This window comes from Carassius carassius, chromosome 43, assembly GCF_963082965.1.
Source record: "Carassius carassius chromosome 43, fCarCar2.1, whole genome shotgun sequence".
Taxonomy (NCBI): domain Eukaryota; kingdom Metazoa; phylum Chordata; class Actinopteri; order Cypriniformes; family Cyprinidae; genus Carassius; species Carassius carassius.
Genome location: NC_081797.1, coordinates 21,577,494 through 21,649,582, shown reverse-complemented (window position 1 = coordinate 21,649,582; position 72,089 = coordinate 21,577,494). Strand labels below are relative to the sequence as shown.

The following is a 72,089-nucleotide window of genomic DNA, read 5'->3' as shown; positions in this document are numbered from 1 at the left end:
GTAAGTGGGTGTTTGTTGCCAACAGTTCAGAAGACGTGAAATAAAGTGTGTGCATCTGTAATAAAACGTCCGTGCTCCAGGAGGTGAATAAAGGCCTACTGTAGCAAATCCAGGCATTTTTGTAAGATAAATATCCAGACTTCAAACGTAATAACCATTTTTCTCTCACTTCCGCTGACTATTCTTGGAATTGTGAGTTTACATCTTTCATCAGACTTTATCTACGGTGGCCCAGTAGTGCCCAACACAACGACATTAAAAAAGCAAACATAAGCTCACAACACAAATACATTAACCCACAACACAACGAAATTCTCACAACACAACGAAATTAAGCCACAACACAACGAAATTCTCACAACACAACGATATTCTCACAACACAAATACATTAAGCCACAACACAACGGAAATGCTCCCGACCACTAGGGGGCAGTTGGTCTGCAGAAACGGGCAATAGACTATGTATTTCCTGTGAAATCTCAGGGCGAATAAAAGGTTCCTGTCTTTATTCTGCCGTAGTATGATTGCATTACCAGCTGCAAACTTTTATCCATAAACGATGAATATTAAATAATATTTATACATTTTGCTATAATACAACAAATTAAGTATACCACAGCAATATAATTATTTAATGAAGAGTTCCATAAAAATCTGTGAGGGTGGTTTACACAGCTATTACTGTGACCCGTTTTGTGAGGCTCCTCAAAGGTTTTTCACACTTCTTCCCTGGATGTAGAAACTCGAAATAAGTGGATTCAAATTAGTAATGTTAGATGTAAGGATTTCAACATCACTTCTGATACTTCAGTCTGCAGGCGCCTCTTCAAGAATGACAACAGCATGCGAATCTACACTAGGAAAGATCTAAACCTTTATTACTATATTAACGAGCACAATGTAGGCCTATTGTGAATTTTTTAATTGTCATTATTTATTTTTTGTCGCTGTGGTTGCCTGTTTGTTTAAAAATCCCTTCCGTGGATCAAGGCAATACGTGTTAATAGATGAGTAACCCAAAAATATAAAAAATAATGCTGTCATCATATACTCAACATTATGTCGCTGTAAACCATTATGGCTTGCTTTGTTCATTGGCATACAGAAATGTTGTAAATAATGTTACCGTCAGTCAGCTATCTAGATAGACCCCACAGAATAAATTCAGAACAGTTTAGAATGACACGAGGGAGAATAAGCTAAAACCCCAGCTAAAATATTTTTACAGACCTACCTTTTTTCCACTTGTATGTCAATACATTATACATTTTAAGTATCCTTCAGGTTCAGTGTAGGCAAACAAACTTTTTACATTGTTTGGTGTGTATTTTCTGAAAACATGTCTCATCCAATCTAGACTTGAGAAGTAGATCCATTTAATGGCCTTTTGGAGAGTTATTGAACCTGCATTCCACATGGTTCGTGTGACCAGAGCAAGGACAGCTAAAGCGAGGAGAGAAGTTGGAATAACAAGCAATGCAATGGTAAATATTGATATTGTATTTTTTGTGACAGAGAAAGAAAATGTTATATTTATTTTCACTTTTTGATGCACACGTTACATGCATGTATTATAATTATTTAACATTTATTTTGACAGTGTCAGTCTCTGTAGCCCTTCGATGAGTTCCTCCTCTTCATGGTCCACCTTTCAGTCGATCTTCCACAGAGAGATCTGGCCTTACACAAAAAACATGGGATGGATTCATTTGGTTTTATTTGTACAGACTACAATATAAAATGTAAATTAAATATTATGTAAGTGCAAATATATGTAACTTTAATATGTTTTCTTGCTCACCAGTGTAATGTAAACATGTAAATATCCACACTTAAATTTTTGAAACTTACAGTTAAAAAAGTGATACAGTTTTAATAGTTATGTAAAATACAAATACTAATAACTATGACAGTGTAATGGTGTGTTACTATATTTTTTGTAACACTACTATATTTATAACACTTCTGCCACTTCTGCCACTTGAACTGGACTGATAGGTCAGGCAGATCACTGGTGACATCACTGTAAACATTATCCTGAGATGAAAAACAATGGTATAGTGTAAATTGACCATTAAGAAAAATAAAAAAATGTCCACCATCATTACAAGTTGCATGCATAATGAATAGAGCCATAATCATTATGATTGTGTTTTTGTCTTTTTTATGTTAGGGCTAATCAAATAGGCATGTTATACATTATGAATAAAAGCAAGATATGAAAAGATGATCAATATCAATATTAGACACTTTCCTCCTACCTTAACCACTCAGCGAGTTTCCTCTCTTGAAAACAGGAACACCATCCCACTGACAGGACCTGGCTTGACTCTCTAGGCATACCAATGGGGCGTGTTAATATTATTAATCAAAGTTGATTAATTATGTCATACATTAAAGAATTTGATAATTCTCTTACTTACCATTGTTCAAGGTTTGTGCCAGCTCTGCTCCCTTCAGTGCAGCTCTGTACAGGAGGAACTGCACTGATTCTCACTTCTGAATAGTGTGCTGTCTGCTACAGTGCTGCAACAGTATGGATGGGAGTCCGTTAAAACAATCTGTGAAGATAATAACATTGGTTTACATACTTAATTGATTTCAGATACATTTTTAATTACTTTCAGTTGCATTTTAAATTATTACATTGTAAATTATTCTATATTTAAAATAAATTATGACAAATAATTCATATTTATATAATGTTACAAACATGCCAATACACTGTAAAGAGATCAGTAATATTTCAAAGGATGTCCCTATCTCTCTTAACCATTTCTGATCTTTTTACTGAATAGCTTTATCATGCTTGTGTTGGGGATCCCTGGAAAACTGCTACATAAATGTGAACAATTAATTCAATCTTCAGTTTACAGATAATACAATTTGAAAATAACTGTCAGACTAAAACCCCGTTCACACAATGAATGATAACTATTAAGATAACGATAGAGTCCACAGCAGCGAACGATATAATCTGTTTATTCTAAGCGCGCACACGCTCGTCCGCTGCTTTACATTCTCGAGCTCGTTATAGCAGGATTCTGATCGGCTGTCAATGTTTTTAATCGTTCATCAGCTGGAAAAAAATAGTTCTTAAAGTGATTCCAATGATATTGTTTCTCTATGTCTTTATCATTATAGCTGTGGTGTGGACTCTTTTTTTAAATAGTGAGAACGATTTTTAAAACTAAATATCTTTATCGTTTTCTTTATAGTTTGGTGTGAACGGTCCTTTAAGATTTATTACGATACATGGCAATCTAAAAATGGCAACAGTATTTAAAATATTTTATATCAAGTGTAGAAGTTCCTATCACACCAAACACCTATCAACGTGGATTACTGGGAGTCCTGCTGTTATTTCTACTATCTCTTACGAGTTATAAAAAGATGAGGTGGACGGAGTTTAAAGCTAAACTAACTTAGCCCTGCTATTTTTGAGCTGATCAAGTCAGTGCAGCAGCGTTATCCAACCTTATTAACTAGATTTGCTAGAAAACGATAGAACAATACTCACCCTAAAGTTGTTGATGTAACGTTTAATGCCCTTCTCCGCGTGATGAAATTCATTTACAGTCATCAGGGGAAGTTCTTGTAAGATGAAGAATCTTCTCCTCTTGTCAATTTGAAAGCTCTACGGAAAGAGCAATGGTTTCCCTGCACAGCACCGGATTTAAATAAGCCCCCTGAGGAAAAACATTGTGTACAAGAGCAGAGCTAAACGGTCCAAATTGGAAATATTATCAATTTATTTTTTGCTCGATTCATGAATCGATACATTAAGATTATCAGGATATCAAAACATTTAATAAAAACACGTTTTTCATTTAAAAATCAATTACACATATTAAGTTACACATACGTCTCGATGAAATATCGGTGTTTAACTTTCAACACTGCCCCCTAGTGGTCGGGAGCACTTCCGTTGTGTTGTGGCTTAATTTCGTTGTGTTGTGGCTTAATTTCGTTGTGTTGTGAGAATTTCGTTGTGTTGTGGCTTAATGTATTTGTGTTGTGGCTTAATTTCGTTGGGTTGTTGCTTAATTTTGTTGTGTTGTGAGAATTTTGTTGTGTTGTGGCTTAATGTATTTGTGTTGTGGCTTAATTTTGTTGTGTTGTGAGAATTTCGTTGTGTTGTTGCTTAATTTCATTGTGTTGTGAGCATTTCGTTGTGTTGTGAGAATTTCGTTGTGTTGTTGCTTAATTTCGTTGTGTTGTGGTTTAATGTATTTGTGTTGTGGCTTAATTTCGTTGTGTTGTGAGAATTTCGTTGTGTTGTGGGTTAATGTATTTGTGTTGTGGCTTAATGTATTTGTGTTGTGGCTTAATGTATTTGTGTTGTGGCTTAATTTCGTTGTGTTGTGAGAATTTCGTTGTGTTGTGGGTTAATGTATTTGTGTTGTGGCTTAATGTCGTTGTGTTGTGAGCTTATGTTTGCTTCTTTAATGTCGTTGTGTTGTGCACTACTGGGCCACTGTATTTATCAGATTCACAACTGCAAGAAATACAAGTCAGAACTGTGAGATGAAACAAAGTCAAATTACCCTTTACCCTTTATATTCCATGGCAGAAATAAGCTTTTATTGGTTCCACGTGTAAGAGGGAAAAACAAACAAACAAACATAAAAATATACAGTCCAGCGCACATTCTTACCCCTCGCTTACCTCTTCTTCTCTCTTACCTATCTTCTTCTGATCCAACTACTCCTCTTCCTCTCTCAGACATTATTTTCCCTCTCTCTGATTCTTTGTGTTGTTCTGCATCCACAAAACCAATTCAAAGAGGTCTTTTTTTTACTCTACATCTACTGTTGATGTAATGTAAAGAGAATCAACACCTGACTATTCTTCCAACTGAGACTAGAATCAGCTATTTCAAAATATTTTAGTGATCTGTTACTTAAAAATGCTTATCAGTTGTTACAATATTTTATATAGAGATATTTTTTAATACTTCTGAGTTGCTGTTGTTGCAGAAGTAGAGGCTTTACACTATATTTAAAGTTTGTAACATGTCTTCATTTCTGTCATGCTGTGTTTAAGCATTTGTAAAAAAAGATAAGAAAGATCTATGATTTTGGTATGGGGTAAGCTTGTGTGAAAATTAAATTTAGGCATTTTAGAAATGTGTTAATTTACTGAATATTGTGTGAAAACATCATGAATTGTGTTGAAGGTATTATCACAACAGAAAGATGTGTCTAATTGTGTTTAGAGTTTAAAAAATGTGAGTACAGATTGGACAAAAGGATTTTAGCAATTGAACAAAAACACAGTTTTTAGCAATTTACAATATATTTTCATATCTTAAATTGTGTAAAATTGGAACCACTTCAAGTACATTAAGTGTAATTTAATGGCAGCATATATAATATCTTGACCAAAAATACATAATAAATGAAAGATCAGTGAATTGCTATGGCAGAGCTTTTTTTATCAACTTGTAAAACATTTCAGTTATGCTATTGCTATACTATGAAAATTACATTATTGAATATAAGCATCAAAATGCAATTTTCTGAGAAAAAAAACAAGAACAACAACAAAAGCCTGCAAATATCTAAACAAAGGAAGAAACAGAAGAGTTTGTCACTAGTGCATTGTCACTTCTTTGAGTATGAATTGTATTTTCAGCAGCTGAAGACTTGAAATTCAGACACTGTAGTATTTAGAGATTTTATCACCTGTGAAAGGGGAAAAAAAATATATAAAATTAACCAATGATTAACAGTTTTGTATTAGAATTTATATACACATTAGAATTTTTCAGAATTCTTAGAATTAAATAAAAAGATAATGCTTCTTTTGTATTTAAAAGAGCCGCAAAGCAAACAGCGTGTTGATCTTGTGCAGACTGACCACAAGGAGGGTAACGTTATAAATTAAGCTTATTAAATATAGTTGTGGACGAAGCATTACAATCATTTACCTAATAATGAATAAAGCACTAATACAACACTGTAAAAATACTCTGATGCAAGTAAAAGTCCTGCATTGAAAATGTTACTTAAGTAAGTACAGTCAGGAAAATGTATTTTAAGGTTTAAAAGTAAACAGGGACTGTTGTACTATTATTTATTATTATTTTATTATTATTTATCATTAGATTATTATTGCTAGAATGTTAATGCATTGCTATAAAGTTATACATTAAACACTACAAAACTTGAATAATTTTTCTATGTTCTTACACAAAGTACAAATAAAATATACTTAAAGAGAGTAAAATTAAAATGAGTTAAAAATAGATTAAAACTTCACTTTAAGTATGCTTATGTTAAGAATATGACTTAAAAGCTCAACTAAGCATATATTTATTAGCATGTTTTTTTTTAGAAATATATTAAAATGCAGTTTACAAATAAACATGTTGTGTATACAAATGTACAAATGTACTTTAACTATATTTTAATTCATTTATTAGTTTGTCTTTTTCACCTGGGAGCACACAGACAAACCCATTACATTTCAAAGGGATAATGTATATGGAAATGTCAGTAAAAATCATAAAAATATATGATTGTAAACACAGAATCAAGTATTCTGACAGTAATTGTGTAAGAATGTAAATCTTTCTGTGGGTCAAATGGAAAGCATCACGTCCAGACAGCAGAAGTGACTGAATGCAGTCTGTTCAGTTTGATTGACAGGAATCATATATTACATCTAAAACATGATGATCATATTAAACACTGACTCATTATCTTTAGAAATACAATATTTCTGTTAATTTTAGTGATATTGTGTTATTAGTGATTGTGTTGATCAGTGTTGTGTGTGTGTGATTGTGTCGATCAGTGTTGTGTGTGTGATTGTGTCGATCAGTGTTGTGTGTGAGATTGTGTCGATCAGTGTTGTGTGTGTGATTGTGGCGATTAGTGTTGTGTGTGTGATTGTGTCGATCAGTGTTGTGTGTGTGTGATTGTGTCGATCAGTGTTGTGTGTGTGATTGTGTCGATCAGTGTTGTGTGTGTGTGTTTGTGTTGATCAGTGTTTTGTGTATGATTGTGTCGATCAGTGTCGTGTGTGATTGTGTCGATCAGTGTTGTGTGTGTGATTGTGTCGATCAGTGTTGTGTGTGTGTGATTGTGTTGATCAGTGTTGTGTGTGTGATTGTGTCGATCAGTGTTGTGTGTGTGATTGTGTCGATTAGTGTTGTGTGTGTGATTGTGTCGATCAGTGTCGTGTGTGATTGTGTCGATCAGTGTTGTGTGTGTGATTGTGTCGATTAGTGTTGTGTGTGTTATTGTGTCGATCAGTGTTGTGTGTGTGATTGTGTCGATCAGTGTTGTGTGTGTGATTGTGTCGATCAGTGTCGTGTGTGATTGTGTCGATCAGTGTCGTGTGTGATTGTGTCGATCAGTGTCGTGTGTGATTGTGTTGATCAGTATTGTGTGTGTGATTGTGTTGATCAGTATTGTGTGTGTGTGATTGTGTCGATCAGTGTTGTGTGTGATTGTGTCGATCAGTGTTGTGTGTGTGATTGTGTCGATCAGTGTCGTGTGTGATTGTGTCGATCAGTGTCGTGTGTGATTGTGTCGATCAGTGTTGTGTGTGTGATTGTGTCGATCAGTGTTGTGTGTGTGATTGTGTCGATCAGTGTTGTGTGTGTGATTGTGTCGATCAGTGTTGTGTGTGTGATTGTGTCGATCAGTGTTGTGTGTGATTGTGTCGATCAGTGTTGTGTGTATGATTGTGTCGATCAGTGTTGTGTGTGTGATTGTGTCGATCAGTGTTGTGTGTGTGATTGTGTCGATCAGAATTGTGTGTGATTGTGTTGATCAGTGTTGTGTGATTGTGTTGATCAGTGTTGTGTGTGTGTTTGTGTCGATCAGTGTTGTGTGTGTGATTGTGTCGATCAGTGTTGTGTGTGAGATTGTGTTGATCAGTGTTGTCTGTGTGTGTGTGTGTGTGTGTGTGTTGATCAGTGTTGTGTGTGTGATTGTGTTTTAGAGCAGCTGCAGTGTCTCTCAGCTGTATCAGTGCAGTCACTGTGACTCTGACTGACGGAGGTTTTTGTACGACTCTTTATCACTGTGTGAACACTGGACCACCACTGTGGTAACTTAGATCATTAGGATCGAGTCAGTTAGAAATACCAAGGGTTCACACAAAACAAGGGGAGTCCTCCTTTAGTTATGCCGCCCGCAGCTGGAATCAGCTTCCAGAAGAGATCAGATGTGCTAAAACACTAGTCACATTTAAATCTAGACTTAAAACTCATCTGTTTAGCTGTGCATTTATTGAATGAGCACTGTGCAATGTCCGAACTGATTGCAATATATATTTTCACTGGTTTTTTTTTTATTTAATTTTATGTAAAATCATTTTCTTACTGTTTTAAATTCATTTTAAATAAGTACAGTTTTAATAATTTTAAAAGTTTTAAAATTGCTTGTTTTATTCTTGTTATTATTTTTCTTCATTACTATTTTACTTTCTTTTATGTAAAGCACTTTGAATTACCATTGTGTACGAAATGTGCTATATAAATAAACTTGCCTTGCCTTGCCTAACATACAGTACACCGTGTAACTTTTGCCCTATAGCGGTTAAAGGGATCATATGATGCGATTTCAAGTTCCTTTCTCTTTGGATTTTTACAAGCTCTTGGTGCATAAAGAAGATTTGTAAAGTTGCAAAGACTAAAGTCTCAAATCCAAAGAGACATTCTTTATAAAAGTTAAATGTCAACCACACACCCCTAAAATGCACCCACATATCTGTCATTATGTGGGAAGATTTGCATAATGCTGCCCAGATGTTCACGCAAAGAAAGAAGGCAACTTTTATTATCGCTGTTGCCGCCACCGCCATGTTGTGGATACACTGTGTTTCATTGTGAAAGTGAAACTACTTTGTCTGTTCTTTCAAAAGAGGACACAACTAGAAATCAGTGGTTAAGTTGTATCTACAACACTGTTCCAGAACAGTTCAACCCAAATATTCAGATGTGTGCAGCACATTTTATGGAGGACTGTTTCCTGATCCTGGGAGAGAAGTACGTAAGAGAGTCTGTAAGTACATTTACATATTTAAATAATTTGCCAATGATGATTGAAACGCAAGTTTTAAGGAGTCTAGTGTAGGCTTGTTTCTCCAATCATGCAGACAAGTTTACGCAGCGTGTTATGCAACACAACCAGACCGTTCTCATCCCAAGGCGTCATGTACTGACCCTTTTGACATTTCGTCAACATTGTCACGGCCAGCTCGATATCGACCGTAACATAAAATAGGAGCGCTTGCACAGATTGGTTGACTTGCAAGTTTCTTTATTCAAGTGCAAAAATGATACAATACAAAAGAACATAACATAATGTCTAGGGTTTAAATAAAGAGAAAAATAATAATAATCCAAATGGTGAGGAATGATAAATAAGGAAAGAAGAGAAAGTTGGAGTAAATGACTTCTCCGGAGGCTGCCAATCCCCCCAGGTGAAGCGCTGTCAATGGAATCAGTCTATTCATTTATCCTGTCCACAATCAGTGGAAATCGCTCAGCAGGGCTGTACAATCGACCACACCCTCCTGAAGTCATCACGCCACCAGCAGGCAAGAAAAGGAAGCACGGGGTCGTAACACCTCCCTCCTCAAAAAGATTCGGCAACGAATCTAAAAGAAAACAAAAAGAGAAAAATCAAGCTCCACCCAAAGGACCAAACAATGGAATGTTCTAATTGTCCAAGAAGCATCCTCTACTCCACTTTGTTCAACACCTCTGGGCCCTAGAGATGAAAAAACGAGAAGAGAGAAACATACCACAGACATCTCGATGTTACGCTCGGGAAAGGGTGTCAGCTATAACGTTATCTTTTCCTCTTACATGTTTAATTTCCAAATGGAAAGGTTGTAAAATGAGACTCCATCGCATAAGTCGTTGGTTACGATTTCTCATCTGATTTAAGAAAACCAAAGGGTTATGATCTGTATAAACGATGATTGGCGCAGCAATTGACCCCAAATACACTTCAAAATGTTGTACGGCCAACACCAAGGCGAGGGCTTCCTTCTCAATAGTTGAGTAGACCTGTTGATGCCGATTAAATTTCTTTGAAAAGTAACTAACAGGATGTTGAACCCCGTTCGAATCTTCTTGCAAGAGAACTGCGCCCGCACCGCAAGCACTAGCATCAATTGCAAGACTGAAAGACTTTTCAAAATTCGGGGCGGTCAAAACAGGAGCACGTGCCAGCAAAGCCTTACAATTTTCGAAAGCTTGCTGACATGTCTCAGACCACTGAAAATTTATTTTCGGACTCAATAAATCTGTTAACGGTGAAACTACCCTAGCGAAATTCTCGCAAAAACTCCTATAATATCCCACCATGCCGAGGAATCGGCGTAATTCACGCCGAGTGGTGGGGGTTGGAAAACTACAAACGGCTTCTACCTTAGTCCCGATAGGTTTCACACATCCGTTTCCCACTACCTTACCCAGATACGTAACAGTCGCCTTTCCGAATTCAGACTTAGCAAGGTTGATAGTGAGATTAGCCTCAGCTAAGCGGGAAAATAATTCTTTGATCTGGTTAAGATGCTCAGACCAAGAAGAGCTATACAGGACGACGTCATCAAGATACGCATCACATCCGGACATTCCATACAGTAGACGGTTTACCAATCGTTGGAAAGTCGCGGGTGCATTACGAACCCCAAAAGGCATTACTGTGTACTGCAGGAAAGCATCAGGCGTAACGAAGGCAGATAACTCTTTGGCGCGAGTAGTCAATGGCACCTGCCAGTACCCCTTTAGAAGGTCAAACTTACTTACGTATCGGGCAGAACCAACATGGTCGACACAATCGTCAACACGAGGTAAAGGGAAAGAATCTGGTTTTGTCACCGCATTAAGTTTTCGATAATCGGTGCAAAAGCGATATGAGCCATCGGATTTATTTACTAGAACGCAAGGAGAACTCCATGAACTAAAACTGGGTTCAGCCAGGGTATGAGCAAGCAAATAGTTCACTTCTTTCTTTAACAAATCTCGTTTCAGTGGATTAACTCTATAAGCGTTCTGTTTAACAGGACAGGAAGTTCCGACGTCGATGTCATGTTCAATGGCAGAAGTACGACCAGGGACATCAAGGAAAAGAGAAGGAAATGACATCACTAACTCAATGATGTCACTCCTCTCCTTCTCTGTCAAATATGAAAGATGAGAGGACAGGTTAGCAAGGATCTCAGAGTTGTTAAGTCGTCCGTCTACTTTTTCTCGAGAAAGAAGATTCCCATCCTCATCAGCATTCTCTGAAGAATCACCACTTGTACCGCAAGAAAGAGTTGGATTAAAAGAGTCACAAGTGGTTACCACACTAACAGAGACAGAAGGAACAGAAGCTACATAAGATTTCAACAAGTTACTGTGACAAACTTGCACTTTTCTCCTACGGTCAGGAGTATTCAACAGATAATTATTATCTGAAAGGCGTTTAGCGACACTGTAAGGTCCTGTAAACTTTGCTTGAAATGGGTTAGCAGGAAGAGGCAGCAAAGCTAATACCTGATCACCCACCTGAAAATCTCTCAACTTAGCTTTCCTGTCAAAAAGTTGCTGCATTTTTGTTTGAGACTTACTCAGTTTCCTTTTAGCAATAGCTCGTGCCTCATACAGTCTACACCGAAATCCACTCACATAGTCTAAAACGTTTTCAGAAGGCTTAGACGAACGCCACTCATCAGCTAAAACAGCAGTAGGTCCTCGTACTGTATGTCCAAACACTAGCTCATTCGGACTAAAACCAAGGCTCTCCTGGATTACCTCACGTATAGCTAGTAACATCCACGGCAAACCTTCTTCCCAATCCGCATCGAGTTCCACACAATATGACCTTAACAGAGATTTCAAGGTTTGATGGAACCTTTCAAGAGCTCCTTAACTCTGTGGATGATAAGCACTAGAAATATTGTGGCTTACTCTAAGCTGACGCAGGGCTTTGGAGAACTGTTTCGACATGAAATTTAAACCCTGATCAGATTGAATAACTTTGGGAATTCCAAAGGTCGACATGAAATTAGTGAGGGCCTTCAAGACAGACCTTGTAGTGATAGACCTCAATGGATACGCTGCAGGATAACGAGTAGTCTGGCACATAAGAGTGAGAAGATACTGATGACCAGTCTTAGACCGGGGCAAAGGACCAACACAGTCAATGATCAGATGTTCAAAAGGAGTGGAAACAGCAGGAATAGGCTGCAAGGGAGCAACCGGCACTTTCTGATTTGGCTTACTGGTAATCTGACATGTATGACAAGATCGTATATACTTAGCCACATCTCGTTTTACCTTAGGCCAATAAAAGTGTCGCATAACACGATCATATGTTTTCCGTACTCCTGTATGACCAGCAAGTCCTCGATGAGCCAAATTCAACACAGAGTCTCTTACTGTAAGAGGGATTACAATCTGAGTTCTAGGTTCCAGAGAAACATCTTTATGCATGACCTCCGTCCGACAAAGGAGACCATCGTCAAGGAAGTACGAAGAAGAGTGGTGATCAGAACACATCTTAGACCCTGCTGCAGAAAATAAAGGTTTAAGAGTGTCATCACTCTGCTGGGCTCTTATTAAATCCTCTCGAGAGATCTGTAACAAGGAAATCAGAGAACAGCCACCAACATCAGAGAGATCAGCATTAGTTTTTTCAGGAGTGGACATAACCTCAGATGGATCAACAGATTTACTTCGCAGTACCATAAAATCTTTCTGGTCAGAAGACAGCGAAGCACAGGCCTTCAGGTCTTTCTGTTTAGAGCATTCAGACGCATCAGATTCTGGTTCACCTGTATTAACAGTATAAAAGAAAGTGTCATGAAGGGGAACCTCTACAACTTGATTTTCAGACAACGGTTTAGCCATCGATCGAGTAACTGCACAAGCTGGAAACAAATCAGGGAATTCTTTAGGATTTTCGACAGATTTTCTGGGTATAGATACTATTATGGGCGGAGCTGCCACACTACTCTCTCCCCAAACATTCCCCCCAGCTAAATCATTCCCCAGAATAAACGTAATCCCAGGAACTGGAAGTGCAGAACGGACACCAACTACAACATCACCAGATACAATGGCAGAGGAAAGATGGATTCGGTGCAAAGGCACTTCAACAAACCCCATCTCAAAACCTCGTACTAGTACATAGGTTCCAGTCGCAGTTTCAGGAGTTAAAGGCAAAATTCCTTCTAGAAGGAACGATTGGGCAGCTCCCGTATCTCGGAGAAGACGCACGGGTACAGTTTCGTTCGACCCAGGCAATGACACGGTTCCTTCAGTGACAAAAGGGGTATAATCAGAGGAAGTTACACACCGATTGAAAACAGTTTTACCACCTGGAATAGGTAACGGGTGATCTCTCTCATCACGAGTATCATCAATGAATGGCAAAGCAGCAACTAAAGCAACAGGTTTCGACAGTCTTTCTTTCTTCTTAAGAACAACACAGTCAGATATTTTATGGCCAGGCTTCTTACAATAATAGCAAACTATGTCTCGTGAGAGTACAGGCTTACTAGAATGATCAGAAACTGTCGCCTTAACGTTCCTACTCATCACAGGAGACTTAGTCTTCGCTTGAGAGCAAAACTTAGACTTACTCATGTCATTCTTAAAACTGACCGAACTAAATGACCCCCGATGGGTTAACACAAATTCATCGGCCATGATAGCAGCTTCAGAAAGTTTATTCACTTTGTGTTCAGTGATATGTATAGCTACAGCGTGAGGAACACAATGTTTAAACTCCTCCAAGAGCACCAATTCTCTTAACTGTTCTTTAGTGGTAACTTTCATGGAAGTACACCAACGATCAAATAAATTCTCCTTTTCTCTTGCAAATTCAACATAAGTGCAATCATCAATTTTATTCAAATTCCTAAATTTTTGGCGATATGCCTCAGGCACGAGTTCATACGCATGTAACACAGCAGATTTTACAGTATCATACTCACCACTCTGTTCCAGTGTGAGAGCAGAATAGACTTCCTGTGCCTTACCTGTGAAAACACACTGTAATAACAAGGTCCAAAACCTTTTCGGGCATTTTAAAGACAAGGCAACTCGTTCGAAATGATAGAAATATTTTTCTATTTCCCTCTCAGAAAATGGCGGAACTAATCTTACATTTCTATGAACATCAAACACAGGTTCGTGTAATTCACTCGGCTGACGCCGTTCAACGAGAGGCACATCAGCTCGCAAAGCTTCTGCTTGTTTTACTGACCACTCCAACTCCAACTTCTTTAACTGAAATGCTCTTTCATCCCGTTCTCTCTCCAACTCAAGTTCCAGTCTTCGCACAGCTAACTGCTGTTCTCTCTCTTCCGCTCTCTCTTTCACAGCGCGTTCTCTTTCTACCGATCTCTCTTTCGCAGCATGATCCTCACGCTCAGCGCGGAGTTTCGCTGCCTCTAAATACAACTGTTTCTCTTGCAATGACATCTCTAGGAATTTTATCTCACTTTCACTGTCAACTTCACAAGGAGTAGACACAAACGATTCACTAGGAGCAGTAAACTTAGTGCTTACCTCTAAAACTCCTCTGTCAACAAGTGATCGCTTCAAAGTAGTCACAAGTGTTTCCTTCAGCCGCTTATCCTGAGTAGTGAGATCGATACTGAAGCGTTCGGCGATGTGCACCAGTTGCTCCTTTGTACAACTCTCAAGTAAGGTTTCTGAGGGACAAGCGAAGAAATCTTCGAGCACCGAAGACATTTTGTTAGTAAATACACTTAAGCTACAACAAAAAAACAACAACCAGATCACACGCGTGAGACGCTGTTTACCCGAAATACAACTCCCATAAGCCCCTGCTTCAAAGAGGAACTACGTCAGTGTATTACGTAACCTACTCATTCACAAAAATTCCGAAGACTAGCTACAAGTCGAAAACACATTGTAGGTACGAAAAGAAGAACGCACTATACACACACGAGCGCAATTACTTACCAATTTTTGTAGAATGGATTCACTTTTATAAACTGAGAAACTCCAGCTCCTATCTACGAAAACACTAACTAATTTCTACCTAGTCTTCAAAGGTGTACCGGGCTCGGGGCGGCATTAAACGCTGAACTCCGTAACGATCAGTTAAACTGAAAGTCCGAAAGCGTACCCCCTACAGAGAGTTAAATCTCAACCCAGGATAACCCTCAAAAACAAGAAAGACAAAATAATAAACAAAACAACAAACAGTGTTCCGTCGGAAGGATTGTATACACAACCCAGCTGGATACACTCTGACTAACCGGAGTTCTCATTCATAAAGGTAATCACATTACTCACCAAAGGATCGCGGACGAGACCCCAATTTATGTCACGGCCAGCTCGATATCGACCGTAACATAAAATAGGAGCGCTTGCACAGATTGGTTGACTTGCAAGTTTCTTTATTCAAGTGCAAAAATGATACAATACAAAAGAACATAACATAATGTCTAGGGTTTAAATAAAGAGAAAAATAATAATAATCCAAATGGTGAGGAATGATAAATAAGGAAAGAAGAGAAAGTTGGAGTAAATGACTTCTCCGGAGGCTGCCAATCCCCCCAGGTGAAGTGCTGTCAATGGAATCAGTCTATTCATTTATCCTGTCCACAATCAGTGGAAATCGCTCAGCAGGGCTGTACAATCGACCACACCCTCCTGAAGTCATCACGCCACCAGCAGGCAAGAAAAGGAAGCACGGGGTCGTAACAACATCCTACGCACATGGCACCCTCTAGCGTCAATATTAGAAGCAGATAAAAATGGGCCAGAAGGCGCCTCCTAGCGGTCTAACCCTAACCCTAACCCTAACCTTAACCCATAATCTGTGTCTCATATTGATGCTAGAGGGTGCCATATGCGTATGATGTTGACGAAATGTCAAGAGGGTCAGTATATGACGCCTTGGGATGAGAATGCGTTAAACACAACACATAAAAAGTCAGTATAAGTCATTACAATCAGCAATTATGTCCCCACTGGATGCAACAAATGCCTGGTGTGTAATAGGTTTAACTGGTTTTGTCTTGTCGCACCAGGACACGGCATCACAGTATGATAAGTGGCGTAACATTTCCATCACACGCTTGAGGCAAATGTAGAAAATAATGTGTTTATTTATTTTTTTTTTACCTTAAACCACATAAACACATTTCATTACACCAAATACACAGAGTAATGTTCTTTTTTGCAGCATCATATGACTCGTGATCGAATGACTAGTGATTTTTTTTATTACCGATACCAGTAACAGTTATTTGCATGTTTATTTGCCCGATAACCGATATGCAGAACCGATATTTATTAACTGTTATAAAGTAAGTGAAGAAAGAACATACTTAACTTTTTTTAAGAGTTGAAAATTAGCCTTTCATGTAACATTTTACCTTTTATATTACAACAATATAAAACATTTTATTTATAAAAAGCATCAACAGAAACAACACCAATATTAACAATAAAAAATAGAATGTCTAATGTTTTAAAATGGAGAAAATTAATAAAGGACAGGAGTCATATAAACGTAATTTTAAACTACCATTTTAGTAGTGGTAGTAGCCCTTTATTGTCACTAGTCACAAGTACCAGCGAAATTAGCCATCAACCTGTCCATACATACATACAATATGACCAGTGTTGGGGAGTAACTAGTTACATGTAACGGCGTTACGTAATTTAATTACAAAATTATTGTAACTGTAATTAGTTACAGTTACTACGAAAAAATGAGTAATTAAATTACAGTTACTTATGAAATTTTTAACGATTACAAAGGGGATTACATTTGAATATTTACACACATCCACATACAGATTTAACTGATTTCTTTCCCAAATTGCACTGACTATTCTGAGACATACCGCCCTAATAATTTCCGGGATGCGAAAATACAGTCCAGTCATAAAAACGGAATGCCTAACGCGGACGGAATATGCCACATTTTGGATGACTAAATCAAAAGTAGGTCAGTACACTTGAATCAAAACATGACATGGACTAGTGTCTGTGAATATAAAGCCCCGAAAATGCAATATATGACTTGCTCATTCTGCGTGTATGTGGAAATCAGGCGCGGACTGGACACCGGGAGAACCGGGACAATTCCCGGTGGCCTGGAGGCCGATTTTGCCCCACTATTTAATATCATTATTGTATAATTGCCTGCCGAATGTACTAAAGCGATCATTTGCGAATCCGCCATTTGATAATTAAATCTCTAATAAGTCATGAAGTGTTAGTCATGACTCGCGCGCTCTCCGCGCCTCCGCCAAACGGTTTGGATCAGACTCAGAGTAATCAATGCGAGAGAGAGAGAGAGAGAGAGAGAGAGAGAGAGAGAGAGAGAGAGAATAGAGTGGAGTGTGGAAGCACACAGCTGGAGCAGAGAAGCAGAACTACTGTTCAGGGTTTTAGGTCAGTTTCATCTGTAAAGATGCTTTTTTGTCTTTGTTTTTTTATTTTTTATTTAAATCAAGCAGCAGCACGTTGCTCATCAGTCATCACTCAAAATACTATATAAAGGACATCATTATTATCAGTTGTAATGTTACAGTAGGAATTTATCTGAAAAAAATTTCCTATTTTTTTATAGGTTTAGGGGCAGCTACGACAGACAACAACACAACCCTTACGAAAATTAACATTTTAATATTTAACTATAAATCCAGAGAAAATGGTTACTATTGTTTAAATGTGGTAACCAAAAATGTAAAATTATTTTACAAATGTATTTATTTAAAAATAAATACAAATCCATTTGCAAAAAAACAAAAACAAAACAAGGTTATTTTACTTTTATATAGACTAATAAAAGCAAGGTTAATTTTTGTAAGGGAAAAACATGACTCGTGTACAGTATTAGGATTTTTCTATAAAGATATTGTAGTATTGTATTGTAAAGTATAGTTTTGTTCAATCTTGAGTATTAAAGTCATGAGAGAGATGGATAACGGCAAAATAAAGAGACTGAAGAGAAAAATGGAAGTGAAGGTGCAGTTCAGGAGAGAACTTTTAATTATTTTGCATGTCCCCAAATTAAAGATTTAAACCTTTTTTTATGTCAGGTCCATACAAAAAAATAGTTTTGTCCATGAATTTGTTTGTATGAGTTTGAATTTTCCAGTCTGAATTTTTTTCCCAGTCCGCCCCTCCTGTAAATTAATGGCAAAGACATGGTTTCATTTTCTACACATAGGCCTACTGAAGCTCGCAGTGTTTTCAACCTCTGCCGCCTCAATATAGGAGTACACGAGCACATAAACATAATTTCTAGAACTGCTCTGTGTCACTTCATGTGCATTTTACTTATTTTGAGAAAACTATCATCATATACAAAGAGACAGCAGTTAAAAAAAAACACCAATGTTTCAGGAGTTTATTACACAGAATACGTCACATGCTTATTAGATAACTGTATTTAAGTTGATGTATATGCCTTTATTTATTATTCTTTAATTTTCACACATTTAGAAAAGTAATCAAAAAGTACTCAAAAGTAATTAGTTACATTACTTTAATAAAGTAATTGAAAAAGTTACACTACTATTACATTTTAAACAGGGTAACTTGTAATCTGTAACCTATTACATTTCCAAAGTAACCTTCCCAACACTGAATATGACAAGGGGGTAGACAGGACAGGAAGACAGGGAATTGAGGAATAAATACAGCATAACATTAGGAAAGTGAGGAGAAAAAAACAACAACCCCCAGACTATGCTCCTATTGGGAGTACAGTGTGAGAACAGGAAAAACACCTCAGCAACAAAGCACATAATTGATACAAACACACGACTTTGCAGCTGGGGATGGAAATTGTGGGGTAGAGGTAATCCAGCGCAGACAAGCAGCCGTCCGGTCCATCAGCGCTGGTCACAGACTCGCTTGTCAGACTGGCGGTACAAAGCGGCGAAGGCGAGGGATGGGTTCCGAATAGGTAGATATCTTCAATGTCCTCCACGGAAAGTTTGACTCCTAACCCTAGGGTTGTGGGTTCGAATCTCGGGGCGGCAATTACACGACTTAGGTGCCCTAAGGCATCAAACCCTTAACTGCTAAATGGCTGCCCACTGGTGTGTGTGTGTGTGTGTGTGTGTGTGTGTGTGTGTGTGTGTGTGTGTGTGTGTGTGTGTGTGTGTGTGTGCGTGTGCAGAGCACGAATTCTGAGTATGGGGTAACCATACTTGGCTGAATGTCATGTCACTTTCAAAACACAGAAAGTCATTGGATAAGCTGTGAGAGAATCTGAGTAACTGTCACCAGTCTGAAGGATTCTGTCAAGTTAAGAACATTTCAAGTCAAATTTTTTCACAAGATCATTTATCAACAAGATCATTTTACAAACATAAATCATTGTCAAACTTTGACAAAACACTGCCAGAATCCAGACAAAGATGATGCTGAAAGTCATGTTTGTTGTTTGATGAAGAATAGCTCTTGATCATGTCATGTTCAGTTCATCGAGATATAAACATGCAGAGAAGTGAATCTTGTGATGCTCACGAAAAACACTCTCTTTATGAAAAAGCTGCTGTAGACTGTGAGCTAAATATGAGACAGAAGAGAGATCAGGACAATATAGAGACTCATCTGATACATTAGATTTAGATTCAAACATATGAAAAAAAAAATTAAGTCAATAAAGCCAGAGGAGTTTATACTTTTACCTAGTTTGATTCGACTGCAGTAGTTATTGAGGTTGAACTTGTCTCCAGTTTTATGAATGAAGGAGACGCGGCCCTGATTCCAGATGTTGTGACATACAGCTACATTGAGAATTATATTCAAAAGTTTGAGAATGGCCAGTTTGAATTATTTATCCATGTACTTAATCACTTATTTAATTCAGACAGAAACATGAGCAGTATTATTGGCTCAATGATAAACAATGATTGGCACATTTGTACGTTGAATTTCTCCCTCACTGTCTGACAGCTCAGATTTACTACATTACACCAGAAAAGATATACAGAGATCATCATTGCCCTCCATACTGGATAAAAGAGATGTGTGTAATGCTGTTTGTGGATGTAAGGATGATTTAGGCAGAGTGGATTCCATAAGCGGGTCTTTATTAAACACTCTGAGCATAAAATACAAACGATAGTCACAACTCGTGGTCAGGTCACAGGCTTGGGTCAAACACAGGCAAAACAATCCACAGGCAGACAAATCCAAAAAGAGTAATCCAAAAACGTGAGTCAGAAGAGCAAAAGCAAAGTTCATAACAATTATCAACAATGGAAGATCGTTAGTAAGGCAGTGAACTGGCAATACTTCGCAATGTGGCAGTACAAACACATGACTTAAATACAGGATTACAGGAACTCATGTGGCAGGAACAGGAAGTGGCGGAGTTCAATATTCAGGTGAAGGCTCCCTCTGGTGGACTGGAGACTGATCAAACGTTACAATGGACTATAATTCAGTCTTGGATATTTGATATTTATGTATTCACAAAGGTTTTTACTTGTTATTATTTGTTTTGTTACTTTAAGTTCTATCAGATCTTTATTATTTTGCTCAGGGTTTTTCTCATTGCTTGTCTTGATTGTTGTCTTGATTGTCTGCTGGTTCTCTCTGACTGGCTGTTAAACTGGCTCTGAGTCAGTGTTCCTCAAGTGACAGATCTGTGCCTCATTGTGTCCTGTCTGGCCCTCACCACCATCTGTCTGGCTCTGCCACTTCCTCTGCTGTTCTTCTACAGACTGTTATCTGAGGCTGGCTCCAGCGGTCATCTGTCCTGTCTTTGTTGGACTGTTTCACTGCTCACCCACCCTCTTGTGCGCTGTCTGTGTTATTAATAAACCCTGTATTTGCCATTCTGGGTTTGTGTCCTTCCTCACAGATCCTGACAGACAGTTCTTCTATTTGTTGATTTAGACACAAGACACAGAAACACTGGCTACACTTGACAATGATCACTGAATGAATGAATGATGTACTGTATATGCCTATTAATTAAGTATAATAATTAAATAAATATTGTATTAAATCTCTCTAATTTTTGCTATAAACTATTAGTTGTTTGTGATCCTCTCATCAGCAGCTGCAGTGTCTCTCAGCTGTATCAGTGCAGTCACTGTGACTCTGACTGACGGAGGTTTTTGCACGACTCTTTATCACTGTGTGAACACACCACCACTGTGGTAACTCTGACAGTAATAATCTCCTGTATCTTCAGTCTGGACTCCCCTGATGGTCAGAGTGAAATCACTGCCAGATCCACTGCTACTGAATCTAGAAGGAGTTCCTGACTGTCGTTGATTCCCTCCATAAATAAGGAGTTTAGGAGCTTCTCCATGTTTCTGTAGATACCAGCTAATACATGCAGTACCACCACAACAACAGGCAACATTGCTGCTAGTTGTGCACTTTATTTTGACTTCTCCAGTTTGAGCGAGCAGCTGTGAGGGAGTTTGAGTCACTGTCACCTGCCCGATGGATTCTGACAAGTGAAGAATATTAGAAGTTAAATATTTTCACACACTCATTTATCTTTGGAAAATACAAACATAAATCATCAAACCTTGACAAAACACTGCCAGAATCCAGACAAAGACGATAGTGAAAGTCATGTTTGTTGGTTGATGAAGAAGAGCTCTTGATCAAGTCATGTTCAGTTCATAGAGATATAAAGCACAGCTCATGCAAAACACCCTCCATATGCAAACGATAAAGATGAGACAGAAGTGTGAAGACTTCTATTAAAATGTTTGGGAATGGCCAGTTTGGATTTGTGATCTGTGTATTTAATCACCTCGTTTGTATTGTTAATTCAGACTGAAATGTGAGCCAGTGTTAGTGGCTCAATGATGATCAATTGTTTGTATGAATCTTCATTGATAAGTTTAATCCTACATACTGTATCTTCCTCAGTGTCAGACACCTCAGATTTAACCTGTTAGCCAGCACCCCCCATTATGGGACTCACAGCTGAAAGTGCTCTAACTAACTTATAATTGTAATAGTTTCCTACTTCAGTGTGTTACAAACATAATTGTGGTGTCTTTAGAAAGAAGACCCTTTGGGCTTCACTTTTTATCAACCAGATTTGATAATGCTCAAAAATATTAAAAGTTCTAGACACTGAAGTGCCTTGAATTTTTTTTACCACTCTTAAATATTTTTTTATTTGATATAAAAATACATGAAATGAGTCCTGGAGCAATCTAGAAAAGTAATGGGTTGAAAGCCACATGTCTCATGAGTTTCTATTTCAAATCTGAATAAAATATAATGAAAAATGAGACTCCTGCAAATATTTTTATGAGACTATGTCTACACCCCCCACCCCCCAAATATAAGAAAATATATTTCCCAATAGTATTGAAGGCTTCTACAAACTATTTAGTCAGTAAACATACCACTGCATAGTTTTTTTCAATTATAAAACACTAGACAGAAACTTAGACATCATATAAATGATTTATTTGAGCACTAGAAAAATACAATAATGCATAATGGCAGGAACGATTTATAGAGATCATCACTTTCCTTCACACCTGGATAAAAGAGATACATATATGAAAGCTGTTTGTGACTGTCCACATGAATATGGTTATTTAAAAAACTGCAGAACCACAAACAAAACCGTTTGTTCACAAGCAAACATATTATCAGGTCACTGAAACCAAATCTTTTTGAAAACTCCTGGAGGATGAAGATTATCAGATACTCTGGTTGGAGTACTGTCATGTAGCCGGTGAAACCAGACAGTTTGGATTGTGACACATCGTTTTTTCAGGCTTCTGATTGGCCAACATGGCTTTATGGTTAGGGTTATATCGCCACCTGTTGCTTTGGCATGCTCTTCTCTTGACAGTGTTTCACAGTGCCCAAAAAACCTGCAAACTAAGAAAACACCTTCAATTCAATTAATCCATTCATGCTGCAAATGCTCACAACAAAACCCAAGAAAGAAACGTGCTGCATATAAAATTCTTTATTTGTTTGTGTTGTGAGCATTTGCAGCACCTGCTGTCAAACTGATGAAGATGTTTTCTTGATTAGCGGGTGCTTTTTATAGTATGTTCCTGCACAGCCGGAGGCTGCAGTTTTAGGACCCCGGTTATAGGACCCTAGTTTTTTGTGACAGCGCCACCTATCGAACTGGATGATATAGCAACAGTTGCAGTTTCAGGACCGCAGTTATAGGACCCAGGTGGTTTAGTTTGTACATACATAGTTTGTAAGACATTTAATCTAAGGAGTATTTTTATTATATTTTATAAAATGTATTTTTATTCAAAATGCATAAGAGGTTAAATTTAAACAAATTAATTTACACAAAACAAATTACAAATCTATATAAATCTTTAAACAACCGTAAACATGAAGTCTTAGTTTCTTGATTTATACTGTATATTGGTTAACCTCCTTAAGTTTAACTAATTTGCCCATTATCAGGTAAAATAAAGATGGAATCAGCATATGCAGTCACTACATGATATAGCCAGATATTGTAATGGTTTTAGAGAGGCAAGACAAAACTAGAGAATGATTAAAGAATGATTTTATTGACATTTAATATATATATATATATAATTTGTGCAAGAACAAAAGCACCAAAAATACTCCCTTTTCCATCAACATGGCTGTAGGCTTCAACTCTGAGAGAGAGAGAGAGAGAGAGAGAGAGAGAGAGAGAATGAAAGTCTGAATATATAAAACAAATGTCTGAATATGTAGAATGAAAGTCTGAATATATAAAACGAATGTCTGAAAATCTGATGTTTTCAGTGCCGTCTTGTGTTATTCATCTACTATTTTATATACACATTTTGAGCAATGAGCGAGTCCGCACGAAATTTAGTAGCAGCAATTTTAAGTAACGATCATCTAATTAACACCCTGGCAAATGTGTGTACGGGCCAAAATACTGGCAACCGTACTCAACATCGTTCTACTGGTGAAGGAATGTATTCGCTATTCCACTGCAGAAGAGTGAATGCGGTGAACTTCAGAGCCCAGGAAGTTCCTGCTTATCAAGCAAACATTACAGAAAGAAACATGCCTTCTACCTCACAGGTACCACCCACAGCTATCTACAATCTTCGCCCGTTCACTCGAAAGGGCCCTAGACATAAGAGGTAAGAACAAAATTAATTGCGGGTGATAAGAGTTTTTGTCATAGCAAAATTCTGAAATATCGGTGAAATGTGTTAATTATGATTTCACCCAGCCGGCACATGACCGACCTTCAACGTTGAAATATGGATGAAATAAGGTCAGTTGTGATTTCAACGTTGAAACAACATTGATTCAACGTCGAGTGCCAACCTCCCGCTCTCTCTCGTGAGGCCAATAATGAAGTGACTAAAACTGCAATTCATCGACTGGCTGCTTGAGGCTGGCTGCAAAAGGGAATCAGTCCCATAGACTCCCCATGTTAAAATGCTCAACTTTACAGCAGGAAAAAACATGTTTACAGCCTGGTTCAAAAAATGATTTTGGTCTAAATAGCTAATTTTGCCCTTCATGACAACTGTGAGGGGGGTGAATTTTTTTATAACTCATCCGTTTAAATTATATTAAGACTTAAAGTTCTGCATAATTAAGGGCGTAGCCACTTGAGTGACAGGTGGATTGCCTCTGCTGACAATGCCGTCGTGCTAGGTGGGTGTGGCTACAGCAACTAGCTCCCGCCTTTTTGCCCATTTTTGATTGTCCGGGAGAGTCGCACGGTGACGCGCTGCCAAGATGGCGACGGCCCGCTCTACACACTTTAGGCTTCAAAAACACACTTCAGGAGTCTACGGGTGACGTCACGGACACTACGTCCATGTTTTTATACAGTCTATGTTCAACGTTTAAAGCTGTACAGTAGAAAAACGTCCGGTACATGACCAACCTTCAACTTCATTGGTCATGAGTGTATAAAGGGCAAAAGCTGTTGAAACACAAACTTTCATATGATTTAGTTAATAGTAGTTAATTGTTAAATCTTCTGGATTTAGTCTTTTCTCCAATCGCACATGGACTTGGTGATGTGAGATCACATCTTTTTGTGGTGCACTGGATGTTGTTAGACTTCTTGTGCATACATAAATCACAATGGATTATTACAATTAATGTCAAAAGAAATGTAAACAATACTTCCTATATAAAATGATTTTCCTATAGACTCACAAAAGCAAAACATTAAGATTAAATATATATTAGGGGGGGGGGGGGGGTGAAAGTACTATATTTGACTTTTGCACAGTACTGTATATAACAGGTGACAATGGCAATACTGTATTTTACTTTGATACTAATATGTTGTGACAATTAAAACAAATGTTTGTTTTGTTGTTAGCATAGTGTATTGGAAGCATACATTTCATACAATTATTATTATAAATGTATTTATTTGCTTCAATTGACAGTCATGTTCTGATGAAGACAGTAGCAACACAAACAAGAATGATTTCAAAGAAACATTGGATCCTGACAAATGTGGTAAAAGCCTACTTTTATTTATATCCTTATCATTTTATTTATTTATTTTAAATCTACTACATAATGTAATGTTGAAGATATAAATGTGTTCTGTTACTTATGCTCTCATATAAGTGAAATCCTAATAAAAAATTAACCAACTATTTTTCCTTGTTTATACAGTCATTGGTAGTGTGCCTGACATTTCCAAAGAAGTTGTTTCAGCCATCTCCACTGTTGAAGTCCAGGGTCTCTCCAGTAATACCCCTTCCATCTCTGGTGGAGATGAAGTTATTTGGTGTATTGCCACTAAAGATATTTGCCCCAATGCACCATCCATCTCAGCTGACAACCTCACCATGTCTTCTGTTGCTGCTGCCATTACTATTGATGAAACTCCTACCTTGTCTAGTGGAACATCTGCCATCTCTAGTGGCTACACCAACAGCTTTTCGATTGGTCCCACTATCAGTGGCACTGGACACACACTCTGGACACACACTGCTTCTCTGCTAGCAACACCTCTGGGGCATCCCATAGTCCCACCCAAACCAATGCACCCAGCACAACCTACAGGTACATGTTCTTTTTATACAGGATTGTCATGGTCAGGGTTTAATGTCAGTAGGCCTTTACAGTACAATTTTGTGTTAGAGTAGTCACTCAGCAGTAGACAATGTTATTATTACATCTGGGATGTTATTTGTCCTGTAGTAATGCAGCTATTTCTGTTAACATCATATATGTACTTAAACATTGTTCATTATAAAATATTGATATATTAAATATTTTAGTACATACCTTGACCTATTTGAGGAAGAATACCTCTCTGATGAGTGCAGCACAAATGAGAGGTCAGTAGAAGACGTTATGTAGAAATGTTTAATTCTAATGTATCATAGCAATAGCTTAATTTTCTAGACCGTAGCAATAAACAGGCTACCACCTAAATGGTTCACAAATATATTTATGTGTGCACAATATTGTTTTTTTCTTTATCTCATATCAAATCTTTTCTGTGGTTATTGTTTCAACAATATTTATAATATTGTTTTCATTTAATAAATTGTTGTTTAAATCATTGTGTAAAAGTGTATAAAATATATAAAATAAAAATATATACTTTTTTGTATGTTACATTAATGGCCAGTTATCATTGAAATTGTTGTATTGTTTTATTATTGTTTCAGTGATTCAAGGATGACTTTAGAGAGAATAATGGAGCAGATTGGTTCTAGAGTAAATAATTACAGTATTGTACGCTTCCATATCATAAGAAGAAATGTGTGGGATGGAACATCCAGAGCAATGGGCAGATCCAATTTTTCACCCGAGAAGAAGGTGGATGTTAAGTTTACTGATGACTATGGAACATCTGAAGATGCTGTGGACAATGGAGGACCTACTCTGGAGTTTTTCCAACTCTGTCTACATGAAATCAAGGACAAAATTGGCATCTTTGAAGGACCATCTAATGCTAAAGTCCTCACATGCAACTCCAAAGGTACACTACTTATAAATTCATATTGATGTCAAGTAAAGGATTTCTTTTGGATTCCTAAATATGTTTTACCTGAAATGATTTAGTAGGAAATGTAAGAATCTTCAAATGTTGTACTTACAATGCTTATTTGAGAAAGGACATTTAAAAGTTCACTCCTTGATAAAAAAAAAAAAAAAAAAAAAAAAAAAAAAGTTTTACAGCCTCACACAGATAGGTGGCATTGTGACATGATGTTTTAATTTCATTTGATAATAGCGATGAAAGACAATGCATACTTCTATGCTGGCCAGATCATGGCAATGACAATTGCCCATGGGGGGCAGAGTCCATGTTTCCTGTCTGAACTTATGTATAAGTGTCTTCAAAAGGGCCCTGACAATGTAAATGTCAAAACTGAAGATATTACCGATGAAGAAACAAGGTCACAGTTGCAGTCGGTAGGCATATTTTACTTAAATTATATTGTATTTTGATATAAATTATTATTTTTGCATGCACTCGTTAACATTGAAGTTACAGCTAATAGTTGTATATCTTCATTCAAAAAATGTTTATTTTTATATATATTTTTAGATCTTACAGGCCCAGACTGATTCACAACTACAAGATGCAGTTGCACAGGCAGCTAGCTTAATCAGTCTTGCTGGTCACAATGTTCGCATAACACTGGAAAACAAACAGGAGACTGTTTTGGATCTGGCTCATTGGTATGTCCTTCAGCGGACCCGTGCACCATTTGAAAGGTATGTTTATATCTGAACACAAAATGAAATTGTACTTTTTCAGAAAAATTTAATATAGTTTTATGGCTTTAAAATCGCAGAAATGCAAGAGATAGAAGAGGAAAGCATGTAACATATTATACTGCTAACAAAGTGTGTCTACAGTATAAGAACATTTAATGATTGACCTCAACTTCCATGTTATAGTGCACCAGTACAGGTGGACATAATAATTCATTGTGGAACCTCATCTAATTAAAAATCAAAAATACTAGTGCTACATGTTTCAAATCACATAAACTACACATTACAGCATGTTTCCTTTTTATTAGGTTCAGACGTCTCTGGGTATCCTAGATGTTCTCCAAAACTATCCAGTGCAGTCAAAGTGCCTTTTTGTGAAGGATGAAAAGGCCTTAACTGCAAATGATGTGAAGAATCTCTTCCGAATCATTCATTCCGCAGAGTGCCGGACCCTGGCTTTCTGGCAAGACTATCTTCAGGATGCTGAAAGTAAGTTTAGTATTTCACACAGTTTTCGATGCAAGACATTATTTATATTAAAATATATATTTATATTGCAATGTTTGAATTGGTGTTTATGTATTATAAATTGATAAATATTGTTAATAAATGTTAATATAACATTTAAAGCTAATTTTGCCAAAAGTATTAGGTCATCCTCCTAGCTGAACACCTCTGGTGTGACTTTAAATGCAGACCCTGAGCCAAAAACTCATCACCAAACACCAGTGACTTGTATAAATGGGTACATTCATTCAGACACTTCCAAAACTGTTGCAACAGAGATGGCAATCAACTTTTAAATACATGAATTATGTTTCCATATTTGTTGCCACAGTTTTGTAAGTGCCTTTTTCTGTTCTACAGAAGGGGGTGTCCCAATACGTTTGTCCATATATTTAATGTACATGTCATTGGTGTTTGGTGATGAGTTTTTGGCTCAAGGTCCACATTTAAAGTCACACCAGAGATGTTCAGCTGGGATTTGGAGTTAGCTTTATGCAGACCAGTCAAGTTCTTCCACTCTGACTCAATTTAATCATTTCTTTTTTAACCTTGTCTTATACACAGAGGCTTGGAGAAAGATTATTTGCTACACCAACTCCTATCTTTTATTCTGCTAAATGGCTCTTTATACTCACCAGACTGTTGTCAGTGTTGCATGTGACATTATGAGCAACCCTTTAGAATATAACTACTCTTATAACAATTTTGCATTACTCCAGTGGTATCATTTAACATAGTCATCATTTAATTGTGGTACTCTCTTTTTTTTTGTTTTACAGTTGAAAACTATGTCTCTCTGGAGGATGTTCTTGTTTTCTTCACTGGATGTGACAACATTCCAGCACTGGGTTTCTCTCCAAAGCCAAGACTTGAGTTCATTACCTGTTCCCGATTTCCAGTGGCCAATACTTTTGAAAATATTCTACGCATACCAGTTCATGCAGTGTACACTGCTTTCAGATCTGACATGGATTTTGCAAAACACAATTCACCAGGATTTGGAAGAGCGTGAGAGGTAATATTTTCGAGGCATGTAGAGCTTGAGTTATGTTAGATTGTTTATGCTACTGATGTTATTTCACTTTGTTATTCATTGATACCAACATTCTGTATTTACTGTACAACGCATGAAAAAACAATAAAAGAAATCAAAGTTCTTCATTACATTTTAAGATGTATTTCAAGCTATATTTTCCTGTCTTCTAACCTGAACAACCATGTTCCCCGGTTTCATTGTTATGACAGAATTGTTATTTCTTTATAGGCTGTGTATGGCTTTCTTTTAAATAAATGTTTTTCTGTTCCTACTTTTTGTGCCCTGGCTTATATATTTTTAGTGTCTACATTGGTGGGATTTGTGCATCCAAGACTTTAAGTGTAACATTTATTCTCATTTTATATAATATACTGTAGTTACAAAATTACACTACACAAAACTACATACAATGAATGTATTTAATAACTTAAAATACAGGTTTCACCTTGAACAACAGGGTTAAGTTACAGCGTTTACAAGGATACATCATATAATATACAACCCGAATTCTGGAAAAGTTGGGACGTTTTTTAAATTTTAATAAAATGAAAACTAAAGGAATTTCAAATCACATGAGCCAATATTTTATTCACAATAGAACATAGATAACGTAGCAAATGTTTAAACTGAGAAATTTTACACTTTTATCCACTTAATTAGCTCATTTAAAATGTAATGCCTGCTACAGGTCTCAAAAAAGTTGGCACGGGGGCAACAAATGGCTAAAAAAGCAAGCAGTTTTGAAAAGATTCAGCTGGGAGAACATCTAGTGATTAATTAAGTTAATTGATATCAGGTCTGTAACATGATTAGCTATAAAAGCTTTGTCTTAGAGAAGCAGAGTCTCTCAGAAGTAAAGATGGGCAGAGGCTCTCCAATCTGCTAAAGACTGCGTAAAAAAAATCTGGAAAACTTTAAAAACAATGTTCCTCAACGTCAAATTGCAAAGGCTTTGCAAATCTCATCATCTACAGTGCATAACATCATCAAAAGATTCAGAAAAACTGGAGAAATCTCTGTGCGTAAGGGACAAGGCCGGAGACCTTTATTGGATGCCCGTGGTCTTCGGGCTCTCAGACGACACTGCATCACTCATCGGCATGATTGTGTCAATGACATTACTAAATGGGCCCAGGAATACTTTCAGAAACCACTGTCGGTAAACACAATCCGCCGTGCCATCAGCAGATGCCAACTAAAGCTCTATCATGCAAAAAGGAAGCCATATGTGAACATGGTCCAGAAGCGCCGTCGTGTCCTGTGAGCCAAGGCTCATTTAAAATGGACTATTTCAAAGTGGAATAGTGTTTTATGGTCAGACGAGTCCAAATTTGACATTCTTGTTGGAAATCACGGACGCCGTGTCCTCTGGGCTAAAGAGGAGGGAGACCTTCCAGCATGTTATCAGCGTTCAGTTCAAAAGCCAGCATCTCTGATGGTATGGGGGTGCATAAGTGCATACGGTATGGGCAGCTTGCATGTTTTGGAAGGCTCTGTGAATGCTGAAAGGTATATAAAGGTTTTAGAGCAACATATGCTTCCCTCCAAACAACGTCTATTTCAGGGAAGGCCTTGTTTATTTCAGCAGGACAATGCAAAACCACATACTGCAGCTATAACAACAGCATGGCTTCGTCGTAGAAGAGTCCGGGTGCTAACCTGGCCTGCCTACAGTCCAGATCTTTCACCTATAGAGAACATTTGGCGCATCATTAAATGAAAAATACGTCAAAGACGACCACGAACTCTGCAGCTGGAAATCTATATAAGGCAAGAATGGGACCAAATTCCAACAGCAAAACTCCAGCAACTCATAGCCTCAATGCCCAGACGTCTTCGAACTGTTTTGAAAAGAAAAGGAGATGCTACACCATGGTAAACATGCCCCGTCCCAACTATTTTGAGACCTGTAGCAGAAATCAAAATTGAAATGAGCTAATTTTGTGCATAAAATTGTAAGCTTTCTCAGTTTAAACATTTGCTATGATATCTATGTTCTATTGTGAATAAAATATTGGCTCATGTGATTTGAAAGTCTTTTAGTTTTCATTTTATTAAAATTAAAAAAACGTCCCAACTTTTCCGGAATTCGGGTTGTACACTATTTATATGGTGATAATGTTCAATGGTTCATCGTGAAAGAAAAGTGTATTTTGTTTAAATCATAATTTTACATGCTAATGCCTTTTTCTGTCACCACAATAACTTAAATATGATAAACATTAGCAAAATTACTTAGCAGACTAAGTATTTATTTTAAGCAAGTTACATGCTGCAAAAAAAAAGTTCTATTCCATGATTTCCATCGTCAGTCAAGGGATTTACTGTGATTAACTCAGGATGACACCGGCGATGATCATAAGGTCTTTGCACATGCACAATATTGAGTAGTCCTTGATTTTCAGGAAGTTGGAGCATTCCAGCTGTCCAAAGTTGCAGTGGGGAGTTGCTTTCCATTGTCCTTAAACTATGGTGGTTCCACTGGCTTACAAGCTCATCAACAGATCTGTTTATTCTTTGAAGGTAAACATGATGAAGAGCCGTAATGTGAAGTGGGTTGTTGCTATCTAAAATGCTAACTTTTTCCATGAAAGGAAAAGACCACCCTGTTAAGTTCTGCCCACAATCTTTCGATGTGTTGATTATGAACACTACAACCAACCATAAAGCTTACTCTGTTAGTCCCTTGATTCTCAATCATAAACCTTGCAACATCAATATTCTTACTACCTGCATCTCCCCTGACATGATGTGGGAGTCCAAACAGATCCACTGCATTTTTGGAAAAGTTGCAAGGCAGTTGATGATCTGATGTCTGTGCAACATCTCAGGTACACTGTAAAACCCGACAAACAGATTGCCTTGATTTAAACCATGTAAGTTTTAAAACTTTGCATTCAAGTAATTAAGTGATTAACTAAGTGCTGATTGTGAATTAGTGATGAACAGCTGCTGTTAACAAACAGAATCACTGAAGAAAAGAGAAACACAAGAACTACTACAACTGACTTCAGACACAGCCTTAGATGAAATCAACTGAAATAAAATACATGAAATCTCTCAAGATCTGATTAAACAACCCCACAAACAGCATCACCAGCTCCACTTATTAATAACCAGACTGACTTTATTTCTGTCAGACGTCTACAGAAGATCTTATTGAGAATGAACTAAGGTTTAGATGTTGATTTATTGTTTCATTTGAAGTAACCATGTTAGAGATCAGTGTTTGTATTAGTTGGGCTCTTGACCCTTGATTTCTGTCTTAGTCTTTTCTCTGGCTGTTATAACCATGTGTTTCTAAAACGCATTTGTTGTAATTCAGAAGCCCAGAAGAAATGCCATCAGGTGTTAACCTGTACCTAGATGTAGGTTGTTATACTTTATGTTGGTGATGATAATCATCAGTTATTGAACTGTACTGAGTCTAATCTCTGATGAAATAGGTGTTGTAAAATTTGATTGATTATATAGTAAAAGTGATTCTAAGTGGAAGTGGTTCTGTGATAATCAGTTAATCTGAATGACTTTTCAAATAGTGTGGTCTTCTATGGTGTCAAACAGTCACACAAAGACATCTATAATCAGAATATGAACCTCAACAATGATGACCATAAAAAAAATGCTGCAGAGCATGCTGGGAGCCATGGATGAGTTTTGTACTACAATAGTACCCAGCATGCATTGCAGCATGTTTTTTTTCGTCACCATTGTAGAGGTTAATATTCTGATTATTAATGTCTGTGTGTTTGACCAATTACTGGCATAGAAGAAAAATGTGTGTGTACGAAATGATTATGAAGTCATTTTTTATACTAACTGAATTCAGAGGTGGGTAGAGTACCCAAAAACTTTTACTCAAGTAAAAGTAAAAGTACTTCTAGAAATATTTACTCAAGTAAAAGTAAAAGAACTAGTCTTGAATAGTTACTTGAGTAAGAGTAAAAGAGTATCGGATAAAAAATCTACTCAAGTAGTTAGTTACTAGTTACTTTGGGTCATATATACTGAGCCTATTTTTATTTAGATATATAGATAAAATGTATGTAATGTATGTGTGTGTGTATAAATGTATATATTTCATCAGCCTTTACTCCAATTTATGTAATTTATTATAAAACCCTGTCTGTTTACTTAAGTAACAGATATAGGTTGTCATGCCATAACATATTTTTAATACGACTGACTTTATATTAAATGTGAATTTAACATTGAAAGTTAATGTGATATAAAAACTGCTACTAATCTTTCATTGTTCAGAAAGAGAGCAAATAACATTTACATTATCAAAGATCATTTTCATTGACAGTCTAGATTTCAATCACTCTCAGAAACTCCCATTAAAATCACTGAAACTGTTAACACTGTGAAATCAATATCTTATTTACCGATTCGTACACACATCTGCACTTAGTATTCAGTCAGGAGCGAGTGAAGGAAGCACCGGCATTTTAGCGATGACTCATCTGAACACCTCTGATTGGCCAATGCTTTAATAAGCTCAAAAGAATCATGTGTAATTGGTTATAATGCGCAGTGCTGTAAAAACACATCTATCTCTGGCTCAGCGCCAGCCAGCGATCACAGGTCTGAATTTAGCAGCTGATGATATGACTTGCTGAACGTACTCGCACCGGTGTGATTGTATTAAAATTACTAAAATCTTAATCAGCTATTTTTTGTCTTTTGGAAGCTGCATTCAACTTGACTCCCCTCTGTTATAAGCCACACACATACAACTTAATTTCACAGTGGTATTGTGTACTGTAATCGAATGTAGCCCAAGTTATTACTCAGGCAGGGAACTGAACGACTCATTCAAACTGATTCATGAACCAATTCACTCGTTTGCCAATTGGTTTGATCAAGCCTTTGAACAGAATTGACTCAAAAGAATGAATCATTCGCGAATGGGCATCGCTCATTGCCCAGAGAAAAGTAGACAGCGCGTTTGGATCAAACTGAAGCATTTATAACATTTATTGCATTAAGATAAAGTAACGAGAGGAGCGTCGCCCACAGTAACGAAGTAAAAGTACAGATTTTTCCACAAAAATTTACTCAAGTAAGAGTATAAATTACCTATCTTTAAATATACTCCGAAAAGTATTAGTTACCCCAAAAAATTACTCAAGTAAATGTAACGAAGTAAATGTAACTCGTTACTACCCACCTCTGACTGAATCTTAGTCATTTTTACTAGGTCCACTTCTACTAATTGCACATTTATTTCATCAGAGATTAGACTCTGTACGGATCAATAATTGTGAATAATAATGAATAACTATCATCACCTATATAAAGTATAACAACCTACATCTAGGTACAGGTTTACACCTGATGTCATTTCTTCTGGGCTTCTGAATTACAACAAATGCGTTTTAGAAACACATGGTTATAACAGCCAGAGAAAAGACTAAGACAGAAGTCAAGGGTCAAGGGCCCAACTAAAGCAAACACTGATCTCTAACATGGTTACTTCAAATGAAACAATAAATCAACATCTAAACCTTAGTTCATTCTCAATAAGATCTTCTGTAGACGTCTGACAGAAATAAAGTCAGTCTGGTTATTAATAAGTGGAGCTGGTGATGCTGTTTGTGGGGTTGTTTAATCAGATCTTGAGAGATTTCATGTATTTTATTTCAGTTGATTTCATCTAAGGCTGTGTCTGAAGTCAGTTGTAGTAGTTCTTGTGTTTCTCTTTTCTTCAGTAATTCTGTTTGTTAACAGCAGCTGTTCATCACTAATTCACAATCAGCACTTAGTTAATCACTTAATTACTTAATTGCAATGTACATCTTCTTTCAGTGAACTCAACTGAATTAAGTTCAGAGTACTCATACTCATAAGTACTCACTGTTAGTTTTTTTTCCACTTAAATGGTTTAAGGCAATCGGTTGCCTTAAATGGTTTGAGTTAACATAACTTGTCAGGTTTGAGTGAGGCTGTGTCTGAAGTCAGCTGTAGTTCCTTTCTCTGTTTTCTTCAATGTTTCTGTTTGTTAACAGCAGTTGTTCATCACTAAAGCTCAATTATCACTCAATTAATCACCTAATCACTTAATTGCAATGTATATCTTCTTTCAGTGAACTCAACTGAATTAAGTTCAGAGTACTTATAACTGTTAGTTTTTTCAACTTAAATGGTTTAAGGCAATCGGTTGTTTCAAACGGTTTGAGTTAACATAACTTAAGGATATCTGTTTACTCAAACCGTTTGAGTTAAGTTTAATTGTCGGGTTTTAAAGTCAAGGCAATCGGTTTACTCAAACGATTTGAGTTAAGTTAACTTGTCGGGTTTTACAGTGTAGGTAATACAGCGGCTATAGCCATCAACTCCACCTTGAATCACAAATCCCCATGGATTTAACTCGTGGTTTGTGTCAATATGCCTGAAATAAGAATAATTTCTATTATTATTATCCACATAGGATCAAGGTGTAACTTTTTTGGCTTTTTCTTGCCAAAAAGCTTTTTTTGAAAAATTAAAACATTTAAAAATTCTCAATAATGTTTTTTTCCCCCTTCCTGTTTATACTTTAACTTTTATTTATTTTTTTATGTATCGTTATCTCAAATTTTCATGATGATTTTACAACAGCAACAACCATAATAGTTACACTAAAATACTGTTTCTTACTGTATAACTAATAAGTAATTATTGAAGTAACAGCTAATCAATAACTAATGTATTCTGTCATACCTCTTGAAGAACAGCAAATCAAGTTTCTACAATACATTTATATATTGTAGAAACTGAATATATTTAACATATGGAAAATTTAGGTAATTCTGTATGTTTTCTGATGGTTGGCATCTTCTCTTCTCGGGTATATGGTTCTTCATTTAAGGGTTGGATCCAGACTAAGGCTTCTGGAATTCCTAGTTATTATTATAGTTATTATTATCATTATTCTTATAAACCACATCAAAGTTAAACTTTTTGGCTTTGTTGTCTTTTTCTTGCCAAAAACTTGTTAAAAATATAAATTAATAATAAAAATATAAAAAATAATTAATTAATTTATCTAAATATCATGTTTTTTTTCATGCTTATACTTTTTTTATGTTGCATTATCTCACTTTTTCACTAAAATTTTACAACAACAGCAATCTTTCTTCATTAACCAGCTAGAGAGTAATAACAAATTTACAAAACACATCCCACAATTGATTTGGGACAGACACATTGTAGACCCTCCGTTCGTCCTCTTAAGGCTCTTCCCACTGGATCTATGATTCTTAAACGCTCTCACACTCGCCATCGCGGAACTCTTATCCCTCTTCCTCTCAAACTAACAGTGATGTAGGTCTCTCCCGATCCAGGGGTTTGTTGAAGAACCTCAGTAATATGACAATCTAGATCATCATTTGAAATGTTTGTGAAACTCCCATAGTCCACTAAACCAAGTTGTCTCCTGTGGTTGTACAGTGTTCGAATGTTTACAGACAACATTCGTGATATGGCCATCCAGCTAAATCCTAAGTCCCGCATGTGAATCAACAGAGCAGCTGATATGTTGTACCTCAAACGAGAAAAAAACTAAATAACAAAAATGTGTTAATTCACAAAGTGTTAATGCATAACTTGTATTAATTATTTTGTTTGCAACTTGCAAAGAGGTTAAAGTACAATAAATTATCATCACTCACCTCAGCCTTCCTCTCTGTGATGCAGAATGTGCATTTCTACCATGCACTTGTGTATCAGCTTCTACCTGGAGGACTATTTCAGCCAACATTTCCCTAAGAGATTCATAAATTCCTTCGAGAATGATGCATAATGTTCTTTCAGCAACATTTTGTTGAACATGACTGCCCATAACCGCTAAGAATGTTGCAAGAATGGAAATATGATCCTCGAGATGACGTGATGTAGACTCCAGATTGTTTATGTTGTTTGGAGTATGACCAACTGTTTCAAAAAAGTCTTGTAGCTCACCAACGTATTGGAAAATTTCAGTGAATGACATTTTTAAATGAATCACAATTCAAAAGGCCAAAACAAGCTACACATTATTCAGTGAGAATTCTCAAATGTACACTTTCTTTTCACATATTCACACTTTCACATACATTTAGACTTTCATTCTATATATTCAGACTTTCATTCTATCTATCTATCTATCTATCTATCTATCTATCTATCTATCTATCTATCTATCTATCTATCTATCTATCTATCTATCTATCTATATTCAGACTTTCATTCCATATATTCAGACTTCACTTCAAAAAAGTGTGAAAATATAATTTGATTGTGGGAAATCCAAAAACATAATTTTCACTACTGACTCACAGAATGATTCTTAACACAAAACATCATTTGAGATTTTCACTTTGGAAGAAGAAGAAAAAGATAATAGGAATGAAAGTTTAATGTTCTATGACACGCAAAAGGAGTTGCTATGATTAACTTATTTCGTGTGATTCTGGATTGAAAGGACATGAGAACTGTTTCCCTGAATACTGTAAGTATCATCAGATTACATTGGATTGTTTAATGGTGGAACATTTTAAATGATGAATTAAATACATCCATGTTGAAGTAATGAGTGAAACACACATTAAAGAACCAGAAAGATTCATAAATCAGTACAAGACTTTTTTGAGTAAATGAGACTGTTATAAGAAATAACCTCCATCAGCAGCTGCAGTGTCTCTCAGCTGTATCAGTGCAGTCACTGTGACTCTGACTGACGGAGGTTTTTGTACGACTCTTTATCACTGTGTGAACACACCACCACTGTGGTGACTCTGACAGTAATAATCTCCTGTATCTTCAGTCTGGACTCCTCTGATGGTCAGAGTGAAATCTTTTCCAGTATTTGCTGTTCCACTGCCACTGAATCTAGATGGAGTTCCTGACTGAAGGGTGTTTATGTCATAAATGAGGAGTTTAGGAGCTTCTCCAGGTTTCTGCTGATACCAGGCTAAGTCGTTGCTGTATATCCCTACATCTATGTTACACTCTATTGCAGCTGTTTGACCGAGCTGGACAGTTTTAACTTTAGGTTGAGTCAAAGTGACTCCTCTGGAGGCTGAAGAAGAGAAAATAAAGTCAGTTTGTCAGTAAAGCTCCTTTATAGCAAAATATTGGTATATTAAAATGGTAAAATAACAACAACAACAACAATAGCTTATTATTCAAGCTGATATATCAAACTTAATATTTCACCTTGAATAAAAGCTGCAGTGGTCCAGATGAGGATGATGATGTTGTTCATTGTTGTTGTTGTGTCTTGTGTGATGATGAAGATTGTGTTCTGTTCTGCTCTCAGTCATGAAGTGTTAAACTCACAGCTCTATAAACACTCTCAGAGCACTGAAGCATGTGCTGACGATGCAAAGAAGTGGGCAGGATTCACAACAGATTGATTTTAAGGAGATTTTGTTACAGATGTTACATGTACTTACTCTAACAACAACGGTAAATTATGCATAATCCAAAACCCTAACCATAACCCTACTTTCATAAAAAAAATTATATTACTCAGTATTTATGAATAAAGCAGCTATATCTGAACCTCTGATTTAAGTCTTCATCTCATTACTGTACTTTACACCATTTCTGTTGAGACAGAAATACATTTTTACATTAAAAAAATATTTTGTATGAAGGAGTTTTACATTTGAAAAATAGAGAGTTGTTTCTACTCTCAGTGTGTTGAAGTGTTTCTCTCTCTGCTGGAGTGTGTGTTCACTCGAGTGGAATAGAGGTTTTTGTACGAGTGTTTCATTAGATTGTATCACTGTGGTACACATTCGGTGGAGGAACTAAACTGGTGCTCGGTAAGTCTGTTTAAATTCTCCAGTGCAAACAAACAATTTAGATTGTGTACAAGTATTATTATTATTATTAGCATTTTTTTTTTCTGAACCAGAATTTTATGTATTTTATTTTATTTATTTTTATATAAATAAAACGTATATTTTGGTAACACAATAATGTTTATTTTGTTAATATTAGTTAAAAACATTAGTTTCTGTGAAGTAACAATGAAAAATTATTGTAAAGCATTTATTAATCTCAGTCTATGCCATAGTAATTGTTTACTGATACAGTATTAAAATCCTAAGTTTTATCTGCTAATATTAATAAACGGACCAGAGTTGACATAAACTAACAATGAACAGTTGAACCTTTATTGATCATTGTTAACTAAGATTAATAAATACTGTAACAAATGTATTGTTCATGGTTAGTTAAAATGAATTAACGCATTAATTAACGTTAACTTATGAACCTTACTGCAAAGTGCTACACATTTTATAAACATAGTTTTACAGTAAATATTTAAACTAAAATATTGTGCCGTTTAGATATTCAGATGATTTCAACTGAATTATTACATTTTTCATAATGTGGCTCACTCTTGATTGTATTATTTATCACATATTTTATACATGGGGAAAAAAAAGATTTAAAATGAAAATAAAAATACTTTAAAATGTAAATGGAGCTACTTTCTATAGATCAATCGATGATTTTAAATCTCCTTTGCTCATGTTGTGCTCATAATTCAGTGCATTTAAGAAAAGCTCATTATATATATATATATAAATTGTGAAATTGTGTTTTGAGTTGAATTTCTCACTGTACTACGATACAAAGACATCATTTAGGGATATAAATCTACTGGGATTAAAGCAGTAAATATCTTAATATATTTTGTTTAATTTTTTAGGTTTCATTGAAATGTATGTGGTGTTTGTGTTTTCTCTGTGTTTGTAAATGTGTTGTGTTTGTCTCCTGCAGCTGGTCCCACAGTGAAGCCCTCAGTGTCTCTGCTGCCGCCCTCTTCTCTGCAGATCTCTGGAGACTCAGCCGCACTGCTCTGCCTGCTCAGCTCTTACTCTCCACAGGGGGCGCTGGTGAGCTGGACACAGCGCAGAGAGCGAGCAGGACGGCCGCTACAGCCGCAGTAGTGTCCTGACCCTCAGCAAAGCACGCTGGGAAGCGGGAGAGCAGTACGTCTGCAGAGTAACACATGATGGACTCCTCATGAGGCCTCGTTCCACAAGAGTCGCTGTTAGTCGCTCGCAGTGCTGATGTTTCTCCAGTGAGCGCTGCTCTCTCCTGAAGATGAGCGTATCTGAGTGTCCTGTGTCAGGCAGGATTCACATGAGTCTAGTGCTGCAGCTGTAGTCATTTACAACTCAATACTGAAAGAGAGCTCTAGTGTCAAAGCACTGGCTGATCTTTCAATCTGCTGTGTTTGCTGCAACATTCAATAAAGCTTCTCAACAAACTCCATTTGTGTCTGACAACATCATTCAACTAACAGATGAAGATGCATGTAGTGTTTGTCCAGGTGTTTTTCAGAAGCTCGATCAGTAGCAGTAAATCTAGTCAAATAAAGCTCTTGGGGTTTGAACATGGTCTCTGGAGACAGAGCTGCTCTATTCTGAGAGGATCACAATCACTCCACCCTGACAATGCAAATGAGATTTTCAGCTCACACTCCCAGAGTCACTGTTTGATTGGTTACATGATCTGGACTGAAACACACCAGTTTCACTTCTGCTGTAGTCCAGCAGCCCAGGTGAAAAAAAAGTAAAATAATAGTATTTACATATTGTTATATGGCATACCTATATTTAAATTATATCATACTAAATCCATATTAAATGTATTATCTTGAAACAATACACACACTCTAAAAACTGCTGGGTTGAAAACAACCCAATTTGGGTTATTTTGGCAACCCAGCGCTGGGTCCAAAAGGGACAAACCCAACGCTGGGTTGTTTTAACCCAACCAGTTGGGTTATCATGGTTAATTTTTTTTATGGTTTAAAATTACTACATTGCAGGGTTTCAAAAACCAGAGCGGGTGTTTTTCTTATCACTGTATTTCATAAGGAAATCTACTGTATTTAGAAAATGTTCAAATTCATTTTGCATGTGCTTGAAAAGGCAGCTTTTGTGAGCTCAGCGCCCCTTTGCAGACGTTACCGTCGAAACCTAACTCTCCCGCTCTTGCTCAATGCATTGCCAGGCTAAAATGAACCCAAATTGAGCTAGGCATTAAACCTACAAATATTGTTTTTTATATTTTATATATTGTATAAAAATATACGAAATCACTATTATACAATAAATGTACAATTAGTTAGGTTCTTTACCAACTATTCTGGCATGACCGTACACAAATAAATCACATTAAATCTGATATTATAACATTTAACAGACATGTGTGTGAAAGAATGTGAGCATGTGTATGAATGACAGACTGTAAACTCTTCTACTAAACAACACAGAACAAGCATTTAACATTGTTTTTACAAGTGATGCACTTACAGTTTGTTTCATAGTCCATGAATACAGATCATGCATCAATGTCAACTTTTATGATCTCTTCAATATAATTGCTGTAGTCATGAAGAAGCCCCATCAGCACATGTGACATCTTCTACATCATCCAGGGCAGCATCCTCCTTTAAAACCACCGCTGCATCAGTTTAGAGGAAAGAAGATTCTCCTCTCTGACCAGCATTCATCCCAGTCACCGCATGCTCTTCATCAGTGGCCTAAAAAGAGAAACACATTTGAAAAAATAAAACATTTCATTAAACTATCCATTTTCAGCTAGAGGTGTATTCACATCTGTAAGGATAAGTAAATAATCTGTTTTAAAGTTTCAACACTTTGTGAGGTTGTTTAATGTCTCTGTCTGCACAGCGCTCTAGAGTGCTTTAATGGCAGCACTTGTGTGAGGACAAGTCATATTGTTTGAATAAATATTGCTTTCAGAAAGCTTCTTTACTGAAACATTAAAACAGACATGACATTCACATAACTCACAAATGTTCATTTACGTGGAGGACTGCTCTTCAAACGGTTAGTTCACCAAAAAAAAAAAATGTTCATAATTAACTCTCCCCATGTTGTTCTAGACTCATACAAACTCTGCTCATTTTTGGAAAACAAATAAATATATTTAATATTCTCTTACTTTGTGTCCTCCATTGCTAATCTGGGAGACCAGTATTTTATTTTGAACATTCATGTTTGCTATCATATAATTTATGATTTATTCATATATAAATATCGGAATGAATTACTTCTACAATAACTGTATTTATGAGGCTTGAATGGATTAACAAAATTCTGAGAAAATTAAAAATATATTCATTTCAATATATTCAAGTCTTATAGGTTTGGAATGACATGAGGGCAGGTAAAGATTTTTTGTGTGAACTTTTCCTTTAAGAGGGAAGGCCAAGAATGATGACTCTCCAAATCAGACAACTCCAAAGTTGGTTTGAGTTCTGCAATCAATGGTTTTAATGAAATGAGCACGTAATCACAGTGTTGTTGCATCAAAATGTGAGTAAACCGGCAGGGGACCACAGAAACATTTATTTTCTAAAAATAACTTACATAAAATCTCAAAAGAATGATGCTCTCCCATGTCTCTGGCTTTTAACATCTACAAAAACAAAAACAAACAAACATTATTTTACTCTTAGTAAAAAAAACAACTGATAACATGAAATTATGAAGTTTACTTGCCTTAAACTATCTTTCCCTCTCTTCAGAAGAAGCTGAGAAAACCTCCTCCTCACACAAACATAAAATATGAACACATAATCACACTGTTGTTGCATCAAAATGTGAAGTAAACAGGCAGGACACAAGAGAAATATTAATTTTCAAAAAAAAAAAAACTCACATCAGTCTCAAAAGAATGAAGTTATCTTGTCTCTGGATTTCAACATCTACAAAAACAAACATTATTTTAGTCTTAGTAAAAATAAAGATAACGGTGTTATTCTGATGTTTACTCTCCTTAACCCCGTCTGTCCCTCTCTTCAGAAGAACACCTCCTCCTCCTCAGACAGTCAGTCACTCTCACACAAACAGCTTCTGTGTCTTTAACTCTCAGCGCGAGGACAATGAAGACACGAGCTCGACAAGTCTGAAATATTACATGTAAGACATACTTTTAACCATTACCACTTCAACAGCCTCAAAATAATTATGCTAGTCTTTACTACACAATGCCGTTTCCTTTAGGAGACAAACATACATTCAGTTTAACCGCGAAAAATAAGACAAATTAACATGAGTGTAACCGTGACCATAACAGTCTATTAACGCCTCAAAAAGTGCAGAAAATGTAAAATCCTATGTAAATATGACAAAATACGTTCACAGACGTTATATTAAAAGTACATCTTCCGTTCAGTAACGTTAAATGATGCCGTTAAGACCTCCGTGTCTGTGGCGAAAACCGCGTCCGTGTTGTTTTTTTTTTTTTTGTAATATAATGTTAAGCTTCTTTGTTTCCGCCTTTCATACAACCGGGTAAACAATAAACGATAACTTTACGTTTTGAATATTTACTTACCATAGTCGTTCACTCGCTTCTCGCTTCTTTCACGCTGAGAAAATGGCGGCTGCTCGCACTGGAGACGTACGAGCTTAACGTGACCTGCATGCTCTCCTTCACGTCCGCGTTCTCAACCCAGCCCCGCTGGGTTAAAACGGAGACCGATTTTCAACCCAAACTTGGGTTAAAACATCCCAAAGTCCTGCCCAGCGGCATCAACCCAGCATTTGGGTTGAAAAAACAACCCAGCTTTTTTTAGAGTGTATATTAAGCATATTTCAAGATATGTTTATGATCAGTTTTTAGCTATTTGCTATATATTTTAATTAGGGCTGTCAATCGATTAAAATATTTAATCGCGATTAATCGCATGATTGTCATGAGTTAACTCGCAATTAATCGCACATTTGTATCAGTTCTAAATGTACCTTAAATTAATACTTTTCAAGTTTTGAATACATTAATCAACATGGGAGTGGACAAATAGAAGCTTTATGCAAATGCATGTTTATTATTAGTGAAACCATACTTAACATAGGATGAAGACTGGACATCTATCAAAGGGACCATAGTATCAAAAGTCATATGTTTATCAAAGAACTTGTTCATGTCTATTATACACATGAAAAAACAACAACATAGAAATAAACGGTTCCCATTACTTCTCTTTCTTTACTCAATTTACTTACACAAACCTATTTACATTTTTGCATGATAGGGCAGCTCACTTCTTGTAAACATGCTAACCTAAATGTACATTTATTATTACTGAAATTACCCTAAACAGAGCATAAAGAACATTGACATGTTTTACAAAGAACGTGTTCATGTCTATCAAACAGGTGGGAAAAAGAATATAAAAAACCCACAGGTTCCTCACAGATTATTTCTCTTTCTTTGCACTGAGCCAGTTGCTCAAACAGACGAGCCTGTTTACATTTTCAGATGACAGGGCAGCTCGCTTTTTCTGAACAACATGTCCTGAGAGTGAAAACAATCTTTCACAAGGTACGGATGTGGCAGGTGTTGATAAGTATATGCGTGCAAGGTAGGCCATCTCACTGTGTGCCCCTTCATGATTGGACCACCACTGCAGGGGACAGTCCTCTATGCCAATAGAGGGCTCTGCCTTGTAGCGCTCCACACAATTCTCAATACAGTCCTCTTCATCATCATCAGATGAAGATTCTGGCACAGACATGAGACATGTTATCTTCTTAGGTGGTTCAGTTGTCACTGGTTTATCTGGCTGTGCAAGCCCCTCCCTCTGGAGCAAAGCACAGACTGAACTCCACACCTCAGCTCTGTCAGCCCTGCTCAGACATTTGAGGTCCTTAAACCTAGGGTCCAGTGCTGATGCAACCCTCAGCCATGTGGTGTTGGTTTTTTCCTTCCGTTTGTCCATGTCAGTTGTGAAAGTTTCCTTAAACTTAATCATGTAGGCTGGGTCATCTTCTGAGACCTCCATCACACGTGATAGATGACACAACGCGGGCAGCACAACTGAGCAAGAAACAAATTTCTCTCCTCCTAAAAGTTCACTCACATACCTGGAATAATAGAGAAAAGCACTTTAGTTAGACATAATGAATCTCTCACTCACTTTCAATCTCTCACTCTTAACACACGCGCACACACACACACACACACACACAAACCTAACCATCACAGAAAACTTTCTGCATTTTTACATTTTCAATACAACTCATTCTGTATGATTTATAAGCTGTTTAACTGGACCAACAAATGTCCCCACAAAAACAAGGATTTCAGACATTTCTATTATATTTTGTCCCCATACTGTATACACACACACACACACACACACACACACACATCAGAACATAAATCCACTCTATTATAAATGACACACACACACACACACACACACACACACACACACACACACACATCAGAACTTAAATCCACTCTATTATAAATGTCACACACACACACACACAGTCAAGACACATCAGAACAACATAAATCCACTCTATTATAAAAATGTTACACACACACACACACACACAGACGTCCCCACTTTTGACACAACCTTACTTTGACTGAGAGACAAATATAATAATAATAAGAGTATCAATAAATTACCTGCAGTGTTCCAGCACAGTCTCCAACCTCTTCAGTTTATCAAATTCAGCTGCAGTTGGCATGTTGATGTTGCCTGCATGTAGGGCCAGTGCATCTCTCAATGGTTCTTGATTTCTCTGAACACGCTTTATCATTTCTAGGGTGCTGTTCCACCTAGTAGACACCTCCTGTACGAGTGACTCTTTCTTTTGAAGATGTTTGACTTGCTGCTGTTCAAGCTTGGCTGCGTTAGCAGGGCTATGCTTGAAATGACCCACTAACTTCCTGCATTTTGCCAAGGCGCCATCAAACGGGCTGTTTTGGAGAGAAACTGTGATGGCTCGGTGGAGGCTGTGTGCAATGCAAGGCATATGCTCGAACGGGAGCTGCCTGGCCGCTGCAATCATGTTGCGTGCACTATCAGTGGTCACTATTTTAATTTTGAGTTCAATGTTCCACTGTCTGGCTACTTGAAGAAAGTGCTCAGCGCAAACGTCAGCATAGTGTCTATCTTCTGTCTTCATAACGGTCAAAGCGTGAGACTGAAGTTTCCAGTGCGCGTCAAAATAATGTGCTGTGACGCCTAGGTAGCTATGGTTACTGAGGGAAGTCCAATAATCTCCGGTGAGCGCAACCGTGTTTGTCTGTCTCAATGCCTCCTGAACTTTAGCTTTCTCCTCTTCATATAAGTTGTGAATCTTGGTTGTAATGGTGGCTCTTGAAGGTAGTTCGTATGTAGAATCGTTAGATGCGATGCGAATAATTTCAAGTAGACCCTCGTCCTCGACCACATTAACTGGTCTACATGCTGTAGCCACCCATTTAGCTATAGTTGAGGTGAGTCTATTAGTTGTGGACTTATCCATCGATCTCCGCTGCAAACTTTGATCCATTGTGGTCTGCCTTTGACGAGGGGGAGGGGGGCTCTCCGTGTCAGTTGTATGCTTCGCCATCAAGTGATATTTTAAACTCGACGTGCTGCGGTGATAACTTAATTCACATCGACAATAAATGCAGATAACTTTTGTCTTGTCGACAGAACCATCAGACCTCGTTTTGTATATAAATTTTCCGTTCAGAAGACCCCTTTCATTTTCCATTTCTGTTTGCTGCTGCATCTCTATCTCTCCAACTACGGGCTAGGCCACGGGTCAAACAGGTGATGCGCGCTGCATTAATCGTGCGTTAAAAAAATTAGCGCCGTTAAAATGAATTTGAGTTAATGCGTTATTAACGCGCTAATTTTGACAGCACTAATTTTAATATATAAAAATTGTGTAGAATTAGAACCACTTTACAGTTTTTTAAAATCGCTATGACAGTTTTTTCAATACCCTTAACAAATTTTCTAAACTCTTAACACAGTTAGCACAACATCCGGCTTTGTAGGCTATACAATTAACACATTTCTTGTTGCTTTCATACAAAATGCATACAGTTAACACCAATTTAAAATGTTTGAACTTCTTTTACACACAAGCTCAACCAAGACCAAAACAATTTAATTTTACAGTCAAATTTTCAAATGCTTTCACACTGTATGTCAGAACAGATAACATCATGTTCTAAACATAACTTATATAGGCTAAAGTCAAAGTGAACAGCTGTTAATTTTGTGAATTGAAACACACATATATTCCCTGTACTTTATTCCATTGCTAATGAGAAACAGCTTATTGCAGTTATGCAAATATATAAATCACAGCTGATTCCCATTTAGGAATCACACTCAGGTGTTGAGGTCTTTTCAATCGCATGATCATTCTATATACAGTAAAAGAGGACCTATTTGGGCTGATCTTGTGTGGTAAAGGGCACTCCTGCGTAAATGTGAGATTTTAGAAGATCAGTACCAAAGACTGGTGCCAGAGAAAGGGGACAGGTGGGAGACCACTTGGCAATATATGTGATCACATGGAACAATGTGCATTCCACCATTCCCAGAGCAGACAGTCAATGATGTCTCTTTTCCTTGGCCCTTACTCCCTTTTCCTCAACCCCACTGAGAGAGATGCCAGGATACAATGGATGCTTCATGCCAAGGCATTACAGCTGAACAATACCAGAAGAGGATAAGGGATACCAAAAGATACTTCCCCAGATACCTTGCCAGAGAAGATATCAGGTGTGATGTGGATGAGAACATGTGGCCAAACTTAGAAGTTTGGGCAGATTATCTCACATTTATTTATTTACTTTTTATTCTACTGTGGATTTTTCTGTTCTGTAAATTTTGTATTTTCACATAATGACATAAATCAGTGGTTCCCAACCTTTTTCAGCTCGCGGCCCACACAACCAAACACATATGTTTACACGGCCCACTGCAAAAACAATTAACTGACCCCACTATTGTTGGGTTAATAACTTAGTACTCAGAAGCTAGATTGTTAACTGTCTTTATTGAATGAACTAGGGCTGTGCGATATGAAAAAAAAAAAAAACCTATCGCGATTTCTTTGATCAATTTTGCGATTTTGATTTTAATCACAAATTTGATGCACACAGATATGCTTTACAGGCATAAATGTATTCGGGATGTATTTGAAACATATTTCCAAAAGAAAACCAATTAGAGCTTTATCAAAAAGTTGTAACATCTCTAGAACAGACATGAGTTAAAATAATCACTATAGTAGCCTAAAGGTGTAACAAAATTTCTAGACTTATGGCCAAAAATAAATAAATAAATCCCATGTCCAGGGACTTTTTTTCTTTTTTTGCCATGCATTGTTCATAAAGCTAATTTATTGTAGTGGTTCCTCGGGTGTTGAAATAGATTTGTTATATATTATACAGGTTCACATGTACTCTGTCTGCAGTGTGTAGGCCTATTGAGAGTGAGGAGTTGTCGTCATAGCACAGAGCCCCTCCCCTCGATATCACAGTCTCCGCCATGTTGGCAGGACACCGGCGGCGAAACAGGATTGTTTACATGTGTTGTTAACTCGGTAGTAGAGGAGGTTTTTGCAATTCCGCACTGTTTTACCATGCCTGGAAGTTACTGCTGCGTTAAAAACTGCTCCAGTACCTCACATGATACATATGGAAAACATAGGAACAATGGAATACAGTTTTTTTAGGTTACACCAGGCGCAATACAGCGGTATTTGGAGAAGCTCCCAGGCATCCAAAATATCGACCCATACGAGCTCCCTGCAGCGGAATGGCACAGAGACCTGGACCATACCTCCACACACACATATGGACATTGTGAATTATCTAGTTTTTGGTGTAAGTTACTACACAATGCAGGAGTTTAAAAGCCACAATTCTTTGGAAAGTTACGAGGCTTTCTGCTGTGGCTGGCTCCATCTACAAGCCTCCAGGTGGTGAAAACAGCGTTGTACTGGTCAAAGTAAGTTTATTCACATGCGTTTTTATGGAAGCAAAATAATGACTTATGTCTTTGAAACAAAAAAGCATGCTGAATAGCACTAACTGAAAAATAATGCATTGAATTAACAGTTCTTGCATTTTAATGCCTTGAATTTCCAGGGCTTGCATTGTTAAGTCCTGAAATTTTATATAGTTGTTAATTTAAGCTGTGAATATTTCAATTAAAAATATTTCACACACCTTTTCATAATTAAAAAAATCAATAATTCATATTCACGTTCCAGAATTCACTTCCAAAATATTAAATCGGTTAAAAATACGATGTATAATATTCAACAGGCAAATTTCGGTCCGTTTTATTTCACTTTCCAAATTCGCTTCCACAAATTCAGTGGTTAAAATTCGGCAGATAATTCGCCCTTTCACATCCGGGAGCTGCAGGAATAGCAGTAGAGCACAGAGGCATAATCTCCAACTGCTGTCAGTTGCTCACCAACAGGTGGTGCAAGCGGCTGTTAAATAAGGCCAAAGCAACAGGTGGATTAAGTAATACAGTTACAAAAACTGATCTGCAGAAATTAAGCAAGCGCTAAGTAGAAGTTTTGATTATCGGGGCATGTGGAAAAGCTGATTGTGCGTATGTTTATTTCAACCTCTTTGCTGTTACCAAGTAAGCAGCTATGTTCAGCAGTTCCTTCATCTTGGCTGAGCTTTCAACGTTGTTACGGGAAAGGATGAAGCTGAATGTTTAGTTCTTGTCACATGACCTGCGGTGCGCTTGCGGCATTCTGAAAGTTGAGATGTATTTAACTCGATGCTGTTCGGACGCGCCTGGAAAAAACGGGCGCGTCGCACCGCGTGCGCATCGCGACCGCGTCGCTTCCATTATGAGCGCGCATACCGCGCGCCTACATTGGAAATAACGAACTTGAGCTAGCAAAAGACGCGATAAGTGAACGCCCCCTAAGAACTGCGGTCTTCTACAGTACTTCAAATATGCCGTGGAGAATCACAGAAAGTGACCGAATTCAAGAACATTGTTGCAGCATCTCTCATGCAACGAATAAACACCGCTAACTTGGAGAATACAGTGAAAACTCCTCTTCTCGCATCTGTCCTAGACCCTCGGCACAAACATCTCAGGTTTCTCAATGAAAACATGAGAGAATTAAGAAAAAAAACTTTATTTGAACATTATCAGAACATTTTCCTTGATGCAAGTGGTGCGGATGCAGCCGCCGTCACCAACGATGAAGAGGATGCAATAACAACTCGTAGGAAAAGGCTGGAAAAGGCTGAGCCAGTACTTCAGCGATGATTACAGAGAGTCCTGCCGAGACGAGTGGGAACAGTTCTTGCTGGAGCCATGTATTCCATGTATTCCACTAGATGAGGATCCCATTCAGTGGTGAAACGAAAACACGAAGCGCTTCACAAAACTTATTCGCTTAGCACACCGTTATTTGTGAGTCCCGACAACGTCTGTGCCGTCAGAGCGCGTTTTCTCCGCGACTGGCCTTATTGTTAACAGACTAAGGAGCCGACTTTCCCCCAATCATGTTAACATGCCCGTATTTCTTAACAAGAACATTTGAAAGAATAGAAAAAAAGAAAAAAAGATTTGCTGACAGTTTAAAAGTTAAGTGTACAATAGCCTAATTGCTGCAGGCTGCTTTACGTTTTTTCTTTGTTCACTTATTATTATTATTATGTTGCTTTTAATCTGTACTTTTATTTGTTTGCACGCATTGTTAAAGGTTTTCAGCTACAAAACACGATGTGTAATGTTCAAGCTTATTGTGTGTAAGCTTGTTCAAAATGACGAAAACAAATGTTGCTGAAAAATGTCTGACTCATTAAACTTAATTTAAATAAACGAATATTCGAGTATTCTTTTTTTGTGAGCTCAAATAGTCGAATGTGATATTTGTGGAAAACACCCATCCCTAGTAAGTCAGTCTTGTATCTAGCAATGTACTACAACTGTTGGAACATGAAAACCCTTTCCAGGGATCTTTAATATGTAAATGATTGTATACTGTAAATATATGAAGGGAGGTATTGGCAAAATCTCACCTGTAGAAAATCACTCTGAGAAATAGAAGATTAAGAATTTGACTGTGTTATTTAGAATTTTAATTAAAACACATTGGACCTTTTAACCCAGTCAGTGGAATTGTCAGACGGTCCCTTGGGTGCGGTAGCACGTCAATAATTTCTTCAGTTTACATTTTCAGAATATACCTAGATTGTTTTTAACTCATTTTTTTATGTTAATATAAATTGGTTGCATATTGTTAAAACTAATCAGGGTATTGATATCTTTGTGTGACTGTCGACTTTATAGACCAGTGGTAATGGAAATCAATTATAAAGAAAATGCAGCGCATTGGATTCTTTTTGATCCCATTTGCTTGCCTGTATATAGTTTGCATAATCCTCAATAAAATCTATTCTGAGATCTGAGGTCTTATATCACAGTATTAATTGACTGAGAAGCGTTACTCGTCATTGGGGAATCCTGGAGTGTGACGTGAGGGGATCCCCAGTATTACAGCACAGCGACGCACAAGCCATGACACAAAGTTAGGCAAACTAAACAACCGAAAGCAATATGTGTCTTCCTTAGATGTAATGTTAGTTCTGTAATTCAGCGTTGGGTAAAACACCATTATAATCTCCTTTGAATGGATTGCTATTTTGAAATAAATTTAGTAGCAGAGCTACTGAAAGCGATTTTTTTTGTGCTGCAAATCCATTTATCCTTTGCTGAAATTTCCGCGTCATTGTTTCTTAGCCTCAGGAGCGCTTCTGCCCGAGCACTTTGGAAAAAAGGAGAAAGTGGCGCACATAGCCTTTTCCACACGTTATTAGGCGCGATATGTGAATGGCCCCTTATTCATTCATTAATTATTTTTTAAATAAATTAAATTATTTTATATATATAACATGCACTTTTTCTTGTTCCGTAACTTGCGTTCATATCCACATCTGTCTGTATATAGTTTGCATCATCAGTAAGATGTGAGTTTGTCTTTAAATCGCTGTCACTGTTAGTGCGCTGAGCCACGTGTTTTCTTTTCTTTAACATATTTCTGAGGGAAACCGCGTGAAACCTTGAGCGTTCGTTCATATTTTACATCTGCTTAACTGTCTATATAGTTTGCATAATCATCAATGAAATGTCTTCTGAGATCTGAGGTCTTATATCACAGTATTATTTGACTGAGAAGCATTACTCGTCATTGGGGAATCCTGGAGTGTGACGTGAGGGGATCCCCAGTATTACAGTTCAGCGACTCACAAGCCATGACACAAAGTTAGGCAAACTAAACAACCGAAAGCAATATATGTCTTCCTTAGATGTAATGTTAGTTCTGTAATTCAGCGTTGGGTAAAACACCATAATAATCTCATTTGAATGCTGCTTACTTGGTAACAGAAAAGAGGTTGAAATAAACATACCCACAATCAGCTTTTCCACATGCCCTGATAATCAAAACTTCTACTTAGCGCTTGCTTAATTTCTGCAGATCAGTTTTTGTAACTGTATTACTTAATCCACCTGTTGCTTTGGCCTTATTTAACAGCCGCTTGCACCACCTGTTGGTGAGCAACTGACAGCAGTTGGAGATTATGCCTCTGTGCTCTACTGCTATTCCTGCAGCTCCCGGATGTGAAAGGGCGAATTATCTGCCGAATTTTAACCACTGAATTTGTGGAAGCGAATTTGGAAAGTGAAATAAAATGGACCGAAATTTGCCTGTTGAATATTATACATCGTATTTTTTAACCGATTTAATATTTTGGAAGTGAATTCTGGAACGTGAATATGAATTATTGATTTTTTTATTATAAAAAGTGTGTGAAATATTTTTAATTGAAATATTCACAGCTTAAACGAACAACTATATTACATTTCAGGACCTAAAGATGCAAGCCCTGGAAATACAAGGCATTAAAATGCAAGAACTGTTAATTCAATGCATTATTTTTTCAGATAGTGCTATTCGGCATGCTTTTTTGTTTCAAAGACATAAGTCATTATTTTACTTCCATACGTTTTAGCGTGTTGTAATTACACATTGCATTTAGCAGACACTTCTTGACCAAAATGACAAAGTAACTTAGGATAACTGCCACTGTTTTGTAAAGACTAGATTGTAACGAGATGTTCAATGTACACAAACGTTTCCAACATCTTTTGATGTAGGCTAAAGCTTTGTATGTTTGGTTATAATTTGATTTTAGCCCAGTGAGACATACTGTACCGGGTTTTTGTGTTGGGGGCTGCAAAGTGGACAAACCAGCCCTGGGTTGGCTAGGGTAGTTAAATGTGTGATTGCAAGATGTAAATGTCCTGGTTAGATTAAAGTCATTAAGAGCGTGAATGCAAGGTGACTTACATCGTAAACAATATAATTCACAATGTCCATATGTGTGCACGAAGGTAAATGGTCCAGGTCTCTGTGCCGCTGCAGGGAGCTCGTATGGGTCGATATTTTGGATGCCTGAGAGCTTCTCCAAATACCGCTGTTGTGCGCTTGGTGTGAGCTTGTTCCTGTAAGGTCCCCTTTCTTTCGCCTTATCTTTCTGCATTGCTTTACTTTCTTCATTTCTTTCTCGTATTCGTAGATCCGTCTCTGTTCCGCCGACATAATAAATGCTCTGGAATGTTTAGTCGCGCCTCTGTGAAGTTCTGAAGGTGTTGCCCCTGGCAATCGATAGCGTGTCCTACCATCATGGCCGACCGGCTCAGACCCCTCCCAAATCAACCCAAATCGGCACGTGACTCCTCACTCTCAATACAGTATGTGTATGCGATGCAGAAGCAGCAGCAAGAGCGCATTGATGTAAAGCGAAAGCACATTAAAATAATGCAAGAGAGCGAATCGCTCTGTTCGCACAGATTTCCTTTGCTCTGTCACAAAACCAGACGTGCTGGCTCAGATACACGCTGCTCTCGCCCGGAGAGAGTGTGCGCACTTAAAACATATCTCCTTTCACTTAAACTGCATCCTGTGCGCTTACAACTCTCTCTATGATCATGTGCTAGATATTAATTATTTTCGCACATTTTTTATTTCTAGCCTTTTACCGCGTGCAGTGTTAACACTCTGGAACTGGGCCGCGTAAAATCATGCTATAAAGCCATTTAGAAATCGCGTACGCTCAAAGCGTGATTTTTTTGACGTTTTTTTTTTTTATTTCTATTTCATTCACAGCCCTAGAATGAACTTTCAATGAACAGAAAATAACTCGGGCTGGCACCGCTCAGCAAAACGGGAAAAGATCCAGCCAGAGCTCGGAAGCGGGTAGACAGTCAGCGGAGCAAGCAGTCAGGAGGGAACCTGTTGACAGCCATTTATGCATGTTTGAATTTGTTGTTCTGTAGCATATGCAGCAAAAATATAAATTGGTGGTTTATTCTTAAACCAATCAGCGAGCTCGAATAGTGGAAGCAAAGTTACAGTTTAATATTTATTTTTTGTTATTTAATTCTATATACAATGATGTTATTATGTTATGACTTATTATTTCTTTTAATAGTAATTTGCGGCCCACCTGCAATACCGGCCCACAGGTTGAAAACCACTGACATAAATTATAAATAAATTACAGATATATTGCACTTTTTTCTTGTATTTTTGTTTTCTTTCCTTTTCTAGTGTCCTGTTGCAAATAAAGCCTTTGCAACTGCAGCAATTCTGTCTGTCTTTGTTCCCCCATAGACCGTTCATTCTATAAAGCTACTCTATGGTCATTCAATTTTTGCACTGAATTTCTTTGCACTTCTTTGCACTGAAAACTGAGGTTTTTTTTTTATTTTTTTGTCACTGTGTTACAATTGACTAAATGTTTCTGTTGGAAGAGAACATGTTTTAGTGTTTTGAATAATTATTTGATTTTGAAACATGTTTTCAGTGTTTTGTTAGACATAATGTATTGTGTTTGTTTATTATTGTATTTTGAAAATTAGTTTTGGGGTTTAGTTTAAAATGTGTGATTTTGAGCATGATATTAACCATTTTGCCAATTGTGTGTTGGTGCGTTAAGAGTTTAGTTGTTAAATGTACTGAAAAAACTGTCATAGCGATTGTAAAAAAACTGTAAACATACAATTTATATAATTATGATTTTATTGTATTTTAAATAAGTACTCTTATTTTTATATGTCTATCAATATACTAAAGCACATGTAAAATAACTGATTTTAATTTCAACTTAAGTGTGTTCTCCAAAATTACATTTGTTAATGTGTTTTAAATGTATTACTATTTAGTCTTTAATATATACTATATGCATTAATGCAATTAATAAAAATAAAAATAAAAATAAACTTCAATACACTTTTTTATACAGCATACTCCAATAAAAATTTGAATTGTTGAAATTTTCATCACCAGCTCCTGCTCTATGAATTATATAAATAAAATTTTCTACATAATATTTTCCGAAAGTACTGTATTTACAGTAGGTGGCTATCCTATCTGGGGCTTACCGCCGCGTGCCACGGTGGTAACTGTAATTCAGTCGCGTGTTAAAATCATTCGCGAAACTACCACCAGGTGGCGCAAAGGGACGGATTGCGAAATGAATGTAATTGTAAAATGAGATAAAAGAAGGAAGTAAAACAACAATAACATTATGATATAACATTGTAACATTTAAAAAAAAACATTTTTTTTTTTACAATTTTTTAATTTTTAAAATGTAGGATAGTCTTAGGCTACAGTCTACTAAACAAAAATTAAAAGAAGACCTTAACACAAAGGATCATATGCATGCTATTTTTATTAAACAGTAAATAAATATAAGCTAAATGTTTTAATTTCATTTTCATTTCGGTTCATTCTTGATTTAAAAAAATCTTCAGGTTCCATATGCAGAGCGAAATGGGAACGGTCCAGCATTTAGCAATAATTAGTATTAACTCTGTTATTATTCTTGATTTTGCAAACTACCAGCATTTTTGAATTATGCCTTATGTGTGACCAAAAATTAAGTATTATTTGTTTCAGCTGTTTGAGCGTGCTGGTGCCTCGCGCACATATTCACTGGAAACAGCAGTCGTTCACCAGACATTCGGCCTGAGCACTTTGACATATTGTTAATTATGATTTTTTTTTTACTGAAATGCACACTGCCTATTTACCTCATGAATAATACTTAAGCTTCAAATGGGCAACATCACAAATATGGAAACGTTTGATTTCTCCCGATTGAGAAAGCCAAACCTTATGCTTAGCTTTAAATTATTATTATTTTTTGATTTTTTGTTTTATTACTAAGCCTATATTATTATATACTGCAATTATATTTATCCATTAGAATTATATATTTTAATTATTGTTTTGTTCTGATAAATTTGTTAAATTTAAAGGATTTGTTGTAAAATATTTTCTAATAGCCTATTTTTTTTCCTCTCACAAACTCTGATTTATTTTTTAGCGTGTTTAAAAAAAAACATGAAGCAAACGAAAATAGGTGATTGATCCGTTAAAATGAAACCTATACACGACTCATAGCCTATATTTTTTTCCTCTGACAAACTTAATTTATTTTTCAGCGTGTTTAAAAAATAAAAAAATAAAGAAAACATTCAGCAAATGAAAATAGGCGATTAATCAGTTAAAATGTGTGACTCTTGGTTAACAGTAATTATAATTATTTTACTTCAGAACAGAGCCTGGGACTAATCTAGGTTATCCATGTTTTTTTTTTTTCATTGCATCTAAAAATGACTTTGTTCATTACATTCACTTCACACGATCTGGCGCAGATCAGCCTCCCGCAAAGCTCAGCTGTGGACGATTTAAAAATGTTTGATATAAAGCAGTGGTTCTCAACCCGCAGCCCGTCACGAATTCAAATGTGGCCCGCACCACATGCTGAATAATAGTATTTAAATTCAAGTTAAAAAAAAAAAAAAAGGTTTTAATTACTTCAATTATTTTTATTAATTAATAATATGTTATCATGTTTATTCTTGTAAAAAATACGTGTTTATTCTTTAGGAAAACAAGGGAAAAAATAAGGGACAATCCGAATATTTGGTCTGCTTTACCTATTTATGTAAGCTACAATTATTCAAATAATAATAATAATAATAATAATAAAATAATGTCAATAAAAAATACCATCGGCCTGAGTAATTTTGACCATTATAAATTGTGACTTTAAAGATTAGTCATTTAGGTGATAAAAATACTGTGAAATTAATAATGGCATGGATTTTAGAACATAACAACTGAAGGTTTATGAAACATTAGCCAATAAAGCATTTTTTTAAACAACGGAACTTAAAGTTGTGAACTAAAATATTATTTCAACCATACAGCATGTGAATAAATAAACTGCATAATTTTCATAACATTTCATTATTCATAAAATGCATAACGTTTCTGGTGTTTGGATTTGTACTTCAATATAATGAGCTCCAAGTTTAAGAATAGCCCTAGACTAGTTTCTCTCTCTCTCTCTCTCTCTCTGTTTAACAGCATTAGCTCAATGATATACGTCTTCCTTCCGTTAGAATTTTCCTGCCTTGCTAAATGTTGGGCTCATGCAGGGCCGGCGCGTGCCTATAGGCGAACTAGGCAGCCGCATAGGGCGGAGAGAGAGAAGGCGAGAGAGAATGCGAGAGAGAGAGAAGGCCAGAGAGAGAGAGAGAGAGAGAGAAAATTATTAATTTATGTGTTTGTTGCACATTAGGTATAAATAAAATAAAAGCTATAAATAAATAAATAAAACTTTACATTTCGAATAAAAATTCCCGCATGGCAGCGCCCTATTAGTAGGTCTATATGCATGCAAAATACTTTAATGTATATTCAAAAATGTCAAAACGAATAAATTTATCTGGTCATGAGTAATCGCCTCCGTGGAAGAGCGCTTTTCGCTGCTTAGAGACCATGGGCGCGTATTTGGATTTTTAGATGACATCGCATCTCTCAAAGAAAAGGAGAATAGAATAGCCTAGTTCTTCAGGATTGCTTAGGACTGGAAAAGGCCCTGACTCATGGAGACTCGCGGGATGTTGATGGGCATGAATTGTTTGAAGAGCTGACTGCTTTGGGCAGACGCCTGGTTGCTGGATCTAAACCACTGGATGCGCTTAAATTCATCTGTGAAAAAGGGATGGAAAACCATTTTCCAAATGTTTTTGTAGCATTGAGAGTGTCACTGTGAGCTATGGAGAACGCAGTTTCTCAAAGCTTAAACTGATAAAAATGATCTCCGAAATACAAGTTAAACTCGAGGATGCAATCAAAGCGTTTGCCGCTGCGAAAGCCCGACGCGCACGCTTCTGAAATGTAGGTGTGAATGTGTGTATCAGTCAAGAAAACAATCGAAAACTCCAGTTTTGTGAGCTAAAAAAAATGTGTGCATATGTTTAGTTTTATTCTGTACACTATCTATTAGCCTATAAAACAGAATTTATACTTAGCTGTTGCATTGTGTACCCTTTTCACCTTTTTGCAGAATGAAAAAATTAAAAACTCTGAAAACATGCTTGCACGTTTTTATTTTAGTGTAATTTCATAGATAAAAAAAAAAATTGTGTAAATACATCTTAAGGATCCCTAATTGTGAATGTGAGGGGGGCGGCATTTGAGCTTGCGCTGGCCCTGGGCTCATGATCAATAAGTTGTATTCGCCTCTATCTGATTCCGTAAAGTCAAACCGCAGACAGTGAAGCTTGCATCACTGAGCGCGCGGGACTCGCTGTGAGGCGGGAACAGAGGATTCCGCTTGGTCTTAAAGCCTCCCGCAAACATCCACGATCACAAATAACAATGATTTTCGTAAAATAATGATTAATTATTAATTGATGATTTGTTATTATCATTATGGTCTTGTGAAAATAATAATATGGGCTGCGAGAAAATTATGAATACAAAGAGTACTGCTGAGTGCAGGCATGTTTCAGCCCAGTAACACACCGTTCCTCAGAGCCAAAACACAGACCGAATTCTGTTCAGCTGGAGGGGGTTGGGTTTTGGGTAGTTATTCATGGATTGTGGGGGTCGAGATAAAGGTGTGAATAGCTCTTTCATATGGACAGTGTCTTATGAGGCTTTCACTTGCTGAACAGGTTTATATACGACTGTTGTTTTGATTATATTCACAGTGCTGGCTCTCTCCGACGAGAGAAATGCAACATTCACACATTACACTATTCCTTTTCGTCTAAAAACATTTCAAGCTTTCTGTAGATATATTTTTAATGTACCTATGTGAGACACCACGATAATATGTTAATTAAAAAATTATACATTCATTATCATGAAAAATTAAAGTGATGAGACGGCACCTCCCAGTCATTAATGCACATGAATAATTTTTGCACAAACACTTGAATATGAGCTTCTTATCACAAGTAAAATTCATGCCAACAGCCAACATATTTAGCTTGATCAGAAGGTTGACTGCAAGAGTAAAGCGGGATGTTAAGAGTTTGTCTGTTTCTTTTACTGATTATTTTCGGGTTAAAGCATGATCTAAACCGATTCACACTCAATCGCTTTTGCAATAATGCGTTCAAACAAATGTAATCTTACAGTGCTACATTATCAGCATGCTATCTGATTTTGAAATCTTGAAGTGAATCGATCTGTTTAGATAAAATAACTGACAAAAATATACTGTTATTTTCATCACAAACAAAATTTTCACAGCAGAAAGCAGCAATTAAAGATGTCATGCTTACAATGTTATTAGTTTGGCATGTGATAGGCTATAGGGAAAAAGTTTACACAAAATAGCTTAAGCCACTTTGAAACTCTCCTGTTATTTTTTTATTATTATTATTTTATATGCTATGTTATGAACATAACATTTCAAACATACTGAAATACTTTATTCACAGAGTGAAGGCGGAGCGTGTTTCTGGTATCAGTGCGCGCGGAGGGGAAGTTGTTTCTGCTCACAGACTCGACTGCGAGTGAGAGAGATGTTTCAGCTGACGAAATGAAGATGACCGCGGCTGCACAAGCACAGCACATCCGCCAAAAATCAACCTGCAGCAATCCTCGTTCATCGACTCGCCAAGCTTTACTTTTGTAGGTCGCATGGCAATAAATAATTCGATAATATGACCATGCAGTCAATACAGATATTTAATAAAAACATTAAAACAAGCAGGGCTGTAAAATAAAACAATAAAAAACGCACGCCAGGTCTACACCGGACACCGGACACTGGAGCGATCCAACAAAAGACAGCAGAACACAGTGATGGATACATTGGACACGATCCCCATCAGTGAACTGATGCTCATTCTGTTTATGATGAAATGTTCTGACACTGTGTTCAGATGATTTGACACTATAGTGTGATGTCATCAGGTTTAGACACACTTTTTGCTGTGGGGCACAGATGACAACTCTCGCGTCCGGTGTAGACACAGACAGTGACTGCTCTATTTACAAATAAGTTCTATAAGAAAAAAAAAAAAAAAAACTAAACCAGCGGCATAACGAGATGGAAATATAAACTAGAAAAAAATATTAACAGGTCCTCCGTCCATGACACTGACTCACTGTGGAGCTGGCAGTTTTAATCTGAACAGCTCTTAAAGCTGAGTGGATGTTACAGGCTAGTTCTCAAGGAGTTTGTCTGTTTGTTTTACTGATTATTTTTAGGTTAAAGCATGATTTAAACCGATACAGCACATTAACACGCAATGGCTTTCGCAATAATGCATTCAAATAAATGTGATCTTACAGTGCTACAACATTATCAATATCTGATTTTGAATGATTTTGAAATCTACAAGAACTTCATCGATCAGTTTAGATAAAATAACTGACGAAAATGTACTGTTATTTTCATCATAAACAAAATTTGCACAGCAGAAAGCAGCAATTATAGATTTAATACGTACAATAGTTTAAAGTAGGGAAGTAGGAAAAAACAGTTTACACACAATAGCCTAAGCCACTTTGAAACTCTTCTGTTATTTTATTTATGTATTTGTTTTTATAGGCTATGTTATGAAAATAATATTTCAAACATACTGAATTACTTTAGCCATGGAGTGAAGGCGAGTGGTGTTTCTGGTATCAGTGAGCGGGATCGGAGTGATTATTAAATGCTCTGAGCACGGAGGGGAAGTTGTTGCTTCTTCGCTCACAGACTCTGCTGCCGAGTGAGAGAGATGTTTCACCCAACGAAATGAAGACGACCGTGGCAGCACAAGCATTGCATATCCACCAAAATCAACCTGCAGCAATGCTCATTGATCGGCTCGCCAAGCTTTAGTTTTGTAGGTCGCATGGCAGTAAATAATACGATAATATGCCAATGCAGTCAATACAGAGATTTAATAAAAACATTAAAAACAAGTGGGTTTGTAACATAACTCATTAAAAAACGAAAGCCAGGTCTACACCGGACACAAGTGGTGCGATCCAAAAGAAGACAACAGAACACAGTGATGGATACACTGGGCACGATCCCCATCAATGAACTGATGCTCGTTCTGTTTATGACGAAATTTACTGACACTGCGTTCAGATGATTTGACACTGTAGAGTGATGTCATCAAGTTTAGACACACTTTTAGCGCATTGGGGCGCGCACGACAACTCTCGCGTCTGCTGTAGACACAGACATTGACTGCTCTATTTACAAATAAGTTATATAAGAAAAAAAATAAATACATAACCTAAACAGTGGCATAAGGAGATGGAAATATAGAATAGAAATTATATTTACACTTGCTCTGTCCTCCGTCCATGACGTCCAGTTTTAATCTGAACAGCTCTTAATGACGAGTGGATGGTTAGATGCATGATGGGCTAGTATTAAAAAAAACAGTAAAATAAATAATTGTCTTTCCAGCATTAAGGTAATAACAGTACCGTTTTTCTTTTGTTTTTTTTTTTAAATCGTCTCAGTTATAAATTTGAATGGTAAATGAATGATAAAGAACTATATTAAAACTTGTTTTGAAAAATGTATTTGTCATATGAATATTGATTTTAAGTAGGGGGCAAACAAAAAAAATGGATTTAAATCGTACATTAGATTTTTTTTGTGAAAAAAAATAAAATAAAATAAAAAAATAAAAAAAAATATATATATATAATATAATGTTTTAGGCCATATCACAGCCCTAAAAGCAATAAAAGAAGGCTCCCTTTAAAATCACTTAAGTTGTCAATTAATTAAGCTCTTTTTTACATCGTGTGCATTTTGTTGATTATAATGAGAGAACTTGAGTTTAATCATGAGGATTTTTTATTAATCCATCCATTCTTTAGAGTTTCAAAGATTTAGCTAAATCGTTCAGGTTTAATTTATACGTTTCTTTACTAAAGTAAAGGAAATAATTCATAAAAATGCTACAATTTCTTAATCCGTGTACAGACAAATATATTTTTCCCAAGAAGTTAACTGTCAAAATGAAGGATAGGTAAAGAATAACAAAAATGCATGTTGTTTTATATAATGAATTTTAAAATATAATTTAAAATATAAATTAAAATATAGGCCTAATATATGAGAATATTGACATTTTGCATATTAATCCACGTAGCCTAGCTCACTAAAATAGGCTACCACTTTTAATACTCAGATGGAAGGTAAACCACAATTTCTTTTGAATAATAAAACACATGATTCATATAATATAAATAATACTGCACACCTATTAAATGTGTCAAATCTAAAATATGGTTTAATACCATGCAACAAAATAATTTAGATTGTCATGTATATATATATATATATATATTTTTTTTTTTTCATTCGATCAGATAACATTTTAAGCTGTCATATGGTCATGTTACAATGTACTCTACATATGGAGCATTTGTAACATTTCACTTCCATTTTTGAGGGTAGATAAAGAAAAACATATACACTGTAATTATGAAACAAAGCAACATATTTATACTAGACAAGTGTAAAATTACTGTGGATATTTTTTACGTATATTCTGAACCCTATGTTGATGTACACAAACTGAGAAAGTCAAAAAGTGTTACTTTGTGCCCCGCTCTCCCCTATGGCTTTAATGTGTGCTGTATTAATCAAATCATAATATTATCATGGCATGTTTTTCTGTAATAGCAAAAGTCAAATCATATCATAAAAACAAAAATCAATGTTATGTTTTATTGTGTTGTATTATGTTGTATTGTGATGAAATTGCTGTTTTTTACAAACTGTATCTCCTCAAGCTGCAGTGTCTCTCAGCTCTATCAGTGCAGTCACTGTGACTCTGACTGATGGAGGTTTTTGTACGACTCTTTATCACTGTGTGAGTACTAGCCTACTGTGTTCACTCAGACAGTAATAAACTCCTATATCTTCAATCTGGACTCCACTGATGGTGAGAGTGAAACCTTTTCCTTGTCTAGATCCACTGCCACTGAATCTAGATGGAGTTCCTGACTGGAGGCTGTTTATGTAATAAATGAGACGTTTAGGAGCTTCTCCAGGTTTCTGCTGATACCAGTATAAGTTGCTGCCATATATTCCCAGATCTGTACTACACTCTATTGTAGCTGTTTGACCGAGCTGGACAGTTTTAACTTTAGGCTGAGTCACAGTGATTCCTCTGGATTCTGAATAAAATAAAATAAATTAGTTTGCAAATCTTCTTAATAGAAGAATATTAAATTGATGTAACCACTAATAACATATTATTATTATCAAAATAGACATCCTACCTTGAATAAAACCCCCAATGGTCCAGATGAGGATGAGGATGTTGTTCATTGTTGTTGTTGTGTCTTGTGTGATGATGAAGATTGTGTTCTGTTCTGCTCTCAGTCATGAAGTGTTAAACTCACAGCTCTATAAACACTCTCAGAGCACTGAAGCATGTGCTGACGATGCAAAGAAGTGGGCAGGATTTACAACAGACTGAGCTGCAAACAAACACATATACTACAAAAAATATAGAATATATAATCTTACAATGATTAGGATTCAGTATCTTTTGAATTTTATCAAATATAATTCTTATTCTGCTTATAGATTCAGATTCTTATTGATTCATAGTTTCGCTTCCAATAAGATAATAAATAATACAAATAACAAAAATAAATAAGTCAAACATTTAGATGCCAAACATATGTATTCTGTCATTTTACAAAGTGTTCTGTTGCAGCTGAATAACATGAGGAAAAAACAGCAGGCTACAGAGAACATAAGGCTACAAGAGGTACTTTTGTCTATGGTTTTATTAGGGTAAATTAGGAGCAATAAATAAAATAGGAATAACATAAAAAATACAACTGTACAAATTTCAGGCACAGAAATTGACATACATTTAGAAACACTGCTTAGATTTCTAATCTGTTGACGTCCACTTAAGACAAAAAAAAAAAAAAAACATCTTCATAATGTTTACAAGAGTGAAAGAGAAGTCATCTCTGGTCCAGAACAGACACAGACTGGGAACACGCACTGCTGTTCTCTGTGCTCGTGCTTCAGATGTGTGATGGGGATCCTTTTACTGACTCAGATTTTTGAATCTCATTCGTCAAAATGAACAAATCTTTTTTTTTCTTTTTTTTAAGACTGCTAACTCAATAAAACTATAATGCAACCAAGGACAAATGATGACAAACAGAAATTAAGAATTTCAGATTATGTTGTCTGTTAGTTTCCCTCACCTCTCAGTTCTTTTGTCACATCACATCCTTATAAACTGAAGCTATGTAGTCTGTACTGGAAACAGAATCGATTAGTTCAACTCTCGAGTCTTTGGGTTCTGGGTGTCTAGTACAGTACAGCTGCAAATACAAATTATGTATTATGTGATTTGTATGATTGAAGTTTAAAATACTTTTCCCTTTCATAGGTCACTTCGATGCTGTGGTGACATCATCGTATGGGAACACCTTTCGGTGTGACGAATGTCTGAAGCCCTATACCATCCCGCCAATTTTATTGGCCAAATAGCTCTTGGCACCGCCCTATGCATGCATATGCATACTATACCTGAGTGCTGTGCGCTATTTCGCTCAGATTTAATTTCCTTCAGGGAAGCGAGTCATCTGTGCCCTAAGGAAAGCATCTTGCATTCTCAGCGACTTCTCATCGAACAGTGTTTAACTCCTCCTTGCGGACGCGATGAGCTTTCGAAAGTGTAAGGAGCCATGTGGCAGGTTCATTATGGGGGGAGATACTCATGAAAGGTGTGTAGTGTGCTTGGGCCTACATCATGCACAGGCAGCGCTTAGTGGCCTTTCTTCTTGCCCTTATTGTGATAGCGGCCTAAAGTAATGCGCTCGAGGGTAGAAGTATTTTCTAAGGTCGCCCCAGCGTCCAAGCCCCGCCATGTCGCTTTTGTGGCTGCCGAGGCACCGCACGAGGTGATGGCTTGGCGAGACAAGTGTGACATGGACTATGAGGGCTTATTTTATACTATGAGGATTTACAGCCCACCCCGGAGGCCTACGAGGCTATCTCCTTCAGTTGTGGGCCGCATGACGGCGACGTTTTATCCACCACAGCCTCGGAGTCTGAGGACATCATGGCATGCTGACGCATGCAGCTCTCTCCCTACTAGTGGACAGGAGAAGCATGCTTCCTCCTCCTACAGCAAGCTGTTGGATGTGGTTTAATGTGCGGTGGATAAACTGGGGGTCCTAGAGTTTTTCCACCGGCTCGCCAGCGACAGCAGAAAAGGTTTGAGCTAAGCTCGACGGCAAATGCCTCTCGTCCTTGGCCCCCTTATAGCATTTCCTGATACTCTCGCTGTTCGCCAGGGACTGTGCCCTACACTAGAGAGTGCTGTTGGACCGCTTATGTGCATTCAACCCTCTCACTACAGTCCCCCACTTGACACAAGCACTTTCCTTGCTTACGGACACCGTGAGCCTTCCGCTGACATTTTAACGCATATGGAAACGATGCAGCAGGCGGAGGCTATGAAACTACTAATGTTTTTCCAGGTCACTTGGGAACACTTGCCCGCCATTTCACAATGGGTGTTACACACAATCCGTTCCAAATACACCATTCAGTTTAAAAAAGGTCTGCCTCCTTTCCACAGAATTTTTTCCACGGTTGTGAAGGCAAAGGAAATCATGGTGCTCCAGCAAGAGATGTCAGCTGTGCAGAGCAAAGGGGCTATAGAAGAAGTACACCCCTCTCAGATGGAGTCAGGTTTTTTCAGCTGCTATTTTGTTGTGCCAAAAAAGATGGTGATTTATGACCAATATTGGATTTTTGCCATTTGAATCTAGCACTCAGGACGAGCAAATTCAAGATGTTAACGGTAAAGTCTATTTTGTCTCAGATTCAACCAAACAACTGGTTTGTCATGATTGATCTGAAGGATGCATATTTTCATATTCAGATCTTCAAGAGACACAGGAAGTTCCTCAGATCCGATCGGCTTAGCCTTGGCTCCTCCAACATTTGCAAACAGAACAAAATGCATGGACGCAGTTCTGGCCAAATTGCGGCTCCAGGGCATTCACGTATTGAATTACCTGGACAATTGGCTAGTGTTAGCACAATCGCAGACTCCAGCACATTCTCATAGGGAACTTGTGCTGAATCATCTAAACAGCCTGGGCTTATGTACAAATTCCCAGAAGAGTGGTTTAATTCCCTCTCAGTGGATAACCTTTCTGGGAATAGACTTGGACTCTCGCGCATTGACAGCAAGATTATCTCTCCTGTACGTTCAGTCTCTCACGTCATGGGCCCATTTCAGTGGTGGACGAAAAGCCAAAAGATTTCAACCACGTTGTTTTCCATATCGGATGATTTTGGTGACACGGAGGTGTGTTATGTCAGTAAAACCTTGGATGTCAGCCAAATTCCTTCAAACTGAAGGAAGACACAACGTATGCATCTTTGACCAGTTGGGGAGCTGTTTGTCAAGGATGCCCAGTTTACGGAGTATGGACCAGTAGTGTAGCCAGAAAAGAGACTCTGGGTGTGCATATGAAAATCTGGGTGTGCCACATTTATTGTCAGATTACTGTGCAAAATTATGGGATAGTATTTTTGTCGCACTGCTTCCGTCCAAACATACTCCTAGTGGTAATTTGCAGGTTGTGTCAAAATGTAGTTAATTGTTAAATGTAATAATTTTCTTCCAAATACGATAATTTTGAACTTCTGGTACGATACTTGGACATTTCCAATCTGGCAACACTGTCTGTTGATGTTGGGCCCAGGGTGGGAGAAACATCCTCATCAGGTGTAACATTAGGCCTTGTGTCTGGCTGTCCATCAAGCCGAGGTTTTCTGCTAAAAAAAAATAAAATAAGAAAGGAGCTCTGCAACATATTGCTAGCTAGCAATGTGCAATCAAAAATGATCTGTTTATATTATAGACGGTTTATATGCACGGCAAAGATCTCTGGGGAGCTGCTGTTTGCTGATTGGTTGGCAGTCCGAATGTCGGTAGATATATTTTAAGAAAATGAATTTAAAATGTAAATTACATTTTAACATTTTTAGCATTAATGCACCATATATTGGATTCTTATTTCTATGCCCCTGAGAGTATGGTAGAATGTTCATTGGCATCACAGAACTGCCAGATTCAAACTGCTTTCGCGCTTTGGCTGCCACTGAGCCAGAGACGGACACGCTCAGCGCTTGTCATATATCACAATTAATATGCAGTGTTTTCAACCACATAATGTTTATTTTAGGTTTCATACATTTAAATATACATAATCACTAGTAAAACAATGCATTGGTAGTTTGTAAAATACACACTGATGTCTATGGAAGCAGCAAAAACTATCTAATGAAATGTAATTTGCCGACGTGTTTTATTCATATATCAGACAGACATAGCAGAACAATAAAGTTTACTCTATTCTTCGCCCAGTTCAACAGCTACTTACTTTCATGTATTTCGGGAGAAACTGGGAAATTCAAGTGCTGTACGTTAAATCCAGCTGACAGGACTCTGAACTGCAGCGCTCGGAATATCAGAGAGTTGACATGGTAAGCAAGTTTGTGTATATATTTTAATAAAAAATGAAAAACTAAATAAAACGAATAGCGATACATCTGTTAGTTACTGCGGTGTGTCACGTGACAATCATGACGTGTCGCCATGGAAACAAGGGGTCGGTTAAAATATTTGAACTTACGCGTGAAAGGGTTGATTTTAAAAAAATATATATTTTCTAAGTATACAACATTAGCCCAAGTTTAGTAAACATTTTTTATTGAGACTATAAAAAATAATTCTGCATCTATTTGTGGGTGGCACAGGCACACCCTGGCACACCCGTGGCTACGCCACTGGTATGGACGGTGACACAATGCGGCTGGCATTTAAACAGGTTGGAATTGCTGCCAGTTTTTCTAGCTCTCCAGTTATTCTCGAATCTGCTGATCGTCCGTCATGTACTAATCAGGTCAGACAACATAGTGGTTGTGTCATATCTGAAACAGCAGGGAGGATTACGCTTTCGCCCCCTGTGCAGGCTGGCGAGGAATATTCTTCTTTGGTCTCAGAACAAATTGCTGTCAATATGGAACCTATGGAACTGGTATGCACCGAACCGAATCAGATGTAGATTTCGGTGTTTAATTTTGGTGCCTCTTAAATGCCTGAGCGATCGATTGAAATATTTGTCCTGTTTCTCCAAAATGTACACAAGAAGCATGGGCGTCGCTGGGCTTTTTTAGTGGAGCTATAGCATTTAATTCCATAAACTGCACTCAAATTTGCGATCGCCTCAGAGTCAGTCCACTTAAATTTCATATAAAAAACGGCAGCAGACCTGTCTCCTCCACGTCTTTCAGCGTGCTCTTCAATCCGCAGACCTTGGCGGAGCAGCGTAAGTGGACTCAAACAGAAACAGAGAACACAAGGTGTGTTTTTATTGATAGATTGTTAGAATATCTGTATCTGTTCAGTTCTTTGTCATAAATACAGTTTACAAAAGGTCACACGGGAGCAATCGGTTTCCCATACTGTAAAGTTTTCACTCCGTTCACCGCTCATCACACCACAGCTGTTTCCTCCAGTGAAAATCGAGCCCTTAACACATATGAACGCATACTTTAATCAAACTTATTTAAATATACTTAATTTAATTATACATACTTTATACATACACTACTGTGCAAAAGACTTAGGAACATTAGTATTTTCACCACAAAAATAGTATTCGTGTGTAGCCGCACTGGGTTGTACATAATAATCAACTCAAATGATATAGGGAATTTGGGTAATTAATCAGGAATATGATTAATATATATATCATATTACAGTTGCATTAAAATTTTTGAAGATGAAAAATAGGTCAATTGTATATATTAATAACTCATCACAAGGCACTGTAATTTACTCATTAATATTTCAATATTCTATTCTTCATATCAATTATTGTGATATCTTTTACTAGAAATTAATGTAAATCAAACGTGGTTCGTCCAGTAAACGGCCGTAAGATTTGTTTTATTAATTCTCAGTAACGCTATCACTTCTTATAATTCCAGGACGAATAGTTTCTGGCCATGAAACCATTCTCCTGTCCTTATAAAATTTATATTACTTAAAAGTAACAAATGAGCTTTGTAGCTAAGATCGGCATTTCATTGACTTCGTAACATGAGCAACTTAGACAGACAATCTGGAGTATATGGAATTTAATAATTGAACTAATAATACATCAACTACGACAGAGGTGGAAAGAGTACAAAAATATTCTACTCAAGTAAAAGTACCATTACATTAATGAAATTTTACTTAAGTACAAGTAAAAGTACCAGTCTAAAAATCTACTCAAGTAAAAGTAAAAAGTAGCTCATTTAAACTTTACTCAGAGTAAAAATTACTTAGTTACATTTTGACAGTGGGAGGGAGTCAAAAATGGGACAGCCCAAGGGTGTCAAACTCAGTTCCTGGAGGGCCACAGTCCTGCACAGTTTAGATATAACCCTAATTAAACACACCTGATCCAGCTAATCTAATCATTTAGGTTTATTTGAAAACTACATGATATGTGTGCTGGAGCAGGGTTAGAACTAAACTCTGCAGGGCTACGGCCCTCCAGGAACTGAGTTTGACACCCCTGGGATAGGTCTATTAATCTCAAACTAGTTGTTTTTAATTAAAGGAATCAGTTATTTAGAATAATAAAACATTTGGGCTGTTACCAGGCAAACCAGTATCAACAAACTCATCTTTTAATGCAGAGGAAATGCAGAAGATTCATTGGAAGTGACATTTAGATGTATTACACTGTTTAGTGCAGGACAAGAATGCATTTTACCTGCAGTTACAAATGCATGAATAATGTTTTGATATACAAGACATAAAATGTTGAATACTCATTTGAAATGATAAGAAATTAATTATTTAAAAAAAATCAAAAGATACTTTAAATGTGAAATTAAAATGGCCAGTATGTGTCAGCAAGTCACTGTTAAAAAGTGAGTCATTGCGATTGAACCGAATCATTTAAACGGTTGATTCATTCAGGAACGAAACACTGTCACGTTGCTCAGAGACGCAAAACTGTGCTTTGGTGGCTGTGTTTGGAATTATTTTTTGTTGTAGAAATAGAGCTAAAAAAGGCAATATGGTGTCTAAAACGCAAGTCTCTTAATTAACTTGTTTACTGAACTGTTATATATGTATATATTCATGATGATTTTTGGAGGAAAACACGGCATTCTTTGTGTGATTTTGATTTAATATATGAAATTATATAAATATGTGAATTTTCTGCCCCTATATCTTCAATTTTGTGATCATTCTAAATGCATTTTAGGAGACTGAATCACACAGTGAAAGAACGCACTATAAATGTGCGCGCACATCATTAAAACAAAAAATATGATAGGCTATTATCGCAGACGATATATATAGCACACTGCTCACCACTGTCTTTTTGGCTAATTTGTGCAAAACCTCTTGCTAAAATGTCAAAGCTTCATTTTAACCACCAATGCAACGATGCAATTATTAAGCTTACCTCTACATTCTTGCGCAGGGTTGATGTCTTGTCGAGATTTTATAAGCTGCTAGTTTGGTCTTCCTAGGCAAGTACAGCTTACACTGCATAATAGAGCATACATATGGCCAGGGGTTCACTTCATTTCCTTCGAGTTCAACTTCAGAATATGACGGGGTTTCGTTTTCAGTGGTGTCTGCACCACTAACGCCTGTTTTGTCCGTCTGCATCTTTCTTGTGATTTTAGCGCCAGTTTGCCCTCCTGCCCATTATTTACTGACGTAGTTTCCAGGGAGCGATTTATTTTATTTATTTATTTTATTTTTTTTTACTCAGTAATTAATGTGTTTAAAAAATGTAGCGAAGTACAATACTTTAAACAAAATATACTTAAGTAAAAGTAAAATTACAGATTTAAAAAATTACTTTAAAAAGTATTAGTACACAAAAAAGCTACTCAATTACAGTAACGCGAGTAAATGTAATTCGTTACTTTCCACCTCTGAACTACGATTTATACAGAGTAAATACGCGTACGACAATATTGACAGTAAACTTTGTACAAGACATAATGAAATCCAAATGAGGGAGAGAATGAGAGTAAAAGAGGATGAATGAGAGAATAGGCGTGATCACAATCACGCCCTCAGTTATGTAAACCAACAGATAGTAACCCTTGAAAGGCAACATAGAAATCAAAATAATAGACAACTTAAGCAGCATTTAAAATCTCCATAGAGAATGATACTTGCAAGTGTGTCTGTGTATGCGAAAGCAGCGTGGGCGTGTAGCGTGCGTCAGTCTGGGCTTGTCCTTAGGCTTGTCAGATCTCAGCAGTGATATTCTTGCCAGTTCGTAATTCAAGATTAAATACATTTTTCATTAATTTGCTTTAGATAAATGAGTTCGTCAAAGCATGACGATTAAACAGACACCAAAAGTGACATATATGAATGATCAAAACATGAAGTTACATTCAAATGCAGAATTACACACATTTAAAGATTAACACACGCTAATAAATTGCAGATAGTCCCAATTTATATGGGAAACATCTAATGCATCAACAAAAACAATACTATATACAGTTTTACTACATCTGAGTACATTTTACCATTCTTTTTGTAAGAGTTAGCCTTCCTGTCCTGTTTCCCAGTGGGATCATAAAGTCTTTACGACCTGTCCAGGAGTGGGGTTACAGAAACATGACT

At 36.9% G+C, this 72,089-nt stretch overlaps 1 protein-coding gene, 1 long non-coding RNA gene and 2 gene segments (V, D, J or C); 1 reads left to right on the top strand and 3 right to left on the bottom strand.

Moving 5' to 3' along the window:
• Positions 1-21,053: 21,053 nt before the first annotated feature.
• On the bottom strand, positions 21,054-21,671 carry LOC132125292 (immunoglobulin kappa variable 1-8-like). The segment is given in 2 exon segments: positions 21,054-21,436; positions 21,518-21,671. Coding segments are annotated over 2 exon segments (375 nt in total).
• Positions 21,672-26,610: 4,939 nt separating this feature from the next.
• Positions 26,611-27,673, top strand: LOC132124847 (G2/M phase-specific E3 ubiquitin-protein ligase-like). The gene is made up of 3 exons (XM_059535991.1): positions 26,611-26,914; positions 27,170-27,351; positions 27,488-27,673. The coding sequence occupies exons 1-3, from the start codon at positions 26,611-26,613 to the stop codon at positions 27,671-27,673; spliced, it is 672 nt and encodes a 223-aa protein (XP_059391974.1).
• A 10,030-nt stretch (positions 27,674-37,703) lies between these two features.
• LOC132125177 (Ig kappa chain V region K16-167-like) lies at positions 37,704-38,476 on the bottom strand. The segment is given in 2 exon segments: positions 37,704-38,246; positions 38,384-38,476. Coding segments are annotated over 2 exon segments (366 nt in total).
• Positions 38,477-42,461: 3,985 nt separating this feature from the next.
• On the bottom strand, positions 42,462-43,791 carry LOC132124982 (uncharacterized). Its single transcript, XR_009426823.1, has 3 exons — positions 43,562-43,791; positions 42,884-43,129; positions 42,462-42,479 (listed from the first exon to the last, which is right to left on the bottom strand). It is a non-coding gene; the product is annotated as an uncharacterized LOC132124982 (long non-coding RNA).
• Positions 43,792-72,089: the final 28,298 nt, after the last annotated feature.

What these genes read in the sequence shown, in the direction of transcription:
- LOC132124847 (XM_059535991.1), top strand. Translation starts at nt 26,611, where the DNA reads ATGACTTTAGAGAGAATAATGGAGCAGATTGGTTCTAGAGTAAATAAT. An exon ending in CCTCACATGCAACTCCAAAG is followed by an intron (nt 26,915 to 27,169) that starts GTACACTACTTA and finishes ATTTGATAATAG; the next exon opens with CGATGAAAGACAATGCATAC. An exon ending in CAAGGTCACAGTTGCAGTCG is followed by an intron (nt 27,352 to 27,487) that starts GTAGGCATATTT and finishes ATATATTTTTAG; the next exon opens with ATCTTACAGGCCCAGACTGA.